At 47.4% G+C, this 60,948-nt stretch overlaps 1 protein-coding gene across 1 annotated transcript; it reads left to right on the top strand.

The window, feature by feature from the left end:
- Positions 1 to 16,146: 16,146 nt before the first annotated feature.
- On the top strand, positions 16,147 to 48,484 carry LOC125450955 (sialic acid-binding Ig-like lectin 15). The gene is made up of 6 exons (XM_048527457.2): positions 16,147 to 16,490; positions 28,036 to 28,437; positions 35,466 to 35,849; positions 38,565 to 38,595; positions 42,248 to 42,309; positions 46,266 to 48,484. Exons 1-6 carry the CDS (start codon positions 16,442 to 16,444, stop codon positions 46,310 to 46,312), a joined length of 975 nt encoding a protein of 324 aa, XP_048383414.1. The 5' UTR covers positions 16,147 to 16,441; the 3' UTR covers positions 46,313 to 48,484.
- The last annotated feature ends 12,464 nt before the right edge of the window (positions 48,485 to 60,948 follow it).

Raw genomic sequence — 60,948 nt, 5'->3', positions numbered from 1 at the left:
CACGAACCATTTCAACTCCCACTCCATTTCCTCAGACGACATGTCCATCATGGGCCTCCAGCAGTGCCACAATGATGCCACCCGAAGGTTGCAGGAACAGCAACTCATATTCCGCTTGGGAACCCTGCAGCCCAATGGTAGCAATGTGGACTTCACAATCTTCAAAATCTCCCCTTCCCCCACCGCATCCCAAAACCAGCCCAGTACTTCCCCTCCCCCCACTGCATCACAAAACCAGCCCAGCCTGTCTCTGCATCCCTAACCTGTTCTTCCTCTCACCCATCCCCTTCTCCCACCTCAAGCTGCACCTCCATTTCCTACCTACCACCTCATCCCACCTCCTTGACCTGTCCGTCTTCCCTGGAGTGACCTATCCCCTCCCTACCTCCTCACCTATACTCTCCTCTCTACCTATCTTCTTTTCTCTCCATCTTTGGTCCACCTCCCCCTCTCTCCCTATTTATTCCAGAACCTTCCCGCCATCCCCCTCTCTGATGAAGGGCCTAGGCCCGAAACGTCAGCTTTTATGGTCCTAAGATGCTGCTTGGCCTGCTATGTTCATCCAGCTCCACACTTTTTTATCTAGGATTCTCCAGCATCTGCAGTTCCCATTATCACTTTCTCTACTTCCTGATGTGTACATTCCAGGCCTCCACTGCAGTGTTGAATCTATCTGTCTCCAACATTTTCCACTGGTTTCCAGGTCCTGTGCATGGTTCGGCAGTTCTGCTTGTCACCTCAGCATCTCCACTGGTGGTTCCTTTTCCAGATCCATTCTGTTATCTCCATGGATACCTTCCTGGCCCCGAACACCTGTTATCTCGTTGTTCCTTAGCCACAAACACTAATCAAAATGGGGGCCAGTTTACACACATAGGCGCTTGGCAGCAGTGCAGCTCTGCATCCTGGCTCAAATGAAGATTGGCTGACTACCAGCCTTGGCATGTGACATCTGCCAGGTAAATATCAGAAACATAGAAACTATAAGAAGAAACATTTTGGCCCTTAGAGCCTGTTATAGAGTCATGGAATCTGTATGACACAGAAAAAGACCCTTCTGCCCAACCAGTCCGTGCCAAAAACATAATCCCCCTAGTGGGTAATCCCTCTAGGGACAGTGTAGGGGGGTGGGCTTGGATTAGGTCACAGGTCGGCTCAACGTCGAGGGCCGAGGGGCCTGTTCTGCGCTGTAGTGTTCTATGTTCTATGTTCTATCCCAAATTAATCTAGCCCCACCTGCCTGTGTTTGGCCCACGTCCCTCCAAACAGCTCTTATTCATCAACTTATCCAAATGTCTTTTAAACATTATAACTGTTTGTACTCTGGAAGTTCATTTTGTACTTGAGCTACTCACTGTGTAAAAAAATTGCCTCTCATGCCTTTTGCAATTTTTCTCCTCTCAGCTTAAAAATACGCCCCCAGTCTTGAAATCCCTGGTACTAGGGAAAAGATGCCTGCTATTAACTCTATCTATAACCTTCATAATTTTATAAACCTCCATAAGGCCCCTCTCAACCTCTGCACCCCAGAGAAAAGCCCAGCCTTTCTTCATAAACCCGAACCCTGCGTTCCCGGCAGCATCCTGATAAATTTCTTCCGAATCCCCCTTCTGAACCTTCTCCAGCTTAATGATGTCCTTCCTGTAGCAGGGCAACCAGAATCATTCTGCCTTTCAATGTGACCATGGCTAATTCTCTATCTTATGTTTCCCACTGGGAGATTAAAGCCATTACCTTATTCCTGTGTTGCAGATGACCACCCCACCCTTTACAGTTGAGCCAGACTGCTTGCAAACTTATAACCAAAATAATGCAGATGCTGGATATCTGGAATAAGAATAGAAATTTTTGGTGAAACTCAGCAGATCTAGTAGCATCTGTGGAAAGGCAGAGTTAGAGTTAATGTTTTGAGTCCAGAACCACTCTTCTTTGGCAAGTTTGCAAACAGTCTTGCTGCTGCTGTGGAAATGAAAAGAGCTACGAGGCAGAATGGGACTTTTTTCTTCCCGGTCTCATTAACAAAACCTCGCTGTGCTCCCTGACCCACAGACTGCAATCAGTGAGGATAGACAACAGCACCTCCTCCACAATAATCATCTGCACTCACACCAACCACCCCCAACCCAAGGATGCGTTCTCAGCCCCCTACTGCACGCCCTGGACAACCATGACTGCGTGGCCAAATTCCGAATGAATACCATCTACAAGTTTGCAGACCACACCACTGCGGTAGGACGGATATCGAACAATGATGACTCAGAATACAGGAAGCAGGTAGAGGGCTTGGTGTTGAGGTGCAATAATAACACCCTCTTTCTCAGTGTCAGCAAAACAAAAGAACTGATTATTGACATCGGGAAGAAAGAAGGAGGATACACCCCTATCTAACAGAGCTGAGGTGGAGAGGGTCGGGACTAACAAGTTCCTAAGGGTGATAGCCAACAATCTGTCCTGGACTTCGATAAAACAGTCAAGGTGGCACAGCAAAGCCTCTTCTTCTTCAAGCAGCTCTGGAAATTTGGCCTGTCCATAAGGTCCCTCAACAACTTCTATCGATGCACCACAGAAAGCATGCTGTCCGAACTGTCTGGTACGGCAAATGCTCTGTGCAGGACAGTAAGAAACCACAGAAGGTGGTGTGCACTGCCCAGACCATCATGGAAGCCAACCTCCCATCTACGGACTCCATTTATACTTCTTATTGTTGCAGAAAGGCTGCCAACATCATCAATGACCACCCCCCCAACTCCGGTAATGCTGTCTTCCAATCTCTTTCATCAGGCAGAAGATATAGAAGCTTGAACACTTGCACCAACAGCTTCTTTTCTGCTGTCATTAGACTTCTGACTGGACTTCTCTAACTTCAAATCTAATCTTGGACTTGCTTTGTGCACATCCTGTACAGCTGTAACCCTGTATTCCTCAATCTGTCGAAGCACTCTGTGATCTGTAGGTCCTTGTTTGCCGTGATCTGCCTATATTGGTCACAAAACAAAGCTTTTCACTGTACTTAGGTACATGTGACCACAGTAAACCAAATCAAATTATTAAATAGCTGCACAATTAGTTAAAAAGACTAAGTAAATAGGAGTGACAATTCTGTTATTTTGATGAGGAGTACAGAACCCAGAAGGAGAGATTTTCAAGGATTTGGAGACACACTAGAGTTAGTTAGGAATGGTATGTGTTCAATGAAAGCTAGTTAGAAACTACTAATCAATACATGAACTAACTGCTACATCTGGCCAAATCCTGTGAATTTGGACAACTGAAAGATGACCTGATCAAAACTAGGGCTGTCTTGGGCATATGAGATCCTGCCATGAGATCATGCTTGCCATGGGAGGATCAACTTATTTTCAAAATGGCTTACAACATGTGCAGATGCTCTGATATAGTCAATCACCAGCCAAGCACATAAATGAGAGAGGAAATGAGCTTGTGCATTATGCTAAGAGACATTCAAAGCTAAAGAAAAATATGATATTGGAAAAAAAGGGAGAAAGATTTGCAGAAAGGCCAGCAGGAAAATCAAGGCCAGAGGAAAATGTGCAAATATTGTGATGGATATCACTTAAAACAAGGAAGTGTGTGCAGTGTTTGGAAAGCTATGCTCTAACTGCACCAGTGATCTGAAACCCCAACCTATTCTTCTCGATTTGTGGGTTCAAATCTCCCCATGGCAGACAGTGAAATTTGGATTTAAAAACCTGGAATTAAAACAACTATATAACCATTGCAGATTGTCGTTAGAAAGAAAAACCCATTGGATTCGCTAATGCTCTTTAGGGAAGGAAATCTGCTGTCTTTACCCACACTTCCATACATGTGACTCCCAGCCCGTAGAAATGTGGTTGACTTTAAGCAGTCCCCTGGATAATTAGGGGTGGGCAATAAATGTTTGTGTGGCTTGGAGGGTGATGTTGTTTCAAGAGATGTCACTACCCAATGCAACCATTGATGAATATTCTGTTTTACGTTGTCAAAGTAAAGGTCTTAATGACCCTTGATACAAAGGATGGCTCTTGGCAAGAGAATCGTTGTGAAAACAGTGTTCTAACCATGTTCTATTTATCATTCAGAAGGTAAAGATGGATATGTGTGTCATTCAGTGTTTTCACTGCTCCAGAGGTGGATTGAAACACAATGCCAACTAGTCAGCAAATTCCCAGACGGAGCTACTGTGGATGATTTTAGTTCTTCCATCGTGGACAAAGCAGGCTGTGCTAAAATTCATTGCCATCTTGAATTATCCAGGGCCAACAATATTGCTGTGGGTCTGGGGCCACATGTACACCAGACAGGGGGTAAAGGATGGCAGATTTCCTTCCTAAAGGACGCTAAGGAACCAGATGAACTACAGTGTTTCAAGAAGGCAGCTCACCACTACCTACCCAAGAGCAACTAGGAATGAGCAATACACATATTGTCAATGATGACTGCATCCTGTAAACAAACATGAATAAAAACATGCACATGCCAGATCTGACCAAATTGGGACTAACTAGAACAACAGAGTTTCATTCAAAGATCATCATTTGCTTGTAACTGCAAATTATGGCAGATAACAAGGTGTGGAGCTGGATGAACACAGCAGGCCAAGCAGCATCAGAGGAGCAGGAAAGCTGACGTTTCAGGACTAGACCCTTCATCAGAAAAAATGATAAAGGGTCTAGGCCTGAAAGGTCAGCTTTCCTGCTCCTCTGATGCTGCTTGGCCTGCTGTGTTTATTCAGCTCTGCACCTTGTTATCTCAGATTCTCCAGCATCTGCAGTTCCTATTATCACTGATGCAAACTGTGACACTTTGCTTTTCTGCTTGCTTTTTCTTATGGAGCAGGGATGGGAAAAGCATTTGGATTTAACTTACTAGCCGTCATTAAAGTGTGGGCCAGGATACAAACCTGGAGCTTCTGGCCTATAGGAGGGGGTCCACTCGCTGTTACACCACAAGACCCAGTCTGTACTAGGATGAAATAGAGTCCTAGCCTAAGCAAACACTATCGATGGGTTTGCAGGGAATGTGCCACGTAATGACTTCTCCTATGGGTTGCACTTCACAGGATCACAGAACTGTGGTGTGCAGAAGGGGGCTATTCGGCCCATTGTGCCTGCACCAGCTCATTAAGCAAACACACCTGGTGCCCTCCTGAATGCCATGATCGAACCTCCATCACATTTCCACAGTACATTCCATGTCTACTGAGTGAAAATGGTTTTTCCTCACATCACCCTCATTTCCCTCTGGTTCTGTCTCCTTTTACAACATGTTACGTGTAAGCAGTTGGAAACTGTGGACAGCAGATCTACCAGATAGCTCCTGCATGTTGGCGGAGGAACCCAGGACAAGGAGAGCGTCCTTAAAATCAGAGCTGCCTGTCCAGGAGAGACATTGGGAGGCACTTTGCACAGAAAAGGGATTGGAGAAAGCTGGAACTGGATATTGGAAGCTAGGGGTGAATTGGAGCTGCCGAGACTGAGATCAAGCGAGGGAGTATCAGGAGACAGAGGGTTAAGAAGCAAACGCAGTGGAATTGAACTGAGATCTAACTGAACAGGCTCCGCTGACTGTCCAAATCCTGTTCCCCGTCTAATGTTGACAGCTATTTTCATGTCCTACGGCACCCAGCACAGCTTGCGTTTATTTGACCCACTGATCCTTGCTGTCTTCCTTTCAACTCCCTCACCAGCCAGCTGAAGGATGTATCCATTTACAACAGCATCGCTGTTCATGCTCGGCCTGAAGTCTTGACATGTTTGTCTCCAGTTACACATTGTACAATGCGGCCTTCTACCCTGTGTATTGTGACTCCTGGATCACCAGGACTGCCAACGCTATGATCGCTGCCAGGGCTACACGGCACGCTCTGGAAGATGCAGTGCCTCCATCAACACAAACCAATCCAGGGGCAACTCATCCTGCCGTTCCGATTTTTGCTGAAAGCCAACACGGGTGCCCTTCACGCAGCCAGCAGGAGCACAGCGTTGTGCTTACACTTGGTGTAATGCCCCGCGAGAGCGGCCTGGCCTGTGGGGGAGAACGGCCTCCTGTTGTTAGCTCAGTTAATGGGCTTCGACACAAATCAGCAGAAAAGCGGCCGAGCACACAGCCTTCAGCTGTGTCCCACGCAGCCCAGAATCACCTGTCACTGAGGCTGCAGGATAGTTACAGCCTCAGACTGCAGTTCTGAGACAGCTTGGCAGTCACTGGGTGTGTGGTGTACTGGTGGGGTCCAGCGGATTGTGTCTGAGGCTCAAGTTAATGTCCTTGGGTATGGGTTTAAATCTCACCTTGACAGCTGATGGCATTTAACATCAATTAATTAAAATTCCATCATATAAAATGGGTCTTCCTAGTAGTGACTGTGAAACTAGCATTGACTGTCACTCAATACCCATGTGGTTCACAAATGCCCCTTAGGGAAGGGAAATCTGCCATCCAGACGTGGCCTGGCCTATGTGTGACTCCAGACCTGAAGGTGGAACTGGCTTTGAGAGGGTGAAGAGCAGCAAGTTCCTCGGAGTAACGATAACCGACAACTTGTCCTGGGCTTCCCATAGAAATGGGAAGGTTCAACAAAGCCTCTTCTTCCTCAGGCAGGCCAGGAAATTTGACATGTCCGAGAGGTCTCTCACCACGTTCTGTAGCTACACCATTGAAAGCATACCGCCCCGGTGCGTTACAGCCTGGTGTGGCAGCTGCTCTGCCCAGCACCACAAGAAACTACAGAGGGTGGCGTGCACAGCCCAGATCATCATGGAAGCCAACCTTCCACCCATGGGCTACCATTTACACAGCTCGCTGACGCAGAAAGGCTGCCAACATCATCAAAGACCCGTCGCACCTCAGTAATGGCCTCCTACAACCTCATCCATCAGGCAGAAGATATGAAGCCTGAATGCACACCAAGCACTTTCAGGAACAACTTCTTTCCAGCCATTGTCAAACTGATGAATGGACTCTTCAGCTCAAATAACGCTGATCTTGCTAATATTGATCAATCAATCAAGACCCACAGTAATGAGGGTGACATTGAACTGTACTATGAAATGACTGAGTAAACACTCAGTTCAGGGGCATTTAGGGATGGGAACAAGTTATCAGGAAAGTTAATAGGATGTTGCACTTTATTGGGAGGGGAATGGAACAGTCGGGAGGTTACAGTTCGGTTACCAGGGCATTGGAGAGACTGTATCTGGGTACAGTACTGGTCCCTACAGATACAGAACACTGTCAATGTCCCGGAAGCAGTTCAGAGAGGGTTTATGAGACATATATCTGGACTGTGTGGATTGCTTTGTGAGGAAAGACTAGGCAGGCCAGGAATATATCCTCTGGAGTTTAGAAGAGTCAGAGATGACCTAATTGAAACATATAGGATCCTGAGACGACTTCATCTGGTGGATGTTGAAAGATCTTGTGGGAGCATTGAGAGCTAGGGGTCATACGTTAAAAATAAGGGGCACCTCTTTAACACGGACATAAAGAAACATTTTTTCTCTCAGAGGGTTGTGAATCTTTAGAATTTCCCTCCTCAAAAAGCAGTGGACACAGAATCTTAAGTCTTTTTAAGGCAGAGATAGATAGATGACTGATGACCGAAGGGGGATGAAAGATTATCCGGGTAACGTAGGAATGTAGGGTTGAGATTAAATCAGATCAGCCATGCTCTTATTGAATGGGGGAGCAGCTCGAAGGGCTGAGTGGCCTACTCTTGTTTCTTATTCACGTGCTGGTTTTAGTCAGTGACACCCACATCCTGTCAAAGATTTATTTTGCAAATTGCTGAAGAATGGGCTGGATTCCTGATGAAGGGTCCCAATCTGAAACGTCAACTTTCCTGCTCCTCCTATTGTGTTCCTCCAGCTGCACACTGTGTTGACAGTGTCACTCAATCTTTATTCATTTAGGACCATAGGAAAGATACAGCACAGACGGGGACCCTTTGACCCATCTTGTCCATGCCAAGTCAAAGATGCCCAGGTGCCCTTTCTAGTCGCATCTTCCTGCACACAGCCCATAGCTCTGCAGGTTACAGCACTTACGCTGTTTTTTAAAAGAGTTCAGGGTCTCTGCCTCCACCAACAGTTCAGGGGGTGAATTCTAGACACCCAGCACGCTCAGAAGTTTCCTCATGTCCCTGCAGCCACTTAGTTTGAATCTATGATTGCTGGTTTTTGAACTCTCTGCCAAAGGAAACAGGTTCCTTCTGTCTACTCTATCTCTACCCCTTACAATTTTGTTTATCTGCATCATATCACCCCTCAGCCTTTCCTGTTCCAAGGAAAACAGCCCCAGACTCTCCAAGCCACCTTATAGATACAATTCTGAGCCCTGGCAACGTACTAGTAAATTTTCTCCGCTCTCTCTCTCCAGAGCAATTACATCCTTCCTGTAATGTGGTGACCTGAACTACATGCAACTCCATTTGTGGCTTCCCAGTGTCTTATACAGTTTCATCATTACATCCCTATTTTTGCATTCTAGACTTCTGCCTGTGTAGGAGAGCGTTGCATATGCCTTCTGTACAACATTGCCTACCTGTACTGCTCCCTTTCAGACCTGTACACTTGCATGCCAAGATCTCTCACTTCACCTCCTCCTCTCAGTATATTCCTGTTGATTGTGTATTCCCTTGTACAGCACCTTACAAACCCCAAACCACTACAACCTAGGAGAACAAGGGCAGCAGATACATGAGAATGCCACCATCTCCAAGCCACTCACCATTCTGACTTAGAAATATAGAATCCCAATGATGCTGGAAGAGGTCATTCAGCTGATCAATTCTGCACCAACTCTCTAAAGAGCATTCCACCCTATCCCCATAACCCCGCATTTCCCATGGCTCACCCACCTACCCTACACATCCTGGGACTCTATAGGCAATATAGAGTGGCCAATCCACCTAACTTGCACATCTTTGCACTGCGGGAGGAAACCCATGCAGACATGGTGAGAAGTTTCTATGTAGAAACTTCACCCAAATCTGAAATTGAGCCTGGATCTCTGTAAGGCAGCGGTGCTAGCCACGGAGCCATCTTAATATATTGCCATTCCTTCAGTATTGCTGGGTCAAAATCCTGGAATTCCCTCCCAAAGAGCATTGTGGGTCAACCCACAGCAGGTGAACTGCAGCGGTTCAAAAAGGCAGCTCACCACCAACTTCTCAAGGGCAACTAGGGATGGGGCAATAAATGCTCGCTAGCCAGTGATGCCCACACACTGTGAATGTACAAAATAGGAAGACAATCAGATGCCATTGATAGAAGGCGAAGAGTGTGTTGGCAAGGAGATCAGTATCAAGATGGAACACCTGAAGAGGAGCAGGCATTTGGTTTTTCAAAGCTGGTTCAGCAGTCAATGTGACCATCACTGATTTGGCTTCTAACTCCCACATGACCTTGGATTTACATCTCCTCATTCCCTATTGAGAAAAATATTATCAAGTTCTGCTGGGAAGCTATTAATAGTGCTAATGAATGTGATGGGAGGAATGTACTACTCATTCACTACTCCATGAGTCACAGTATTTGTAGGAAAGTGTTGATTCAATCATCAATGTAGCCAATTGTACATCCAAAACAAAAGAGACATTCACTCAACTTCTTTAATGAACTCAAAATATTCAATTTATTACAACTCATTCTTAAAAACAAATGGCAAGACATTCTAACATCTAAGATGCAAGTAAGAAAACTAAGACATAAAACTATAAAATGATTTATTCCCTTTCAATCCAAACAAACACAACACAAAGGACACTAAAGATTCTGTACAGATGATACTTTAAAAGGACAAAAGAAAATCAGCCTTATTGGCAGATGCTCTGAAAAACAGAAGATAGAATTTAACCAAATATCATACTCCACTGGATTTCTTGTTGATTGAATCAAATGTAGTATCATTTCCATCCAAATTTCCATCAAGTCTCTGGATATTGGATGGTGATCACAGTTCAGCTTTTCAGGCTTTACAAGGCAGTCTGAGTACTGAGGTGTGGAACCTTTTATCAGGTTCCCAAGTATTTAAGCTAAGAAAGGGAAAGAACCAGCCTTGCAGCTTTACTGGTGCTATTGAAAACTTGCACCTGCTTGTTATTCTATAATAAATACCTTGTTGAAGATCAGAACCTGCCCTCATTGAGGCTCACAGATGCTTTTCCTCTCCCATTGTAAACCAAATTCAACTCATGGACCCAGAAAGGAGAGAAGATGGTGGCAGCGAGCTGGTACAGGTTGGCATTGCAGTACACATGACAAATACTTCATTGATTCGGGATGATGCAGAGTGAGAGCCAACCTCTCTATCAAGTAGTGGCAGCCTTATGCCCTCTATTTAAACGGTTCCTGTGATCTTCTGCTGTCTCTCCTGATCTTGTACCACTCCCCATCTCCAGTCTCTGAGCACCCAGTAAGGAGCTTTATTTCTGTTTGTCACTAATTCGAAGAGCTCTGAGCTGGGAAAGGAGTAGAGTCTGATGACGTTACATGGTTGAAAATATGGCATCTTTGTGATCTCTTAGTGATCACGAAAAAATGTCATTGCACATTGAGATCAGAGTAAAACATGATAGGAATGTAGAAACAATCCTTTTGCTAACATTCCATTCTTTGAGTGTTAGTTATTATTTCTGTCGAAAACAATGCCCGCGATAAAGTTTCCTGAGATTTTACAGGAAGGCTTTGAACTCTTTGAATTAATTTCCCTGGCATTAATGAGATGGGTGAAACCTACAGAATTTCTAAATGGATTAGACGGGCTAAACACAGATGTTTCCTCTGACCAGGGAGCCCAGAGCCAGGGGGTCACAGCCTAAGGATATAGGATAGGCTATTTAAGTCTGAGATGATGAGATGCCAGAGAGTGGTGAGCCGTGGTGAGCCTGTAGAATTCTCTGCCACAGAAAGCTGAAAGTTTACATGTAGGGGATTAGAGGTAGTTCTTGGGGCTAAAAGGATCAAAGGTGTTTAACAAGACCAAAACCCAGAACATCTCACCCACCTGAAACACTGCTCTGAGCTTTTTCCTGCCCGGCTCTGGTTGCAGCATTCCAGGGAATTAGGGGAGAGTCCGGGAAGCTCTGGAATTGGTGGCAAAGCTGGAACGGCTGCCTGTCTCTCGGAAGTGGGCAAGCGATTTCGAAAATCATCAGCCCATTGAACAGGGGCCATTGGCTTTTTCCAAAATGTGACTCCTCCCTCATGGCCCGGGGTTTGATCACAGCTTCCAGGCAGCTGGCCAGGACCCCACGTTAAAGGGTGAGGGAATTGGGTGGGACAGGGAGGGGGAGTGGTGACTGCTGGCTTTAGCCTTCGAAAGGGTTCGCCCCCTGCCACCATTGACCAATGAGCTGTACCATCCTTGGCCTTCCGGAATTTCGCCGGTCTGAGGGTGCTGTTGTCATCCGATGATCCACACCCCCACACTTACCCCACTGCCTCCGTGGATACTGTCAACCCTTCCCTCCTCCCACACCGCTCCACTCCCGCCCGGGCTCTCCCCCCACCTTTTGTGCTCCTGAGATGCTGCTGGGCCTGCTGTGTTCATCCAGCCTCACATTTTATTATCTTGGAATTCTCCAGCATCTGCAGTTCCCATTATCTCCCACCTAGGCCACCAAGGTTTCCAAAGTTTCCCTCTGATTGGTCTGGCAGTATGATGGCATTGTCCCAGCTCACTGCTGATTGGGCGGTGCTCCTGAAGATGGCCAATCAGGAGGGGCCTGCCCTGGGCAAAGGAACCGATCTGTTCAGGTTTGCGAGCGATCGTTGGAACTGCAGATGCTGGAGAATCTGAGATAACAAGGTGTAGATAATAAAATGTGAGGCTGGATGAACACAGCAGGCCCAGCAGCATCTCAGGAGCACAAAAGCTGACGTTTCGGGACTAGACCCTTCATCAGAGAGGGGGATGGGGTGAGGGTTCTGGAATAAATAGGGAGAGAGGGGGAGGCGGATCGAAGATGGTCGGAGGAGAAGATAGGTGGAGAGGAGACAGACAAGTTAAAGGGGCAGGGATGGAGCCAGTAAAGGTGAGTGTAGGTGGGGAGGTAGGGAGGGAATAGGTCAGTCCGGGGAGGACGGACAGGTCAAGGGGGCTCTCACACAGACACACACAGGCACAGGCGCAGACAGAGACACAGACAGATCCTCTCTCATACTGAGATAATGGGAACTGCAGATGCTGGAGAATCTGAGATAACAAGGTGTAGAGCTGGATGAGCACAGCAGGAAGGCTGACATTTCAGGCCTATATCCTTCCTGAAACATCAGCTTTCCAGCTCTACACCTTGATAGTAAAATGTGAGGCTGGATGAACACAGCAGGCCCAGCAGCATCTCAGGAGCACAAAAGCTGCTGTGTTCATCCAGCCTCACATTTTGTTATCTTGGATTCTCCAGCATCTGCAGTTCCCATTATCACGCTACACCTTGATAGTTCAGGTTTGGGAACTGCTTTTCATTTTTACATTCGCTCATGGGTTGTGAGCATTTATCGTCTGTTCCCCTGTTGTCCTGGAGATGGTGGTAGGGAGCTACCCTCTTGAACTTCAGGATTTAGATTTACTGTCCTCTGTACTAATTACAGGTACAGTGAAAACTGTACAAAGTCACCACTCACTGGCACCATCCGAATTTAAAAACATTAATAAGATCCAAAAGGTAAGTCTGAAGTTTAATCCCCATAAATGTGCTGGGACTGGTCAGCCGCACTTGGGCTTAGCTACAGTGCCGAGCCTTGGTCAGCCTGTGAGACCTGCAGCAACTACCAGGAAGATCCACGCTCTCGCCATCGCCACTAGTGGGGCTGCCATCTCTGATCGCCAGAAGGAAGGGGCCGTGCCACTGCTCCTGCCGATGCTGTTGCCTCCAACTGCCAGGACGCCCAGGAGGCTGCCACTTCTGTGCGAAAGGGCGCTCATGCTACCGGTGCCGAACATGGCCCCCTCCCCCGACCATCCCGGGACTCGGCCCCACGCGAGCTCCTGGTCTGGCTCCGGCCGCGCTGCCGCTCTGCTGTCGTTCTCCAGTCCATACTGCTGCCACTGCAGGACACGGCCCCGAGCGCTCAGCTCCCGCCCGGTCTCCAGTCACTACACGCAAGAAACAGGAGAGAGAACAAAAGAAAGGAAAATGGGGAATAAAAGAAAATGATAAGGGTTAGGATTATGCCAACAAACTCCAATTGCAAACCAAAATAATGGGAACTGCAGATGCTGGAGAATCCGAGATAACAAAGTGTGGAGCTGGATGAACACAGCAGGCCCAGCAGCATCTTAGGAGCACTAAAGCTGATGTTTCGGACCTAGGGTCTTTAGTGCTCCTAAGATGCTGCTTGGCCTGCTGTGTTCATCCAGCTCCACACTTTGTTATCACCTATTGCAAACATGTTTTTTTAAATTCTTAGGCACGTGCAGGCTGCTTCCCTCTCAAATGTATAAATTTGATAGTTTCATTGATCTTCCTGCTTGCTAGAGTATACCCATGCTCTCGAAGCATTAACCCTAAGTCACTGCGGCTCCAAAGAAAACAGGGACTCAGCACTGAGTTCAAATGGATTTCCAGGGTGTTGGTTTCATCAGTGCTCAAGTCATATCTCACTTCAGTTCCCCAACAAGGCAAATATAGGCTTATTTGGTCATGGTTTGTCAACATTGGCTCACAAACCCTGTTAACTCTGTTCCTCTCCTCGCTTTTGCTCTTGAAGGTACAGCATTTTCTGTTCTCACCTCAGATGTCACCATCAATCTGTTCTGCACCACCTACATTGATGTGACTTTCAAGAGAGCACAACAACTTTTACTCCTCAGGGTAACAAAGTGTGAGGCTGGATGAACACAGCAGGCCCAGCAGCATCTCAGGAGCACAAAAGCTGAAATTTCGGGCCTAGGCTGTTCATCCAGCTCCACACTTTGTTATCTTGGATTCTCCAGCATCTGCAGTTCCCATTATCACTGATGACCCTTTTACTCCTCAGGTGGTTATGAAAATTCGACACGTCCATAAGGACCCTCAACAATTTTTACAGAAGCACCATAGAAAGAATTCTATGTGGATGCATCATGGCTTGGCACAGCAACTGCTCTGCCCAGGACCATAAGAAACTACAGAGGCTTGTGAATGGAGACCAGTCCATCACACAAGCCAGCCTTCCATCTATTGACTCCATCTATAGTTCTCATTGCCTCAGAAAGGCAGCCAACATTATCAAAGATCCCTCCCACCCCAGTGAAAATCTCTTTGAACCTCTTCCATCAGGCAGGAGATACAAAAGCTTAAACAAACAAACCAACAGGTTCAAGAATAGCTTCTTGCCTGCTGTTATTACGTGGCTAAATGGACACCTCAATCTAATGTTGATCTGACTCTTTGCACACCATCTCTATCGCCTTAACGTTTTCTTCGCTCTGTTCTATTACCCTAATACACTTTGTATGGTTTGATCTGCCTGTACTATACGGAAAACAAAACTTCTCAGTGTACTTTCATTCATGGAGCAATGATAGATAAAGTAAAATCAAATCAAATTGAAAATTTCCAATATCCACCTCGCTTTGTAGCCACCTTCAACCCAATTTCAGTTACAGACGGAACAGATGCTGGGGGAATTTGGCTGAAGAGTGAGGAGAAACAATGGATTGATTAATGATATGGGGAGGCGATGGCCTAGTGGTATTATTGCTGGGCTGTCAAACCAGATATTCAGGTCTGGGGACCTGGGTTGGAATCCTGCCACAGCAGAGGGTGGAATCTGATTTCACCAAATATCTGGAATTAAGAATCTAGCAATGAGCGTGAATCTATTGTCCATTGTGGGAAAAACCCATCTGGTTCACCAATGTCCTTTACGGAAGGAAACTGCCATCCTTACCTGGTCTGGCCTACATGTGACTCCAGACCCACAATCTCTTAACTGCCCTCTGGGCAATTAGGGATGGGTAATGAATGCTGCCCAGTGAATGATGTCCCTCATCTTTGGAATGAATGAAGGAAAATAAAACCTCAAACTAACAGCCTGGGTCTCTAGCTAAAGACTAGGAAATGGTTCAGGAAACAACTTGATGAATGAAATAAGCAGCCTTGAATCAGCTTTTGGGAGGCACCCTCACCTTGTGACATTTAGATCCCTGTCTTGAACCACTTAAACGCAAAGGCGTGAGGGTAAAAATAACATCAGCTTAACCACAAATTGGGCGCTGCTAAAGGCTAACTATGAGTCCTGGGACTGAGCATACCTGGGGTAGATGAAGGGAGGGCCCATGGTGTTGGTTCCCTGAAACAGAGACTCCCTGTTCGGGGAAAACCCCATGGGACTGCCCCATCAAACCCGTGCTATGCCTTCCACGCAGCAAAACATTTGAATTTGACTTTTCCAGTGGTCCCCCAGGAGATTTAGGGGACAAAAGAAAATTAGCCCTGAAACTCACTGACAGTTACATGTTTTCATTGAACTAAAGTGTCCTGACATGTTCTGAGACAGCTCTAGGCCGAATAAGATTTGAACGTTGCCCTTCCAGCCCAGGTTATTTTATATAAACATTGAATCAACGTGCTGGCACCTCAGGGCAGGTTAGAGGGTTTGAAGGTTAAAGGGATTAAAGGGAGAAAGCTAGGATTGAACTGGATGATGAGCCAAGACTATATTGAATGGCACAGCAGCCCTGGAGGGCCAACACAATGGGGAGCTGGAGGCTGAGCTCCTCTGATGCAGCCTGGCCTGCTGTGTTCCTCCAGCTCCACACTGTTATTGACTCTGACCTCCAGGATCGGCGGTTCCGGCTGTCCCCTCGGCTTGAAAGCCTGCACCCACTTTCCACATGGTGAACCTGCGACTAGAGGTTGGGTCACACGGGATTTCCAGCAACGCTCAGAGTTGAGTCACCAGGGGAAAAATAAACTGACACCGGTTTGTTTCAGTCCCCTCCTCAGACGGGATGGAATCCTTTCCAGCTACAATTAATTTCCCATCGCAGAGCAAAGGGAATTTAATAAATTTAAATAAAAATTTAAAACAAATAACACCGGCAGGCCAGTGTGGGAGCACCCCTCAGTCGGTGGGGATGAGTTGGAGATCTGACGCATGTTAATGACACCAGGTCAGTTTCAGGTTGAGGTGAAATGTCACTGAGAGAGCGAGGGGGGTAATTCCAGCAACTGGGGGCGTCCGTGTTCGGTAAATATACCGAGGGTCTCTCTCTAACCGGCTTCACAGAGTCAGATCGAGGAAATTTTCTACGCCCCTAGCGCCGGCCCTTGTGATTACGGGAGGGACTTTTCTCGCTCTGACGATGAGACGCGCTTATTTCTGCTTTCGGTTTTGCCAGACCCAGATCCCTCGCTCTGCATGAGGAAGCAATGTGATTTCCTGATCCCGAGTACTGTACTAAGGGGGAGAATTTATTTTTCTCTCTGGATGTTTATAACGAGGGCTGTCTGACAATGAAAGCACTGCGTTTGCTGCTACCTCTGCTTCTGCTGCCTGTCTCGGGTATGTATCCCGTACTGCCTCTCCTTTACAGTTGTAGGAACTGCAGATGCTGGAGAATCTGAGATAACAAGGTGTGGAGCTGGATAAACACAGCAGGCCAAACAGGATTACAGGAGCAGGAAGGGTCCAGACGCGAAACGTCAAGCTTTCCTGCTCCTCTGATGCTGCTCGGCCTGCTGTGTTCATCCAGCCTCACATTTTATCATCTTGGAATCTCCAGCATCTGCAGTTCCCATTATCTCTTCATCCAGCTCTGCCTCCTTTATCCGTTCAGGGCTGGCATTTATAGGCCATCCCTAATTTCCCCGGGAGAAGGTGGTGGAGAGCTGCCTTCGTGAACCGCAGTGTGTGTGTGTCCGGCCCAGCGGACTGCTGCCCCATTAGAGAGAGAGAGAGATGGACCTGGTGATAAATTAACCTGAGGGTCACCAGCTTCAGCTGGGGGTGGGGGAGAGTGTGGTATCTTCACAGTAACCTCAGCTGGTACGTTCTTGGTGAAACTGCCATGCAAACCCAGCTGTCCAGCCAACTGAGCGAACTGACCCTCCGAGGGAGGGGAGTCGAAATCGTGGAAGCCTCTCCCTCATGGTATTGGGGATGTAACTACAGCACGTGGACGACAGCGGTTCAGGGGAGGGAGGTCCATGATTTTGACCCAGAAACATGGGGTTTAGGATAGCTGGGTGGTTATTTTGACTGATGTGGGAATGATTGGGCAAAAAGCGCCCATCTCTGCACTGTAGATCTCAATGACTGTGACTCTGTTGCATGAAGGGAATGGCAATATATTTCCAAGTCAGGATGGTCAGTGGCATAGAGGGAAACTTGCAGCCCTGGTCCTTCTCAACAGAAGTGGTTATGGGTTTGGAAAGTGCAGTCTGAGGATCTTTGGTGAATTTCTGCAGTACATCTTGTAGATGGTACACACTGCTGTTACTGAGTGTCGGTGGTGGGGGGAGCGGATCCTTGTGGATGTGGTGCCAATCAAACGGGATAGTGTCGAGCTTCTTGAGTGTTGTTGGGCTGCACTCATCCGGGCAAGTGGGGAGTATTCCAAGACACTCCTGACCTGTGCCTTGTAGGTGGTGGACAGGCTTTGAGGGAGCCAGGTGGTGAGTTACGCACTATAGTATTCCTAGCCTCTAATGTAATCTTGGAGCCGCATGCTTATATTTCTAGTCCAGTTGAGTTTCTGCTCAATGGTAACCCCCAGGATGTTGACAGTGGGGAATTCAGTGATGGTAACACCATTGAATGCCAAGGGGAATTGAATGGCTTCTCCCTTGTTGGAGATGGTCATCATCTGACACTCTGTGGTGTGAATGTTACTTGCCCAGGTCAAAGAATGAAATATGTATGAACCTTTTGGAGAAATTGGACCGGAGCAGCAGCTTCTGTGGGGGGGGGGGGGGGGGGGGGGGAGAGGAGAGAGAGAGAGAGAGAGAGAGAGAGAGTTAATGTTTCCAATCCAATATGTTTCTTCTTCAGAAATGGACAGTATGGGAGGAGGTTGGAAAAAAAACCCAGAAATTGCTGGGAAAAACTCAACTGTATTTCTGAAGAAGGGTCACTCCCACAGTTGCTGCCAGACTTATGGGAACTGTTCCCACCAATGCATATACCTTTGCCTGTGCTTTCCAGCAACTGCAGTTTTTTTGTATATATTCCAGAGGGAGATTTGTTCTTGCTTTGCTCAGAGGCCTGTATGGATCATTATTGAACCTACTATGAACATTCACTGCACCCTCACCCCAGCCCTCCCCTTTGTGCCATTTCCAGGAGAGTTCCAGCGATGAGGGATTTCAGTGTTGTGGTTAGATTAGAGAAGCTGGGACCGATGTCCTTGGTGAAGAGAACGCTGAAAGGAGTTCAGATTGAAGTTCAAAATCGTAAGGGGTCATGAGGGAACCACACGGAGGAAACGATCTAAAATGTACTGCCTGAGAGTGTTGGGGGTGGGGCAGGTTCACTCGGGGTTAGGGTCTGAAATGTACTGTCTGAGAGTGTGGGGGGGAGCCAGGTTCGCTCGGGGTTAGGGTCTGGAATGTACTGTCTGAGAGTGTCGGGGGGGAGCCAGGTTCGCTCGGGGTTAGGGTCTGGAATGTACTGTCTGAGAGTGTGGGGGGGAGGCAGGTTCACTCGGGGTTAGGGTCTGGAATGTACTGTCTGAGAGTGTGGGGGGGAGCCAGGTTCACTCGGGGTTAGGGTCTGGAGTGTACTGTCTGAGAGTGTGGGGGGGAGCCAGGTTCACTTGAGTGTTTAGGGTCTGGAATGTACTGTCTGAGAGTGTGGGGGGGAGGCAGGTTCACTCGGGGTTAGGGTCTGGAATGTACTGTCTGAGAGTGTGGGGGGGAGGCAGGTTCACTCGGGGTTAGGGTCTGGAATGTACTGTCTGAGAGTGTGGGGGGGAGCCAGGTTCACTCGGGGTTAGGGTCTGGAATGTACTGCCTGAGAGTGTGGGGGGGAGGCAGGTTCACTAGGGGTTAGGATCTGGAATGTACTGTCTGAGAGTGTCGGGGGGGAGCCAGGTTCACTCGGGGTTAGGGTCTGGAATGTACTGTCTGAGAGTGTGGGGGGGAGCCAGGTTCACTTGAGTGTTTAGGGTCTGGAATGTACTGCCTGAGAGTGTGGGGGGGAGCCAGGTTCACTCGGGGTTAGGGTCTGGAATGTACTGTCTGAGAGTGTGGGGGGGAGGCAGGTTCACTCGGGGTTAGGGTCTGGAATGTACTGTCTGAGAGTGTGGGGGGGAGGCAGGTTCACTCGGGGTTAGGGTCTGGAATGTACTGTCTGAGAGTGTGGGGGGGAGCCAGGTTCACTCGGGGTTAGGGTCTGGAATGTACTGCCTGAGAGTGTGGGGGGGAGCCAGGTTCACTAGGGGTTAGGGTCTGGAATGTACTGTCTGAGAGTGTCGGGGGGGAGCCAGGTTCACTCGGGGTTAGGGTCTGGAATGTACTGTCTGAGAGTGTCGGGGGGGAGCCAGGTTCGCTCGGGATTAGGGTCTGGAATGTACTGTCTGAGAGTGTGGGGGGGAGCCAGGTTCACTTGGGGTTAGGATCTGGAATGTACTGTCTGAGAGTGTGGGGGGGAGGCAGGTTCACTCAAGGGGTTAGGGTCTGGAATGTACTGTCTGAGAGTGTGGGGGGGAGGCAGGTTCGCTCGAGGTTAGGATCTGGAATGTACTGTCTGAGAGTGTCGGTGGGGAGCCAGGTTCGCTCGGGGTTAGGGTCTGGAATGTACTGTCTGAGAGTGTGGGGGGGAGGCAGGTTCACTCGGGGTTAGGGTCTGGAATGTACTGTCTGAGAGTGTGGGGGGGAGCCAGGTTCACTCGGGGTTAGGGTCTGGAATGTACTGCCTGAGAGTGTGGGGGGGAGCCAGGTTCACTCGGGGTTAGGGTCTGGAATGTACTGTCTGAGAGTGTCGGGGGGGGAGCCAGGTTCGCTCGGGGTTAGGATCTGGAATGTACTGTCTGAGAGTGTGGGGGGGAGGCAGGTTCGCCCGAGGTTAGGATCTGGAATGTACTGTCTGAGAGTGTCGGGGGGGAGCCAGGTTCGCTCGGGGTTAGGGTCTGGAATGTACTGTCTGAGAGTGTTGTGGGGAGCCAGGTTCACTCGTGGTTAGGGTCTGGAATGTACTGTCTGAGAGTGTGGGGGGGAGCCAGGTTCACTCGGGGTTAGGGTCTGGAATGTACTGTCTGAGAGTGTCGGGGGGGAGCCAGGTTCGCTCGGGGTTAGGATCTGGAATGTACTGTCTGAGAGTGTGGGGGGGAGCCAGGTTCACTTGAGTGTTTAGGGTCTGGAATGTACTGCCTGAGAGTGTGGGGGGGAGCCAGGTTCACTCGGGGTTAGGGTCTGGAATGTACTGTCTGAGAGTGTGGGGGGGAGGCAGGTTCACTCAAGGGGTTAGGGTCTGGAGTGTACTGTCTGAGAGTGTGGTGAGAGGCTGCTGCCTCACAGCGCCAGGGACCCGGGATCGACCCCAGCTCAGTCTGTGTGGAGTTTGCACATTCTCCCACTGTGTGCGTGGGTTTCCTCCGGGTGCTCTGGTTTCCTCCCACCATCTGAAGATGTCCAGGTTTGGGTGAATTGGCCATGCTAAATTGCCAATACTGTCCAGGGTGTGTAGGCTAGGTGAATTAGCCATGGGAAGTGCAGGGTTATGGGGATAGGGTGGGCCTGGGTGGGATACTTTTCAGAGAGTCAGTGTAGACTTGATGGACCGAAAAGTGTGTTTCCAGATCGTAGGGATTCTATGATTCTATGACTCATTCAACACTCCCCTCTTCATCTCTCACACAGCCACTTACTACAGCTGAGTCCTTGCATCTGCCTACAGGAATGCTATTTTGCCCCGGACCATAACCCACTTGGCTTCCTCCCTAAGGCCCCTGAGACTTTCAGTCGCTTCAGGTGGAATCACATTGGCACCGGGCTTGACTGAATAACCAGCTTTCCCAAGGCAACATCCCCATCAAATGGTGGGAGTCTCTTACTTAATCTGCCCAAATATCCACCAAGATGCCAGGCATCGTGATCATGTCTGACAGAGCCTCTGGTGGGTGTCCAGCACAAAGATCTTGAAGAGTGTGTAAAAACCCAGGCATCCCCCCCCATCTCCTTTTGTCTTTATGCATCCATGAACCGTGGCCGTCTCTGCCTGGGCCTAGCATTTATTGCCTGTCAATAGCTACCCTTTGAGAAGGTGATGGTGAGCAGCCTTCTCGAACTGCTGCAGTTCCATGTGCTGTAGGTTGACCTACAATGCCCTCAGGGAGGGAAATCCAGGATCTTAACCCAGCGACACCGAAGGAACGGCGATGTATTTCCAAGTCAGGATGGTGAGTGACTCGGAGGGGAACTTGCAGGGATGTTCCCACGTAACTGCTGCCCTTGTCCTTCTAGATGGAAGTGGTCATGGCTTTGGAAGGTGCTGCCTGAGGATCTCTGGTAAATTTCTGCAGTGCATCTTGTAGATAGTACACACTGCTGCTACCGAGCGTTGGTGGTGGAGGGAGTGAATTTCAGCTTTAGCAAACGTCGCAAGGCAGATTTATATAATTTAAAGTAGGTCCTTGGGCAGTGCTGTAGAACAGAGTGATGTAGGGGTTCAGATGCATAATTCTTTGAAGTTTGTATCACGCGTAGACAGGGTGGTTGAGAAAGTGTTTAACCTGCTCGCCTTTACTGCTCAGACCTTTGAGTGTAGCAATTGGAATGTCTTGTTGAGGCTGTACAGGACATTGGTGAGGCCTCTTCTGGAGCACTGTGTCGTGTGGTCGCTGTGTTAGAAGAAGGATATTATGAGGCTGGAGAGGCTTCAGAAGAGTTGTTCCCAGGAATGGAGGGTTTGAGTGGTAAGGAGAAGCTGGAAAGGCACCGAGGCATAGGAGATTGAGGAGTGACCTTATAGAGGTTTGTAAAATAATGAGGGGTAGAGATGAGGTCGGGGTGGGGGATTTCAAGACAAGGGGGCATATTTTAAGGTAGCAGGAGAAAGATTTAAGAAAAACATGAGGGCAAATTTCTTTTTTACACAGAATTGTTCGTGTGTGAAATGAACTTCCAGAGGAAGTGGTGGATGCAGGTGCAGTTACAACATTTACAAGTCACTTAGACAAGTTCATAAATAGGAAAGGTTTGGAGGGATATGGGCCAAGTGCAGGCAGGTGGGACTTGTTTAGTTTGGGATTATGGTTGGCACGGAATGGTTGGACTGAAGGGTCTGTTTCCGTGCTGTATGACTCTGTGACTTTAAGATGGGATGGCGAGACTGTGTCTATGAAGACAGATTGAACAAACTGGGCTGGTATTCTCCAGAGATTCAAAGACAAAATGTGATCTCATCTAATACCTAAAGGGTCAGACGGCTTTGATGCTGGCAGGGGACTCTCAGACCAGGAAGCACTGTTTAAAAATAAAGGAAGTGCCATTTAGGCTGGAAATGAGGGCAATTATTTCCCTCAGATAGAATTCCGAGGGCTGCGGGGGATCAGTCTTTGCATATGGTTAAGGTTTCTGATTACCAGTGGAGTACAGGGTTACAGGGACAGGATGGGTAAAAGACATTGAAGTGTTCGATCAGCTGTGAATGTGTGGAATGCTAGAGCAGGTTGGATGGACTGAATGGCCTGCTTCATTTTCTACATACCCCAACCTGTAGCAGGGCACGGGGAGTTAGAGACAGTAGGAATTGCAGATGCCGGAGAATCTGAGATAACAAGGTGTGGAGCTGGATGAACACAGCAGGCCAAGCAGCATCTCAGGAGCAGGAACGCTGACGTTTCGGGCCTAGACCCTTCTCCGAAACACCAGCCTTCCTGCTCCTCTGATGCTGCTGGGCCTGCTGTGTTCATTCAGCTCTGTACCTTGTTATTTCATGGGGAGTTAGTACTGGGCTGTTCACTCACATCAGGACCCAGCCCTCTGGCATAGAAGCAAGTCAGTCACAGACAGACTTAATGGGACACCTTAAACCTTGACTTGGAGGTGGGACAAGGGGGAAATTATCCAGGGTGGCAGCTGGGCTATAGCATCTCAGTTGCAGTGCGAGGTGTTCTCCTTTGACTTGAGGAGTTTATTGTAAGATTTAATAGGATGGTCCACAACAACAAGTGTTTTATATGGGGTGAATAGTGCCATAATCCCACTGGCTCATTAACCAGAGAACACCAATAATTAGCAAAATGTTTAGAAGGGGAGTTGGAGGCGGGTGGAGTGCTGGAGATTAAATAATTGGATATCTTTCTGAAAAGAGATACATGTTACTGAAGACTTTTGTCTCAAACTGAATAGAACAAACACAAGAATGTCACATTTCAAATCATCCCAACCTCCTCAGGCCTGCTGTCAAGGCTCAGTCTTTGGGACACACCCATCAGGCACACTCCATGGGCCTGTTTCTGTGCTGTACAGCTCCATGTGCCCAAGAAGGGGCCTCGCTAATTGGCCACTTCGCACAGTCGCTCGCTCGCTCTCCATCTCTCTCTTGCACTTGCGCGCGCTCTCTCTCACGCACACTCTCTCACGCGCGCGCTGTCTCTCACACACGGTTTGGGTAATGAGGCGAATATGAGCAGAAACCCAACCCTCTGAGCTGGGGATGTTACTCAGAACTGGCTGCAAATCACAGGTGCGATGTAATCATGTGTTCCTCTGAAAGATGCTGGGAAAACCTCGGCATGTTCCAAATTGAACAACGCTTTGTGGTGATGGAAATATTTTAACTTCATGGGATTCCAAAAATATTCTCAAATGTTCTGGGGCTTTTTTTAAAATGCTGTAAGTTCCGCCGAAATCCTGGGCACGTGCCAAGCTTCGATGGTGTGTGAAATGTTTTGAGTCTGACGTAGGCTGTTGAGACATCAGCTGGTTGTAAGTCAGTCACATACTTCCCATTGTTTAGACATTCTCTCGCAGCCCTGCAGGAGGAAGCTGCGGCTTAATTACAATGAAGTTTGTAGATTTTTTTTAATATATCACAGCACGGAAAGTGGCTCTTTGGCCCATTGTGACTGTGCTGGTCACCAGACATCAATCCGTTCAAATCCCAGCTTCCAGAACTTGGCCCTTTGCTTTGTAAGCGTTTTCTAACCAAACTGCTCAGTGGCAATGTTCCACAGTGCCGGAGCAGGTGGGATTTGAACCTGGGCCTCCTGGCTCACAGTGAGGAGCGCTACCATTGTGCCACAAGACCCTTAACATTTGACTTAAATGCTGTGGCATTTCAAGTGCACATCTAAATAATTCTTCAATATTTTACCATCCTTCAGGCAGTGAATCCCAAATATCCATCACACTCTGAGTGAAAAATGTTTCCCTCGAATCCCCTCTTTTTGTTTTAACTTATTCATGGAATGAGGGTGAGCCTGGCTTGGCCAGCATTTGTTTTCCATCCCTTACTGTCCAGTGGGTCTGGAGTCACATGTAGGCCAGACCAGGTAAGGTTGGCAGCTTCCTTCCCTAAAGGACAATAGTGAACCAGATGGGTTTTTCCTGACAATCAACAATGGATTTGTGGTAACCATTAGGCTTTTTATTTTGGATTTTTAAACAAATTCACATTCCACCATCTGCTGTGCAGGAGTTGAACTCGGGTCCCCAGAATATTATCTGGGTCTCTGGATTAACACTCCCCATTCTCATTGCTACTGCTCTCTGCAATAAAACTGTATCCCCGAGGTCACTGACCCCTCTGCTAACAGAAAGGATTTCTTCCTATCCATGTCCCTCAAAACTGTGTGCAGACCAATTGGGTTACCTCTTCAGCCTTCTCTGCTCAATGGAAAACAACCTCAATCTATCCAGGATAACAAGGTGTAGAGCTGGATGAACACAGCAGGCCAAGCAGCACCAGAGGAGCACGAAGGCTGACGTCTCGGGCCTAGACCCCTCTTCAGAAAAGGGTCTAGGCCCGAAACATCAGCCTTCCTGCCCCTCTGATGCTGCTTGGCTAGCTCTGTTCATCCAGCTCTACATCTAGTTATCTCAGATTTGCCAGCATCTGCAGTTCCTACTGTCTCAGTCTATCCAGTCTCTCTTCATATCTGTCTCCAGACCAGGCAATGTCCTGGTGGATCTCCTCTGTACTCTCTCTAGTGCAATCACATCCTTCCCATTACCTGGTGACCAGAACTGTATGCAGTATTCATTTTTTTTCTATTTATTTGTGGGATGTGGGTGTTACTGGCTGGGCCAGCATTTATTGCCTATCCCTAGTTGCCCTTGAGAAGGTGGTGGTGAGCTGCCTTCCTGAACATCCTCAAAATGTGATGTGAAATGTAGTCTTGTCTAATGATTTCTGGGATTCTCAATCATAATTAGCTCAGAAAGTGACTGCCCCACAGCCCACTCTTAGAGACACAGAACAGTTCTAACAGAAGAGCCAGGGTCTGTGCTGACCCAGGAGTAACTGTTTATCTTGTTTCACACCCATCCCCCTCGTAATAATTTATATGAGTGACGTAGATGTGGAAAGTGAATGTGCTGTAGCCAGATTTAGAGATGTCTCAAAAATAAGTAGAAGGCAAGTAGTGAGAATTACACCAAGAGTCTGCAAGAGGGTGAAATGACCGCGTAAAAGTTTGTCAGACGGACTATAATGTGGGAAGATGTGAGGTTGTGTGCTTTGGATGGAAGAATAGAGGAGCTGAATGTTATTTTGGTAGAGAAAGGCTGCAAAAAGATGTAGAACACAGGGATAAAGTTTGTTAGTTTTCTGGAACAAGGAGCTAACCCTGACCGAGTGTTAGCGCTCGGCACATTCCAAAGATCCAGGACTACATGCTGAGGGATGCCGTAAAGCTTGGGGCAGCTGCTGCCAAGGTGCAGTGGGGAAGGACCACTGTCTGAGATCTTCTTGCTGAAGTTAAATGTGGGCCAGTTCAGTTATCGGACCCTCCTGATACCTCAATTATTTGTAACTATAATCTTGTACAAGTAAGTGGTGCCTTTGATTTGTATGGATAGAGTCAAACTCCAAATGTTTGTTTGTTTCCATGATATATGATACTGTACAGAATTGAACTTCATTTGTGACTCTGTACATGTAAAGATATGTTTAAGAATAAAACATATTATTGAAATTAAAAACTTACAGAGGGAAGCATCAATCGCAAAAAGCTAGCATCCATGTTCAGCAGAGAAGAGTCATTGAACTCAAAACATTAACTCTGTTTCTCTGCGTAGATGCTGCCAGACCTACTGAGTTTCTTCAGAAATTTCTATTTTTGTTTCTGATTTCAGCATCAGTGGTTCTTTGTTTTACTTCTGTCAACCTTCTTGGGGTCACAGCTGGTAGAAGTTTGTATACAGACCCCAAGCGGTTGTGGTTTACTGGTAACATTGGGGCAGGAATTAAACTGGAATTTAGAGATGTAAGAAATACAGGTACAGCTCTAATTATGGGCAAATTTAAACTGCACATGGGTTAGGCAAATCACATCCGTAGGGATGCCACAGAGGAGGAATTCCTGGAGTCCGTATCAAATGCTTTTCTGGATCAATATATTGAAGAACCACCTTGAGAACACGTGATCCAAGAAAGTGTCTAATGAGAATGGGATAAATGGCAACCTAGCTGGGTGAGGCCCTTTAAGGACAAATGGTCATTTTGTTTTTCTCAGGCCGTAAGGTATAGGGGCAGAATGACACCATTCTGCCCATCAAATTCTGCTCCACCATTTGATCATGGCTAATCTGTTTCTCAACCCCGTGCTCCTGCCTTCTCCCCTTAACTCTTGATCCCCTTACTAATCAGGAACCTATCTATCTCTGTCTTAATACAACAACTTGGCCATCATAGCCTTCTGAGTCCCAGATTGATCACCTGCTGGCTGAAGAAATTCCTCCTTATGTCAGTTCTAAAGGGTTATCCCTTCATTCTGAGGCTGTGTTCTTAGGTCTAAGTCTCTCCTACTCGTGAAAACATTCACTCTATCTCAGTATTCTATAAGTTTCAATGGGACCCTCCCCTCATCTTTCTACACTCCAATAAGTACAAAGTCCGAGTCCTCAACTGCTCCTCATATGTCAAGCCCATCATCCCTCCTGTAAAGCTCCTCTGGACTGCCTTTAATGCCAGCACATCCTTCCTTAGATACAGGGCCCAAACATTGCTCACAATATTCCAAATGCAGTCTGACCAGAGCCTTATACATACTAAGTAGTACATCTTTACTCTTATATTCTAACTCTGTTGAAATGAATACATTTCATTTGCCTTCCTAACTGCTGACTGAATCTGTATGCTAACCTTAAGAAAATCCTCAACTAGGACTCCCAAATCCCTTTGTGCCTCAGATTTCTGAAGCCTCTCCCTGTTTAGAATACTGTCTGTCCGTCAGCTCTTCCAACCAAAATACATAACCTCTCACTTTCCCACATTGTATGCCATTGGCCACTTCTTTTACCCATTCTCGCAGTCTGTCCAAGTCCCACTTCCTCAACAACATTACCTGACCCTCCATCTGGCTTTGTAGCAGCTGCAAATTTAGAAACAATGTTCTCAGTTCCTTTGTGCCGATCACTAATGTAAAATGTGAATAGTTGTGGTCCCAACGCTGACCCCTGTGGAACTCCACTAGTCACCAGCTGCCACCCTGAGAAAGACTCCTTTATCCCTACTCTCTGCCTTCTGCCAATCAGCCAATCCTCTATCCATGCCAGTACCTTGCCCCTACGGATACAGAGTAGGCCATTTGGGATTAAGATGAGGAGAAATGTGTGAGCGTGGTGAGCCCGTGGAATTCACTGCCGCAGAAAATGACTGTGGCTGAAACAAGAAGGAATTGGATGTAGTTCTTACGGAAAAATGGTTTGGGGAGATAGCAGGAACAGGGGGCTGAGTAGGGTGATCAGCCGCAACTGCATTGAATGGCAGAGCAGGCTCGAAGGGCTGAATGGTCTACTACTATTCCTATTTTGTGTGTTTCCACTCCACTCTAAATTTTGGAATTATTCTGATGTTTTTGACTCCCTCCCAGGACGAATGGGGATAAACAAAAGGATGTCGTTTGTCTGATGTAGTTTATTGACTGTTGTATTTTCTGTAGGAAGTGACAGAGCGCAGTTGACAGTGAATGGTCCGAGGAGTGTAAATGGAACCGCTGGAAGTGCTGTCATCCTGCCCTGCTACTTCACGTTCCCCTATACCAGCTACACTACCTTTGAGATTACAGTCATCTGGAAGGTAGGGGTGTTTTATACAGGGTCTGTTCTCTTCAACGCAACAAACAGAGCCAAAGGCCCAGAGGGATTTGAAAATGTTGTTCACACAAACGTCAACGACCGGTACAGACTGGCCGGGGACCCCAGGACTAACGACGCCTCAATCCAGATAAGAGAGGCCAGGCTTGATGACACCAGTGAGTATTTCTGCCGTGTGGAAGTCAAACGCCCAGCATTACCTGCTTACATGAAGGAAAACAACCCTGGGACCATCCTGAAAATAACAGGTAAATTCAACCAACCTCTAACTCAATCAGCAGGGTCGGGGTGTGATGGGTTGAGTTAGACCCACCTTGGTTCTGATGGATGGGTGTACCCCTTGTCATTGGCTCCTGTCACACGATGTGGCACTCTTGGACATGTTTTACTCCGTGGATGGTGCTCCATGAATGTAATTTGTTGTTATACCATAACTTCGCCTCTGCGAAGAGACCATTGCCTCCCCACCCTCCCCCACCGACTCCAGTTGCCACCCCCTTATTAGGCACCTCATTGTGCGTTGGGTTATCTGTGTTTTGCCTCCCCCACCCCACCTCGGGACATGGATGGCACCCAGCTCCATCTTGCCATCGACAGTATCTCGTCTGTTCCATTGTGTTGCTCAGTGTTTTCCGGATGGATTGGTTGACACCCGTCCAGCAGGAGGCACCATTTCTCCTGGTTAAACAGTGGGAGCTGAGTTGGGAGTCTTAGCTACTGTCTGCAGCTAAATCTCCTCATTGACGTCCTCCTTCAGTTCCCAGTCTAGCTTCCAAACCCCCTCCCCACATTCTCCCCAGAGGCCTGTCCCCACTAACGTCAGCCCATTTGTTGCTGGAACCCAGAAACACTCACTTCCACACCTTGCCTATCCCAGAACTCTCCGGGCTGACTTCGTCCCTGATTTCCCCCTCCCACATCATCAACCTCAACTCATTAGCCTCAATGGGCCGAAGGGCCGCTTTCCATGCTGTGAAAAACTCAACGACTTCCTTCAATGTAATTAAGCCACAACTTCCCCCCGGATGGCTGTAAGAGAATGCCTGATTCATGGGAAGTGGCTGACTGAGGTACAGCCATGTAATATCCCAGCAGACTTCACAGTGCTGGTCAGTGCTACTCTGCCTGAGCTTCGTTCTCATTCCTGACGAAATTTGGGCTTCAGTGGTGAGGCCAGCATTGCTTGTCCGTCCCTAATTACCCTCGCACTGCTCCGGTAAGAGTCAGCCACATTGCTGTGGGTCTGGAGTCACATGGACGTAAGGGTTTTGCTTCTCCAAAGAACAGGAGTGAATACTACAAGAGTGACCATTTTTGAGATTAGTTTTCTGTTTTGTTAATTGACCTGTACCAGCTGCCTTGGTGGGATGTGAACCCATTAGCATTAGCCCGGATCACTAGTTCAGTGACATAGAGGCACAGAGGTTTATAGCATGGAAACAGGCCCTTCAGCCCAACATGCCATGCAGCCCAGTCTAGCCCCTTTGCTGCGTTTGGCCCATACCATGTACTTGTCCAAATGACAAAATGGTATTGATCTCCACCACTGCCTCTGACAGACCATCCCAGACATGTACCACCTGCTTTGTCAAAACATTGCCTCCAAACCCTTTTATATCTCTCCACTCTGACCTTAAATCTATGCCGTCTAGTTTTGGACTCCCTTACCATGGGGGAAAAGATGTTGGCTACCCTATCTTTGCCTTTCATGATTTTATAGACCTCTATGAGGCCACCCCTCAATCTCCAACGCTCCAAGAAAACAAGGCCCAGCCTATCCAGCCTCTCCTTATCAAACCTCAACCTTAAAAAATAGGTCCTCGATGGTAGGAATATCTGGATTATTCCTGGTGCTGCTAGCTAGTGAGGGTAGGAATATCTGGATTATTCCTGGTGCTGCTAGCTAGTGAGGGTAGGAATATCTGGATTATTCCTGGTGCTGCTAGCTAGTGAGGGTAGGAGTATCTGGATTATTCCTGGTGCTGCTAGCTAGTGAGGGTAGGAATATCTGGATTATTCCTGGTGCTGCTAGCTAGTGAGGGTAGGAATATCTGGATTATTTCTGGTGCTGCTAGCTAATGAGGGTAGGAGTATCTGGATTATTCCTGGTGCTGCTAGCTAGTGAGGGTAGGAATATCTGGATTATTCCTGGTGCTGCTAGCTAGTGAGGGTAGGAATATCTGGATTATTCCTGGTGCTGCTAGCTAGTGAGGGTAGGAATGGAAGCACAGAGTAGATGAATGCATAGCTGAGGAGCTGGTGGAGGAGAGAAGGATTCACATTTTCGATCATTGGAATCTCTTCTTGGGCGGAAGTGACCTTGTTTAGCTGCTTGGCCCGCTGTGTTTGCCCAGCTCTACACCGTTTTATCACAGATTACACCTGAATTGGAAGGGGACTAATATACTGGTGGGAAGGTTTGCTAGAACTGCTCGTGAGGATTTAAACTAGTTAGCGGGGGGTAGGGGAGACCCAGGGAGACAGTGAGGAAAGAGGTCAATCTGAGAGTGGTACAGTTGGAAAAATGAGTAAGTCAAACAAACAAGAGCAGGCAAAAACAGAGGTAGGACTGATCAATTAAACTGCATTTATTTTGATGCAGGAGGCCTAACAAGTAAGGCAGATGAACTCAGGGCATGGTTGGGAACATGGGACTGGGATATCATGGCTGTTACAGAGATGAGGCTCAGGGATAGATAGGACTGACGCTTCATGTACTGTTGGAAGAATCGAAAGGGGAGACGATGGCCAAGTGGTTTTAACCACTGGACCATTAATCCAGAGACCCAGATAATGTTCTGGGGACCTGGGTTTGAATCCTGCCATGGCAGACGGTGGAATTTGAATTCAATAAAAATATCGAGAATTAATGATCTAACGATGACTGTGAATTCATTGTTGATTGTCAGGAAAAATCCCCCATCTCGTTCACTAATGCCCTTTTAGGAAAGGAAACTGCCAACCTTACCTGGTCTGGTCTACATGTGACTCCAGACTCTCAGCATTGTAGTTGACTCTGAACTGCTGTTGAGGCAATTATGGGTGGGCAATGAATGCTACCTGTCCAGAGACACCCTCATCCTATTAATGAAGAAAGGAGGGGGAGTGATGTTTTTGATTAGGGATAACATTACGACTGTATTTAAGGAGGATATTTCTGGGAATATGTCCAGGGAGGTTGTTTGGGCGAGAAATAAGAACTGATGATCACATAATTGAGATTGTACTGTAGACCACCACCCCCCCCCCAATCGTCTGTGGGAAATTGAGAAACAAATTTTTAAGGAAATCTCAGTTATCTGTAAGAATAGTAAGGTGGTTAAGGAAGGGGATTTTAACTTTCCGAACATAGACTGGGGCTACCATAGCATTAAGGGTTTGGAGAGGAATTTAAGTGTGCACACGAAAATTTTCTGATTCAGTATGTGGATGTACCAGCAAGAGAAGGGGCAAATCTTTATCTACTCTTGGGAAATAAGGCAGGGCAGGTGGCTAAGGCATCAGTGGGCCAAGTGGCCATAATTCTATTAGCTTTAAAATAGTCATGGAAAAGCATTGACTGATCTAGAAGTTAAAGCTCTAAATTGGATTGAGGCCAATTTTGACGGCATTGGGCAATAACATTCAAAAGTTGATTGGAGGAGGATGTTGAAGGGACGGCTGGAAAATGGAAAGCCTTCAAAAATGATATAACGAGAGTCCAGAGACGGTATGTTCCAGTTCGGGTGAGGGACAAGGCTAGTAGGTGTAGGGAATACTGGATGACTAGAGAAATTGAGGCTTTAGTCAAGAATAAGAAGTGATTATGTGTCAGGTATAGAGAGTGAATCCTTAGAGGAGTATAAGGGCAGTAGGAATATACTTAAGAGGGAACTCACGAGGGCAAAAAGGGGACGTAAGATAGCTTAGGCAAATAGGGTTGGGGAGAATCTGAAGGGATTCTACAAATATACAAAGGGCAAAAGGGTAATTACGGAGAGAATGGGGCCCTTAAAGATCAGCAAGGCTGCCTATGTGTGGAACCACAGGAGATGGGGAAGATTCTAAACAAGTAATTGTCATCAGTGTTTACTGTGGAGAAGGATGTGGAAGATAGACAATGTTGGGAAGTAAATACCCACCAATGAAAAGTGCCCACTAAACAGAGGAGGAGGTGCTGGACTTCATAAAATGTATAACGTTGGATAAATCCCTGGGACCTGATCAGGTGCACCCTAAAACTGAGTGGGAAGCTAGGGAAGTGATTTACTGGGTTTCTTACGGAGATATTTGTACTATCGATAGCCACAAGTGAGCTGCCGGAAGACTAGAATTTGGCTGATGTGGTGCCACTATTGAAGAAAGGTGGTAAGGAAAAGCCAGGGAACTATAAACCGGTGAGCTTGACATCAGTGTTGGGAAAGTTGTTGGAGGGGATCGGAGGGACAGCATTTACATGTATTTGGAAAGTCAAAGACTGATTAGAAATAGTCAGTGTGGCTTTATGAGTGAGAATTATGTCTCACGAAAGTGATTGAGTTTTTTGAAGAAGTAATAAAGAGGGTGATAAGGGAAGAGCATTGGATGTGATCTATATGGACTTCAGTAAGGCGTTTGACAAAGTTCTGCATGGTAGAGTGGTTAGCAAGGTTAGATCACGTGGAGTAGAGGGAGAACTAGTCATTTGGATACAGAACTGGCTTGAAGGTAGAAGACAGAGGGTGGTGGGGAAGGGCTGCTTTTCAGACTGGAGGCCTGTGACCAGCAGTGCTCTACAAGGATCGGTGCTGGGTCCACTGCTTTTTGTCATTTATAGAAATGATTTGGATGTGAACGTAGGAGATATGGTTAGTAAGTTTGCAGATATCACCAATTTGGAGGTAGGGTGGACAGTGAAGAAGGTTGCCTCAGAATACAACAAAATATTGATCAGATGGGCTGATAGGCTGAGGAGTGGCAGATGGAGTTTAATTTAGATAAGGGTGAGGTTGCATTTTAGAAAGGCAAATCAGGGCAGGATTTATACACTTAATGGTAAGGTCCTGGGGAGTATTGCTGAACAAAGAGACATTGGAGTGAGATTCTTAGTTCCTTGAAAGTGGTGTCGTAGGTAATAGGACAGTGAAGAAAGTGTTTGGTACACTTGCCTTTATTGGTCAGTGCATTGAGTGTAGGAATTGGGAGGCCGTGTTGTGGCTGTACAGGACATTGGTTAGGCCACTTTTGGAATATTACATGCGATTCTGGTTTCCCAACTATTGAAAGAATGTTTTAAAACTTGAAAGGGTTCAGACAAGATTTACAAGGCTGAACAATCTGGGGCTATTTTCCCTGGAGCATCGGAGGCTGAGGGGTGACCTTATTGAGTTTTATGAAATCATGAGTGGATAGGATAAATAGACAAGGTCTTTTCCATTGGGGGGTGGAGTCTAAAACTAGAGGCCATAGGTTTAAGGTGAGAGGGGAAAGATTTAAAAGAGATCTAAGGGGCAACTTTTTCAGGCAGAGGGTGTTGCGTGTACGGAGTGAGCTACCAGAGGAAGTGGTGGAGGCTGGTACAATTATAACATTTAAAAGGTATTTGAATGGGTAAATGAATAGGAAGGGTTTAGAGGGATATGGGCCAAATGCCGGCAAATGGGACAAGATTAATTTCGGGTATCTGGTTGGTATGGATGAGTTGTACCAAGGGGCCTGTTTATGTGTTGTATATCTCTCTGAATCATTCTGCTACCATCCCACTGTGAACTTCTGCTGTCACACTTGTGTGCCTTAGCCAGGTTCCTCTGTACCTCTGTAACATCCTCAGCTTTGTGTTTAACATCCTGTTCAATCCACATCTTATTTATTGTACATAATACACCACACAAATGCCAGGCAATGACCATCTCCAAGAAGAGAGACTCTAACCATTGCCCTTTAGGTATTTCCATCATCATCAATCATCCTACGATTATCATTCATCAAAAAACTGAACCAGCCATATAAATACTGTGGCTGCAAGACCAGGTCAGAGGCTGGGGGTTTCCACAGCGGGTAAACCTCCTCCTGACTCCCCACAGCCTGACCACAATCTACAAGGCACAAGTCAGGAGTGTGATGGAATACTGCCCGCTTGGCCGGATAGGTGCTGCTCCTGTGATACTACTTCAGCTTCTGACTAACCCGAGTGCAACGCATTTGCACCGAAATCCAAGTTATAATCCAAGTTGAGTAATGATTGAATTGAGTGTTCTTGTTTTGCTCCTATGTTGTACCCTGGGAGCCGATCTGATTCCATCTGGAATTCCCTCTTTGAAGGCCTCGATGTCCGCCTTTATCCTTCAATACTTTCTTGGACAATCAGATATGTAATTCTTGAAATGTGGTCGGGGTTCGGGCAAAACAGCAGCCAATTTGTACACAGGAGGCTCCCACAGATCAATCACCACTTAATGAACCATGTTGGTGATCTTAATGGAGGAATAAATAGAGATGGTAAGAGCAGGCAGGACCCTCCCACTCTCCTTCAAAAGGTGGCTGTGGGATTCTTTATGTGCACTGGAGAAGATAGACGGGGATTTCATCCGAGAGATGGCACCATTGACAGAGCAGCACCCATTTGGTACTGCCCTGCATGTGTGAGCCATTTTCAGGTCAGAGGCAGGATGAACTGTCGCCTTCATATTATTCCCTTTCAGTCTCCCACGTAACGTCGATCACATGCTTCCTCCGGGAGTCACCCGAGAGTTTCTCTCTGACTTTATAAATGTGACGTTGACACATTAACCACAATTTCTAGTCATGACTCAACAGCAATGACCATGCGCTAGTGCCTTGCTTTTTGTTTTACTCATTCATGGGATGAGGGTGTTGCTGGCTGGGCAGCATGGTCTAGGCCCGGAACGTCGGCTTTTGTGCTCCTTCGATGCTGCTTGGCCTGCTGTGTTCATCCGGCCTCACACTTTGTTGTCTAGCATTTATTACCCATCTCTAATTTCCCAGAGGGCAGTTCAGAGTCAACCACATTGCTGTGGGCCTGGAGTCTCATGTAGGCCAGACCAGGTAAGGATGACAGTTTCCTTCCCTAAAGGACCTTAGTGAACCCGATGGGTTTTTCCAACAATCAACAATGGATTCACGTTCATCATTTGACTCCTAATTCCAGAATGGAGTTCAAATTCCACCATCTCCCTTGGCAGGATTTGAATGTGAGTCCCCAGAACATTATCTGGGTCTCAGGATTAACAGCCCAGCGATAATACCACCAGATCATCGCCTCCCCTAAATTTATCTGATCAATCCTGTCTCTTTTCAGGCCTGCCTGTCATCCTCAACGTATCGATCCAGGTCATCAACAGCACACAGTTTACCCTGGTGTGCCATGTTCAAGGAGAGCCGTCTCCACACATAGTGTGGGTCGACCCCCAGGACCATAGACTCCCTGTGAACGCCAGCGATACGCCAGTTGTACGAGGTCCAGGGCAGTATCAGGTTGTGGGGGAGCTACGCGATCCGACGCTGGGAGGGAACTACACCTGCGTGGCCTCCAACAGCCTTGGCAATGCCACTCAAGTAATCTACTTCACCAGCTCGAATGAAGACTGGCCGATGCTCAAAGTAATAATTGGCGTCTTGGTTGGAAGCCTCTTTCTGATTGCCCTGATTGTTATTGCCCTTGCAATTTGGAGGAGAAAGACAGGTAAGGTATTGTGATTTAACAGCTGGGGATGTTATGGTAGGCAGTTACATTGGGTTCACTCTGAAAATGTACGTGGTTTGAGGTGTCCTGTAATATTACAGGGGATCAGAGATTTCCCACCTCAAGTTACACAAGAATCTTCAAATCAAAAGGGGATGGAACAGCAAAGAAAAAGGAAAAGAGAAGGAGAGGCTGAGTCCAGATGGGAATGTCTTGGAGGGGAACTTGTAGGGGATGGTGTTCCCATGTACCTGCTGCCCTAGAGTCATAGACTCATTCGGCATGGAAACAGACCGTTCAGTCCAACTCATCCATGCCCACCAGGTTTCACAAACTACATTAGTCCCACTTGCCTGTGTTTGGCCCTAATCCCTCTAAATCTTTTCTTTTCATGTACCTGTCCAAATGTCTTTCAAATATTGTAACTGAACCTGCATCCACCTCTTCCTCTGGCAGTTCATTCCACACTCAAACCACCTTCTGCGTGGAAAAAGTTGCTCCTCATCCCTTTTAAATATTTCTCCTCCCATCTTAAAATTATGCCCTACCCTGTGGAAAAGATCTTTGTTGTTTGCCTTATCTATTTGTGATTTTGTAAACCTCTATAAGTTCACTCCTCCCACACTGCAGGTAAAAAAAATCCCAGCCTAGCCAGCATGTCCCGACAACTCCAACCTTGCAGTCTCCGCAACACCCTTGTAAATCTGTTCTGCACCCTCTCAAGTTTAACAATACTATTCCTATAGCAAGGTGACCAGAACTGTATGCAGTATTCCAAAAATGGCCCAACCAAAGTTCTGTACCACGGCAACATGACCTCCCAACTCCTGCACGCAGCGCTATGAACAATGCAGTCAAGCATAGCAAGTGCCTGCTTCACCACCCTGCTTACCTTCAGGGAACTATGTCTCTATTCATTCGTGAGATGTGGGCGTCACTGGCTGGCCCAGCGTTTCTTGCCCATCCCTCGTTGCCCTCGAGAAGGTGGTGGTGAGCTGCCTTCTTGAACCACTGCAGCCCTCCTGCTATGAGTTGACCCACAATGCATTTCTTTGAGGCTTTGTAGTGATTGATACAACTGAGTAGCTAGCCAGGACATTTCAGAGGGCAGTTGAAAGTCAACCACATTGCTGTCGGTCTGGAGTCACGCCTAGGCCAGACCAGGTAAGTGGTGACAGATTTCCTCCTCTGATGGACGTTAGTGAACCGGATGGGTTTTCTGACAATCGGCAATGATTTCACAGCGATCAGTAGGTTCTTATTTCCAGACATTTTTGTTCTAACTATTGAATTCAAGTTCCACCATCTGCCATGGTAGGATTTGAACCTGGGTCCCCAGAGCATTAACTAAGTTTCTGGATTAGCAGTCGAGCAATATTACCACTAGGCTACCGCCTACCCCCAAGTACCTGAATCTCTGGGTCTCTCTGTTTGACAACACTCCCCAGGGCTCTACCATTAACTGTGTCAGTCCTGCCCTGGTTTGCCATAAAAAGGTGCAACATCTAAACTAAACTCCATCTCCCATTCCTCAACCCATTGGCCCAGCTGATCAAAATTCATTTGTATTCTTGGATAACCTTCCTGACTGTTCACTATATCACCAATTTTGGCATCATCTCGCAAACTTATAAACCATGCTTCCTACATGCTCATCCAAATTGTTTCTATAAATGACAAGTAACAGTGGACCCAGCACCCATCCCTGTGGAACACTGCTCGTCATGGGCCACCAGTGTGAAAAACAATTCTCCACCACCACCCTCTGTCTCTTACCATCAAAAAAAATTCTGCATCCAATTGGAAAGCTCTCCCTGAATCAGTCTGCCATGCCGAACCTTGTCAAAGGTCCATGTCGACAGCATCTACTGCTCTACCCTTATCTATCTTACTGGTCATTTCCTCAAAAAACTCGATCAATTTGAGACACAGTTTCCCACGCACAAAGCCATGTTGACGATCAAAATGCAGGTAAATCCTATCTGTCAGAATCCCCTCCAACTACTTACCCATCACTCACGTCAGACTCACCGGTCTAGTTCCCAGATTTTTCCTTACGGCCCCTCTTATAGGACATAGAAAGATACAGCACAGAACAGGCCCTTTGGCCCTCGATGTTGTGCTAAATAAAGACACATCATTAGCCACCCTCCACTCTTTGGCACCTCACTAGTAGCTGTAACAGATACAAATATCTCAGCAAGGGGGCCCATAAGTTCTTCCCTCACTTCCCACAACATCCTGGGACACACTTGATCAGGCCTTGCCCTTCTGTTGGGAGTGGGTTTGGAAGGTGATGTCTGAGAAGTCTTCATGACTTTCTGCAAGACATCTTGTAGCTAGTACTGCTACTTCTAAGCGTTGGCGGTGGAGGGAGTGGATGCTTGTGGATGTGATGCCAATGAAGTCTTTGTCCTGAATGATGTCAAACTTCTCGAGCGTTGTTGGAGCTGCACACATCCAGGCAAGCGGTGAGCATTCCATCACACTCCTGACTTGTGCCTTGTAGATGTTGGACATGTTTTGGGAGAAGCTGAGTTACTTGCTGCAGTGTTCCTCACCTCTGACCTGCTGCCGTAGCCACTGTGTTTATGTGACAAGTCCATCTATAAACATTCAAACGAGACGGTTACCCAAACAAATTATTGACATTATAGTGAGAGCCTACTAACTGAAATGTTCCAAATATTTCATCGTTCTTTACCTTCTTTCCAGGAATTTTGGATTTTACCCCACAGAGAGAAAGGTATGATTCAGTTTTCTGTTATTAAACATGGCGCTGCATTTTTGTAAAATGGTTTTGTTCTAACAGCTTGTGTCAGAGAAATCTTTAATTGTGATATCCACCGCAAAATGAGACCAGCTCACCAGGAACTTGCAAATTACTTACACCATTTCCCATGGAAAAAGTGCCTTTCCATTCTTAGCACTGTAAACCTGAGTGGATTCAATGGTTTGGAGTAGATTTCTAGCTCGGGTTGTGGATGCTGTGGTTGGTTCGTGGTTGTTCCGTAGACGTTTCATTACCCTGCTGGGTAACATCATCAGTGTAGCTTCGATGAAGAGCCATTGTGTTTTCCCTCCTGGTATTTAACCTCTGAGGTCGGCTGAGCTGGATTGCCTCATTTCTGGTTTTTCTTCACAGTGGGGTATGTATAGGGTCTAGCTCTTTGTATTTGTTGTTGGCTTTCTTTGTGGAGTACCAGGCACTACTTTGGTGGATTGCCTTACGAGGAGAGACTGGACAGACCAGGCCTGTATCCTCTGGAGCTTAGAAGAGTCAGCGATGACTTATTTGAAACATACAAGATCCTGATAGGATTTGACTGGTGGAATGTTGAAAGGATGTTTCCTCCTGTGGGAGAATCTAGAACAAGGGGTTTTAGTTCAAAAATAAGGGGTGGCCCATTTAAAACAGATGACGAAACGCTTTCTCTCTCAGAAAGTTGTGAGCCTTTAGAATGCTCCTCCTTATAAGGCAGTGGATGCAGAATCTTTAAATATTTTTAAGGCAGAAGTAGATAGATTTTTGATTTCAAAGAGGATGAAGGATTATCTGGGATATGCAGGAATGTAGAGTCGAGGTTAGATTCACTCACAGAGCCCATGTGAACTATCTGTCACCAAGATCCCTGTTTCCTGCTGGGAATGCCGTGGACAGTGCTCGATCCGTGGAATGTCCTGGATACTGCCTGATCATTTTCTGAAATTGTAACCACACCTACCTCCTGTCCAAGGGATCATTGGGACCTTTTGGGTCCTAGGAGCCCTCTGTGAGCTCTGGAAACATAGAAGAGTTGAGCAGTAGGAAACCATTCAGCCACGTACCATGTGATCCCTTCAGTCCTAAGACCTGTATCCAACTCCTTCACCAGAACATTCAGTGTTTCTGCCTCAACCACTTTCTATGGCAGAGAATTCCACAGGCTCACAACTCTCTGGGTGAAGGGGCTTTTCCTTGTCTCAGTCCTAAATGGCCTACCCCATATCCTTAGACTGTGAATCGGGACTCCCTGTTCATCAGGAACATGCTCCTTGTGTTTACCCTGTCTAATCCTGTCAGAATTTTTATAGGTCTCTGTGCGATCGATCGATTTTTGATTTTATTGTCATGTATACACAAGTACACATGTACAGGAGCCCAGTGAAAAGTGTATAACATCACCACACAGTGCACCATCTTCGGCCAAAGTACCTAGGTACAAAATCTTAAGAGGTGGTAGAAAGAAAGATCAAAGTTAAACATTGCAGTACATTATGCTTCTAAACTCCAGTGAGTATAATTCGAACCGATCCAGTCTCTCTTCATATGCCAGCCCTGCCAGAGGAAGCCGTTTGATCAATCTTCATTGCACTCCTTCCGTTGCGAGCACATCCCTCCTCAGAGATTTACCCACTCATTGGGCTTCCTGGTCACACCCACCGCCAACTCGACGCAAGGATGCTCAGCTCCTTTCCCGCTAGTTGCAAGGAAACCTGCTTTTTGGAGGTTGGACAGGGATACGGAGGTATCTGTTATTGTCACTCTGCCTATTTCCTCACTGCCTGGTGGACAGGAGCATTCAGCCGCAGGAATCCCATCCTGGTTTGGGAATCTGTTGCATGCCTCTCACTTCCCCCATCTCTCTGACCTTCGTTTAGTGTTGCAACCTCCTGAGACCCCTCCCAGAGGGGTGCTGAATGCCCCGACCCACCCCCCCCCCATCTCTTGCCCCCGCCCCCTCTCGCACCCCCGCTCTCTCCCAGCTGCCTGAGCCTTGAGCTGCCGAAATCCCTGCTGAACCACATCTTCCAACCACCCAAACCCCACCCCGACTCCATCACCAACAACCCCCCCCCCGCTCCATGTGACCAGGTTTTCACAATTAACCGAAATAAAATTCTGCAGATGCTGGAAACATGAATCACAAATAGAGAGTACTCGAGGAACTCAGTGGACCTGGCAGCAATAGTGGAGAGAGAAACAGAGTTAATGTTTCATGCCCTGTACTTTGCTTCTACTGTGTGTTTGTGTGTGTGTGTGTGTGTGTCTGACATAAAGATAGGTGGAGGGGCAGGTAGTAATGAGGAGGTGGGGTCTGCAGAAGGACTTGGACAGGTTAGGAGAGTGGGTAAAGAACTGGCAGAGGGAATACAACGTGGGAGAGTGTGAGGCCATGCACTTTGGTAAAAAGAATAGAAGCGTGGACTGTTTTCTAAAGGGGGAGAAAATTCACAAGTCTAAAGTGCAAAGAGACTTAGGAGTTCTGGTCCAGGATTGTCTCGAGGTAAACTTGCCGGCCGACTGAGTAATTAGGAAGCAAATTCAACTTTGGCATTTATTTTGAGAGGTTTTGAATATAAAAGCAGGGATGTACTTCTGAGGCTCTGGTCAGGCCATATTTGGACTGTTATGCACAGTTTTGGGCCCCTTATCTCAGGAAAGGTGTACTGACCCTGGAGCAGTTTCAGTGGACGTTCACAAGAAAGGTCCCAGGAATGAGAAGTTTAACATTTGAGGACTCTGGGTTTATACTCGATGGAGTATAGAAAGATGAGATTACTGAATGGTCTGGACAGAGTGGATGTTGGGAAGATGCTTCCATTGGTGGGAGAGACTAGGACCCGAGGGCACAGCCTTAGAGTAAAGGGAAGACCTTTTAGAACGGAGATAAGGAGAAACTTCTTCAGCCAGAGAGTGGCGAACCTATGGAATTCACGGCCACAGAAGGCTGAGAGACCAGGCCAATGAGTACCTTTAAGACTGAGACAGATAGGTTCTTCATTATCAAGGGAATCGAGGGTTACAGGGTGAATGGGGTTGAGGAACGTATCAACCATGATTGAATGGCGGAGCAGACTCAATGGGCTGAATGGCCTAATTTCTGCTCCATGCCTGATGGTGTGTGCGCGTGTGCGTGAATGCGTGCATGTGTGTGCTTGAGAGAGAGTGAGTGTGTGCCTGTCTGTGTGTGTGTGAGAGTGTGTGTTTTTGACATGGCGAGAGGGAGGTATATTTCATCAGAAGGAGCATGATGCTTGTGATAAGAGCCAGCAAGTTCTGAAGGAGAGTCAGACTGGATCTGAAGCGTGAACTCTGTTTCCATCTCCACAGACACTATAGGGTTTCTCCACCACTTTCTGTTTCCATTTCAAAATTAGCTCAGTTAGTGTTTCAGCCTTCATTGGTTCTGCCCATAACTTTGTAAAATGACTTTCGGTGCTTTTCTGCATGATATAAATACAACGCCTGTGTGTTCAAGCTCTGACTCAGTCAGGAAGTTCTGTGTGTTTCTGGATGACTAAAGATGAATGCTTGATAATGCAATGGATTTTGGTGAGGCTTTACCATGAATATTATGTCTCTCAATCACAGTAGATATTGTCCTAATAAGTACAAATCTCTTTTTATCTCTTAGATGCCCACCTGATTCATCCAAATATTGTAAAGTGAAACAGTATCAGAAAAAATCAACACCAGGTAATGACCGTCACCGTGAATGTAACTGTTCGAGACAGGTTCCACCAGATGGCTCGAGAGCCTGGTATTGTTCTCATCAGGCCTTCAGATTGAAGGTGATGCTGTTTTAGCGTGGGGAAGCTGTTGCATTGCTGCTGTCTCTGAACTTAGCAGGAGCCTCTGCCTCTCTGTAGCTGCCTGCAATATCAGGATTTACACATTGAACAGCTACCTTCCACCTTACTCCTCTCGTGGCCATGTTCAGTGGGTAATAGAGAAGGCTAATGGGATGTTGCCCTTAATTTCAAAGGGAATGGAACAGAAAAACGTGGAGGTTTTGCTCAAACTATACAAGTCATTAATGAGATCACAGTTGGAATTCTGTGAACAGTTTCAGGACCCTTATCTAAGGAACAACGCCCTGGTATTGAAAGCAGCCCAGAGACGGTTCACTGGTTTGACCCTGGGGATGAAGGAAAAGTCTTCTGAGGAAAGGTTGGGTAGGTTAGGCATTAGATTTATTGCTGGTCACTCATAGGACCTGGGCATCGTTGGCTGGGCCCAGCATTTCTTGCCCATCTCTACTTGCCCCTTGAGAAGGTGGTGGTGAGCTGCTTTCTTGGGAAGATGTTGGAGTGTGGAAGAATGAAACATACAAGGTTCTTAAGGGACTTGATAGGGTAAATGCAGAGAGGTTTTTCTCCTTGTGAGAGAGTATAGGACACAGGGTATAATCTCAGAATAAGGACTTACATTTTAAGACAGAGATGAGTGGGAATTTCTCCTCTCAGAGGGGAGTGAATCTGTGGAATTTTTTACCACAAAAGAGGGTTGTCAAAACTGGGTCATTAAGGAAATACACAGAGTAATGTATCACTGAAACAGACCCCTTTAGTCCAACCAGACAATTCAATCTGACCCAGTCCCATTTGCCAGCTTTTGACCCATACCCCTCAAACCCTTCCTATTCATGTACCCATCCAGATGCCTTTCAAATGTTGTAATTGTACAAGCTTCCTCCACTTCCTCTGGCAGCTCCTTCCATACACACACCACCCACTGTGTGAAAATGTTATCCCTCAGGTCCTTTTTAAATATTTCCCCTCTTACCTTAGACCTACGCCCTTTAGTTCTGGACTCCCCCACCCTGGGGAAAAGACCTTGTCTATTCACCCTATCCATGCTCCTCATGATTTTATAGACCTCTATAAGGTCACCCCTCGGCCTCCGACACTCCAGGGAAAATAGCCCCAGCCTATTCAGCCTCTCCCCATAGCTCAAACCGTCTAAGCCCGGCAACATCCTTACTCCTTTTCTGCACCCTCTCAAGTTTAACACGTCCTTCCTATCCTTAGTATGGAAGCACCAGAATTGCATGCAGTATTCTAAAAGTGTCCTTACAAATATCCTGTACAGCCACAGCATGGCCTCCCAACTCCTAGACTCAGTGCACTGACCAATGAAGGGAAGCGTACCAAACACCTTCTCCCCTATCCTACCTACTTGCTACTCCACTTTCAAGGAACTATGAACCTGCATTCCAAGGTCTCCTTGTTCAGCAACACTCCCCAGGACCTTACCACTAAATGTGTAGGTCCTGCCCTGATTTGCCTTTCCAAAATGCAGCACCTCACATTAGACTGGTTTGTAAACAGTAAGAGAATAAAGGGTTATGGGCACAAGGCAGGAAAGTGAGTTGAGGATTAATAGGGAAGCTGAGACCTCATTGAATGACTCGATGGGCTAAATAGCCTCATTCTGCTCCTATGTTTTATGGACGACCTGAGTCCTGGGGTGGGCTATAAACCTAGAGACAGCAGATTTTCCACCCAGCCCCTCCCATACCTACAGGGGAGAGTTTAAGGAGAGATGCAATAAAGAGGTATTCAAAAGATTTAGGCTTTTTGAGCAAACACTCCATCCACCTGTGTCACAGTCAACATTTTCTGACCAGTTGTTCCAGGTCAAAAGTCACAGGGTTAGCCTTGGCATGGGTCATGTTTTCAGAAGCATAGGCATGAGTGTGCGTGTGAATGAGTGTGTGCGCGCGCACGTGTGAATGAGTGTGCATTTGAGAGTGTGTGTGTGTGTGAGAGAGAGAGAGAGTGTGAGAGTGAATGAGTGTATTTGATTTTCAGTGGTAAGGTGCCCCCTGCTGTCTTGGAAGATGAAGTGTTGACAAATTGATTTACATAGTTTTTAACAATTTCCCAAGGGGGTGAATTCCCAGAAACCAGATTGACTGCTTCAGGTTCTGAGCCACGTATTGTACCAGGGATGTGGCTTTGTGGGGACATCCCACCTGCTCCAGAGATGGCACATTAACAGGGTTAATTAATATCTACACCGCTGCCAGTTTCTCAATGAATGTGCAGCTGTGCCAGCCCACTTTATACCCTCTCCCAGGGCATCATTCCAGACTGTTGGCTCTCGCCTTTCCGGCTGGAATAGCCTGCCCTCACTGTGTTGTGTGTTTGTTTGGGGAGGGGGTGTGACCATTTGGAAAATGGAGAACCTGACCCTAGCCTTACCGCCCCCTCCCTGAGCCCCACACAAACAGCCAATAGAAACCTTCAAATGGCTGATTAAGACTCCCTGAAGGTCCTCACCACGCCTCCAATGGTAAACGCATTGGCCTTTCTTGAAGTTCCTCAGCTGGGTCAGGGATTATGGGGGTGAAAGAGGAAGGGGCTCTTGTTTAAAGTCTCCACTCTCCTGCCTTTTCCCCATAACCCTCAACTCTCTTCCCGATTAAAAACAAAATCTGTGCATCTCATTCTTGAATATATTTAATGCCAGGATACTTTTCCTTAGATAAGGGACTCAGAATCCGTTCACAGTGTTCCAGCTGTGTTCTAACTCGTGCCTTGTACAGTTTTAGCAAAATCCCCCAACTTTTGTTCTCCATTCCCATGGGAATAAAAAGCAGCATTCCATCTGCCAGTCCTGGATGGTAACTCGTTGTGATTCATTCAGGAGGACTCCCAAACCCCTGTGTTGCACCTTTCTCCGTTTAAATAACGTGCAATGGCCGTCCTTCCTGCCAAGGTCCCACTGTTTCCTCCCTCAGCTCTTTGCTACACCCCTTAATAGTGTCACCAGCTTGACCCCCCCCCACCTTCTCAGTCTGAAGCCTCAGTACCTGTACTCAGGTGGGCCTGCTAACTATTGGAGAGATGTTCATAGAATACCCACAGTGCAGATAGAGGCCATTTGGCCCACCAGCTCTGTGCAGACCTTTTGAAGAGCATCCGACTCCTGTAACCCTGCATTTCCTGTGGCTAATTGACCTAACCAGCATGCTCCCTGCACACTATGAGACAATTTAGCCCGACCAATCCATCCTAACCTGCACATCTTTGGACTGTGGGAGGAAACCGGAGCACCGGGAGGAAACCCACACAGACACGGAGAGAATGTGCAAACTCCACACAGACCATCGCCCGAGGGTGGAATTGAACCCGGGTCCCTGGCGCTGTGAGGCAACAGTGCTACCACTGAGCCATCATGTTGGCTGCTCATTGGCTGGTGGCTCTCGGTGGGTGGGCCTTGTGCTGTCAAGATCCCTGCTCCCAGGAGATCACCCCTTCTACTGGCCCCTTACCCCCCACCCCTGCCATCCAACAGATGTAAACAGATCATTGTGCTGGTAGTTCACAGGCACCAGGTTTGCAGAGCGAAGCTATGGAGACCCAATGCACAGTTCACTTCCTTAGACAATGGCAGTTCCTTCAGAAAATTCGTAGAATAGGACAGCACAGTACAGGCCCTTCAGCCCTACACGCCCTACATTTTACTATCCCTCCATGTGCCTATCCAAGAGTCGCATAAATGATTCTGACAATAGTTATTGGAGGCAGAATATTCTGGAAGGAATCTTGGAGCAGAATGTAGCGGAAAGCAGACTGCGTGAACTATAATTTTATTCCACTGACAGATTATCTCTGGCTCTGAAGTTATTTCCTTGCCTTTTGCAGAGAAGACTAGCACTGAACTCAAGTCCCCAGAAGTCAGTAACTGCTAACTGGCAATTTTTACTGCGGGTGACGTTTGCCTGCTGCCACACCCTCGAACTTTGACCTCGCAGAACGCAATCAACTCCAGAAGCTGTGCCCTGGGAAAGGAGTCCTGACCCAGTGTGAAGTCGATATTTTACACTCTCCTGTCTGCTGCCTCAGCGTGACGGACACAAGATTTCTGCATTTGGATTGTCGTCAAGGTTACCTGCTGGCTGGTGTGGGATCTCGAACCTCACTGTGCAGACCAGAAGGTGTGAACATCATCTCTCCCCCATCCCCCCTCCGCCCCACCTTGACTACCTGAGAGATATTATTGCTTTGAGTCCGGATTCAGGGTTCCTTCCCTGAAGGACATTTGAGGACCAGTCCTCTTTATTTATGTGACTGCAACAGCTTATGGTCGGGCTATCAACACAAAATACTGTGGATGCCGGAGATCTGAAACAAGCACAGAGAATGCTGGAGAAACTCAGCAGGTCTAGCAGCATCCTTGGAGAGAGAAGCAGTGTTACCGTTTTGAGTCCGGTGTCCCTTGCTCAGAGCTTCTGGACTCAAGATATTAACTCTGCTTCTGACTCCACAGATTCCAGCCTTGCCAAGTTTCTCCAGCTTTGTGGCCTTGTTTACTGTTAACTTCTTTTATTTCCAGGCTGGACCAAATATTTTGGATTGACCTTCTCTGAATTGCCAGGGCAGGGACATAACCCAACACGCCTGGACCTAGCCTTAGGTTTTGAGGATTGTTAAGCTGTCTGATCACTGGAAACAGCAAACTTGTTGGATCTAGTTTTCCCACTAACCCAGAATGAGTGGGATAAATCCACGCTCCCGGTGCCAAGCACTCACCAGCAGACCCTGTCAATCTGCTGGATTTTGGAATTTTCTGCATGTGCAGCCTCAGTTTCAGGCTCTTGAATGCAACAATCTCATGTAATTTCTGGTTCAGATCCAGAAATGGGATGTGCAGTAGAAAGGCAGTGTTATAGAATCATGGAATCCCCACAGCAGGCCATTCAGCCCATCAAATCCACACCAAACCTCCACAGAGCACCTCACCCAGACCCACGCCCCCTTACTCTATCCCTGTAACCCTGCATTTGCCACGGCCAATCCACCCTAACCTGGACGTCTTTGGACTGTGGGTGGAAACCGGAGCATCTGGAGGAAACCCCATGGATTCTACTATTTGTTTTATGTTGGGTGGTGATCTGAGAAAGTGGTTGGGGAAATGGTATTGAAGTCATCTGATTGAGGGCTAAGTGGCTTCCTCTGGGGATCTCGCTGTTGCCAGGTTGGTACCTGCTGAGGTGGCAAGGGGGTGGTGGGGGGAGCTGGGTGTGTCGGTGAATGGCCCAGCGTATGGCAAGTCCATTTGAGGATGCTGAGTAGGCAGTGCAGCCCAGCCCACCCCACCCCACCCCACCTCGTGCCTGGCCCATGATTCCATCAGATCGTGGAGGGTACGTGCCAGGCCCGGTCAGCAGGGCAGAGGGCTGTTCCTCCCACCCCCATCATGGCGTCTAGGTAATGGATGGATTCTGCACCAGGAGAGTCTATTTCCTCTCACAAACATCATGTTGAAGGACACAATATTTCTAAGATTATTGGTTATTTGATGACTCGGCGAAAGAAGGCGTAATCAGAGTGACTGGGATATTTACTTGTCACTCTGTTTGGTCGGGAGTGGGGTTGTCGACTGGCTCCCTTGGCCAGGGTGTGATACACAACGGTGCCAACAGCACGGGTTCAACCCCTGTGCTGGTAGTTCACAAGTACCAGGTTTGCAGTGTGAAGCTAGGTAGACCCAACTGCCTCTCTGTCTCTCCATATCATCAAAGGGAGCTGTCCATGGTTCCCTGTGGACTATAACTAATTATTTATAGACCTGTTACAAGTTATTTATACTTTCTACATTAGGCAAAATAGTTGCAGTGCCAGAACATTGTTGATTATTGACTGTTTTTACATCAAATGAATGCATGAAGGTGAACATTTTTTTCACTAGCGAGCACTTGTAACGTGGCAGTCCATGCCACTGCATTATGTAAAGAGTACCGATGCATTGTCCACTGCTACCTTCACAAGGGTAACTTAGAGAGAGGCAATACATGTTGGCCCAACCAGCAATGCCTGCATTTTGTATGTGAATAAATGAAAACATTATGGTTTGAATTCTTGTTGGCAGTTTCTTGATCTTTTTCAAATGTCTCACTTGACTTTGACTGAGACAGTGCAGCCATCACTTCACAATTAAGTCTGTGTTAATTCACGGCCAGAAACAACATGCACCCAAGCCTTTAGAATGCAATCTGGGGGAGCAGCGTGGTTATGTTAACAAAGTGTGGAGCTGGATGAACACAGCAGGCCCAGCAGCATCTCAGGAGCACAAAAGCTGACGTTTCGGGCCTAGACCCTTCTTCAGAAAAGGGGGATGGGGAGAGGGTTCTGGAATAAATAGGGAGAGAGGGGGAGGCAGACTGAAGATGGATAGAGGAGAAGATAGGTGGAGAGGAGAGTATAGGTGGGGAGGTGGGGAGGGGATAGGTCAGTCCGGGGAGGACAGACAGGTCAAGGAGGTGGGATGAGGTTAGTAGGTAGGAAATGGAGGTGCGGCTTGAGGTGGGAGGAGGGAATAGGTGAGAGGAAGAACAGGTTAGGGAGGCAGGAACAGGCTGGGCTGGCTTCGGGATGCAGTGGGGGGAGAGGAGATTTTGAAGCTTGCAGTTCCCATTATCTCTGGTTATATACCTTATTTGCAGATACGCAGGTGAAAGGGATTACAATCACAAGGCTGTGTACATGTGTCTCAATCATTGTTTCAGGAGCCAGCAATGAGGATATTGACTGGTGTATTTACTTGTCACTCTGTTTGGTCGGGAGTAGGGTTCTTGACTGGCTCCCTTGGCCAGGGTGTGATACAGAACGGTGCCAACAGCACGGGTTCGATCCCTGTGTTGGCATTTCACAGGTACCATGTTTGCAGACTGAAGCTATATAGACCCAAAGCACAGTTCACTTCCTTAGACAATGACAGTTCCTTCAGAAAATTCGTAGAACAGTACTGCACATTACAGGCCCTTCAGCCCACAATGTTGTGCTGACCTATTATCCTACTCTGAGATCAAACTACCCAGCATATCCTACATTTTACTATCATACACGTGCCTATCAAAGAGTCGCTTACATGCCCCTAATGTATCTGACTCCACTACCACTTCCAGCAGTGCATTCTACTCACCTAACACTCTGGAGAGTTTGAGAAGCAAAGCAGGATCTCTACAGGATTATCCCACATTTACTTTGAAATGAGGCCAACTCACGGACAAACTGAGCTAGACTCAATGAACTAAACTCCCTTGTAACAGCAAAATGGCCCAATGGGAGCATGTTGGGCCCGTGGTGGAGATGGAGACCATTCAGCCCGATGTACATTTGCCAGCTCTTCCTAATAAGATGGAAAGACTCGAAAAATATAAAGGAGCGAGCTATTGGTCCTCTCGAGCCTGCTCTTGCCATTCAGAAAGATCTGTGACTCTGAACCCACCCTGGCCATCAGAAATCTGTCCAACTCAGCCTTAAATATAATCAGTGACCCCTGCTCCACTGCCCTTTGGGGACCACCTGAGAGAAGAAATTCCTCTTCCTCTGAGTCTTAAATAGGTGATCCCGTCCTTTAAATTGCACACCCCCCATTCCTGATTTCCTCTCAAGAGAAAACATTCTCTCAGAAATCACCTGGTCAAGCTCCCTCGGAATTGTCTGCAATTCAATAAAGTCGCTTTTCATTCTCCTCAACTTCAAGGGACATCAGCCAGATCTACTCAACACTTCCTCCATCCCAGGACTCAAATGAGTGAACCTTCTCTCTTGATTTGAGTTTTAAAAGAGAGTTTGGGAATTTTTAATCATCCAAGTTCATTTGGTCATGTTATATCACACATCTGGAGTAGGTAAGACTTGAACCCCGACCTTCTGACCAGAGGTTACCACTGCGTTATTTGAAGCTGGTTTAAAAACTTTGTTTCTGGTGTTGGTGGGATAGCAGAGGATGGATTCAATCCATCAATCTCTGGATTATGCACCCAACATACTCCAACTGGTCCATTTTGGATGCTTAGATCATTGAGGCTAGTCTTGTTTGTCTGAGTTGGCCTAATTAAAAGTCTCAAATTAACCCTTCAAATGCTGTACCTCAGAGATGTTCAGCTTCAAAGAGATAGGTCACCGCATGTGACTCAGGCACTGAGTTTAAGTTTTAAAAACGCACTTACCGACCAGCAAAAAAAATTTCAGCAACAACGAATTCCAGAAAGTTATAGTCTCAGGAGTTGAAGGCAGGGCTTCGAGAAGTTATTTCAAAAAAATAGCATCAAGTGAATGTACAGAAAACAAAACGGAATACAGTGAAGTCAGCCGAGCAAGCACCTTTAGCGTCGAGACAATGGTGACTCTTCACAGAGGGCTTGAGTATCTGTGAGGTTATTGCTGTGATAAAAAGGATCAATCTTCCTTCCTTCACAATACAGTCATTCCAATTATTGTTGTACAATGCCTTATGGTTTGTATCTTTAGCTCCTATGTGTAAATATACTTTACTGGGCTGAATTTTCATGAGAGTGGCAATCTCATACAGATTAGCCCTTTTTTTTCTCTGAAAAACGGGAGCTCTGTGTTTCTGAGAGGAGTTTCCATACAGTACCCCCTCTGAAATGTGGACTTGTGCTTTCATTTTGACAACTGCTTTGTCATGTAGAACTGTCAGGGGGATGCAAATCATGACCCCGACGACATTCCCCCCACCCTTCCTCACGGTTAGTCACTTGATTCGGGCATTTAAAAACAGTTACTTTGATAGCAGTGAGTCATACAGCCATGGAAAGAGGCCCTTCAGCCCATTGTGTCCATGCTGGTCATCAAACAACCATCAACTATCATCCTCTACTTCCTGCTCATTTTGGATCCAATTTGAAAAATTGCCCTGGATCCCATGGGCTCTTAGCTTCTAAACCAGTCAGCCATGGAGAGCTTATCAAAGCCTTACTGGAGTCTGTGTAGACCATATCAATTGCACTCCCCTCATCTACACAAGGTAAGTATTTAAGGTAAGTGTGGTGTTAATGTGCTGGGAGGACAGGTGCCAGCTGGGTAGGGGTGTAGGTTCCAGGTAAATAGCGTGCCAGGTGGGTAGGGTGTCAGGTAAGTATGACGCTACTGGGGAAGAGTGCTGGCTGGGGAATTTCAGACCAGTAAGGGGTAGTGTGCCAGGTAATGACTGGTAAGTTTGTTAAAAGTACTTTGGCGTGCTTTTGCAAAAATGATCAATTACTGACTCAATAATAAGCAGAAAAATAAATCCTATCGTTTATTAAGCTGGATTCCTCTCTGCCTTGAAGTAATAGCATCAGATAAAATCAGAACTGTAGGTACTGACTCTCTGCAGTCAAAAAGAAACTAGACCAGCTCCTGTTTAAGGCAGACGATATGTTGTAGAAGTCAAATATGTCTATCCCAACAAAAATGTTAACTTTCATTTATATAGCACCATCAACATTGATGCATCCTGGGGTGTTTCACTCAGGAGAGCAATTAAAGAAGATTGAAGTGAGTCACATAAGGAAATATTCGCAGAGATCTCCAAAATCTTGATCAAGAAGGGTGCTTTCAAATGGACAAAAACAGAAGTTGCTGGAAAAGCTCAGCAGGTCTGGCAGCATCCGTGAAGGAGAAATCAGAGTTAACGTTTCGGTTCCAGTGACCCATCCTCAGAACACAGACTCTTCTCTGAGGAAGGGTCACCGGACCCGAAACATTAACTCTGATATTTTCTTCACAGATGCTGCCAGACCTGCTGAGCTTTTCCAGCAACTTGTATTCTTGGTCCCGATTTACAGCACCCGCGGGTCTTTCAGACTTTGCTTTCAAAGAGAGAAGTGGAGAGGTCTCAGGAGAGGGGGTTTCAGATTTTGGGCCTGAGTTAGCTGCACGCGCGGCTGTAAAGGGGGTTTGGGCACACTGATGAGAATTTCAAAACTAGGCTATTGTCAAATCAGCAGTCAGTGTAGGAGAGGGAGCACAGGACAGACGGGACTTAGTGGGAGATAGAATCCAGTCAGCCAAATTTTTAAAACAATGTGGATTCAAGTCAATGTCATTCACTGAATTTTGTGGCTTCTAAATCACAATTTATGATTATAGAAGTATATTTTACTAAAATGCAGTGAATTAGAGCTAAAGTCCCATTTTGCCAGCACACTGGCTGGTATTTCCAATTTCTATTATCATTTCAATGCATTTTCTCATCTCTCTGTTATCCATATACAATGGCAATTAAATGTGAGGCTGGATGAACACAGCAGGCCCAGCAGCATCTCAGGAGCACAAAAGCTGACATTTCGGGCCGAGACCCTTCATCAGAGAGGGGGGTGGGGTGCGGGTTCTGGAATAAATAGGGAGAGAGGGGGAGGTGGACCGAAGATGGAGAGAAAAGAAGATAGGTGGAGAGGAGAGTATAGGTGGGGAGGTAGGGAGGGGATAGGTCAGTCCAGGGAAGACGGACAGGTCAAGGAGGTGGGATGAGGTTAGTAGGTAGGAGATGGAGGTGTGGCTTGGGGTAGGAGGAAGGGATGGGTGAGAGGAAGAACAAGTTAGGGAAGCAGAGACAGGTTGGACTGGTTTTGGGATGCAGTGGGTGGAGGGGAAGAGCTGGGCTGGTTGTGTGGTGCAGTGGGGGGAGGGGACGAACTGGGCTGGTTTTGGGATGCGGTGGGGGAAGGGGAGATTTTGAAGCTGGTGAAGTCCACATTGATACCATTGGGCTGCAGGGTTCCCAAGCAGAATATGAGTTGCTGTTCCTGCAACCTTCGGGTGGCATCATTGTGGCACTGCAGGAGGCCCATGATGGACATGTCATCTAAAGAATGGGAGGGGGAGTGGAAATGCTTTGCGACTGGGAGGTGCAGTTGTTTATTGCGAACCGAGTGGAGGCGTTCTGCAAAGCGGTCCCCAAGCCTTCGCTTGGTTTCCCCAATGTAGAGGTAGCCACACCGGGTACAATGGATGCAGTATACCACATTGGCAGATGTGCAGGTGAACCTCTGCTTAATATGGAAAGTCATCTTGGGGCCTGGGATGGGGGTGAGGGAGGAGGTGTGGGGGCAAGTGTAGCATTTCCTGCGGTTGCAGGGGAAGGTGCCGGGTGTGGTGGGGTTGGAGGGCAGTGTGGAGTGAACAAGGGAGTCACGGAGAGAGTGGTCTCTCCGGAAAGCAGACAAGGGTGGGGATGGGAAAATGTCTTGGGTGGTGGGGTCGGATTGTAGATGGTGGAAGTGTCGGAGGATGATGCGTTGTATCTGGAGGTTGGTGGGGTGGTGTGTGAGAATGAGGGGGATCCTCTTTGGGCGGTTGAGGCGGGGGCGGGGTGTGAGGGATGTGTTGCGGGAAATGCGGGAGACACAGGCAAGGGCGTTCTCGACCACTGGGGGGAAAGTTGCGGTCCTTGAAGAACTTGGACATCTGGGATGTGCGGGAGTGGAATGCCTCATCCTGGGAGCAGATGCGGCGGAGGCGGAGGAATTGGGAATAGGGGATGGAATTTTTGCAGGAGGGTAGGTGGGAGGAGGTGTATTCTAGGTAGCTGTGGGAGTCGCTGGGCTTGAAATGGACATCAGTTACAAGCTGGTTGCCTGAGATGGAGACTGAGAGGTCCAGGAAGGTGACGGATGTGCTAGAGATGGCCCAGGTTGGGGTGGAAGTTTGGGGTGGAAGGTGTTGGTGAAGTGGATGAACTGTTCGAGCTCCTCTGGGGAGCAAGAGGCGGCGCCGATACAGTCATCAATGTAACGGAGGAAGAGGTGGGGTTTGGGGCCTGTGTAGGTGCAGAAGAGGGACTGTTCCACGTAACCTACAAAGAGGCAGGCATAGCTGGGGCCCATGCGGGTGCCCATGGCCACCCTCTTTGTCTGTAGGAAGTGGGAGGAATCGAAAGAGAAGTTGTTGAGGGTGAGGACGAGTTCGGCTAGGCGGATGAGTGTGTTGGTGGAGGGGGACTGGTCGAGCCTGCGGGACAGGAAGAAGCGGAGGGCCTTGAGGCCATCTGCATGCGGAATACAGGTGTATAGGGACTGGACGTCCATGGTGAAAATGAGGTGTTGGGGTCCAGGGAATTGGAAGTTCTGGAGGAGGTGGAGTGCGTGGGTGGTGTCACAGACGTAGGTAGAGAGTTCCTGGACCAAAGGGGAGAAATTGGAGTCCAGATAGGTGGAGATGAGTTCGGTGGGGCAGGAACAGGCTGAGACGATGGGTCGACCAGGGCAGGCAGGTTTGTGGATTTTGGGAAGAAGATAGAAACGGGCCGTGCGGGGTTGGGGAACAATGAGGTTGGAGGCTGTGGATGGGAGGTCTCCTGAGGTGATGTGGTCATGAATGGTGTTGGAGATGATGGTTTGGTGCTCGGGTGTGGGGTCATGATCGAGGGGGCGGTAGGAGGTGGTTTCGGAGAGTTGGCGTTTGGCCTCGGCGATGTAGAGGTCAGTGCGCCATACTACCACTGCGCCACCCTTGTCTGCGGGTTTGATGGTGAGGTTGGGGTTGGAGCAGAGGGAGCGGAGGGCTGCCCGTTCTGCGGGGGAGAGGTTGGAGTGGGTGAGAGGGGTGGAGAGGTTGAGGCGGTTAATGTCTCGACAGCAGTTGGAGATGAAGAGGTCGAGGGAAGGTAGGAGGCCTGGGGATGGTGTCCAGGAGGTGGACTTGTGTTGGAAGTGGGTGAAGGGGTCAGTGGAGGGAGGGTTAGGTTCCCTGTTGAAGAAGTAAGCGTGGAGGCGAAGGCGGCGGAAAAACTGTTCAATGTCCAACCGTGACTGGTATTCGTTGATGTGTGGTTGTAGGGGGACAAAGGTGAGCCCCTTGCTTAGGACTGACCGTTCGTCCTCAGTCAGTGGGAGGTCTGGGGGGATGGTGAAGATGCGGCAGGGCTCAGTGTGGCTGTCTTCTCTGGGATTGCTGGCTGTGGAGGTTGTGGGCGGGGCGATGAGGTCGTCGGCCGTGGGCGGGGTTCCGTCGGCGTCGGCTGTAGGCGGGGTTCCGTCGGTGTCAACAGCAATTTGCCAGCTTCCCTTGCTTTATTCAACAATCTGAGCTGTTGTAACCAGGAGGAGGTCCTGGAGAGCCATTGAGGTGGCCTTCCCATTCATTTCCCTTAGCTCCATTGAGTGAAGGGCATGGCTGGGGCTCTCACTCAGGTATTTGCACATTCCTGAGACTTGAGGACACCCGTGCCGCACTGAGGAAGTGCATACCATCAGAGGGTATTCTTCACCTGAAACAGTCAACCAAAAGCTCCTTAATGAACGTAGGAAGTTGTAATGGCAGTGTTCAATGAATCGCAAGAGAGTTCTCGATACTATTAGCTGACATCCTGAAACAAATGATCTCAAGAGTGTTCTAATTGTTTGTGGGATCTTGCTGGGTGCATATTGACTGTTGCTTTTCCTGTATAAATAACACTGGAAGAGTAGTTTGTTGACTATGAAGCACTTGGGGAACAGTTCTGAGAGTGTGAAAAGTGCTGTCGAAATGAACGTCTATATATACTTTTTTTTCAAAAAGCCTGTTCTCTCTTCACAGGGCAGAGCTCACAAAGCTCCTCATTCTGGAGGGTGAACAGTGTTTAAGAATTCCAGACCAATTAGACACACTTCAGCTTGATCAAAACGGTAGGGACTGTTAGCACGTGCAGACAATTACCCATCACTGACATCTTGGTGCTGGATGGTAGAATTGATGACACTCGCTTTAAAGAAAAATTCTGTATTTATGCAATGAGTGATTTGCTGGCAGCCAAAAGGGCATGAAGCAGGTATTCCATATTTCACCGGCATCTGGTCTTTGTAAACATGAAGAAAAATTAAGGTAAAGACAGACTGGCTCGCTGATGTCCTTTAGGGAAGGAAACTGCCATCCTTACCTGCCTACATGTGACTCCAGGCCCACAGCAACGTGGTTGACTCTTAACTGCCCTCTGGGCGAATAGTGATGGGCAATAAATGCTGCCTGGCCAATGATACCCTCATCCCAAGAATGAATTTACATCACATTAAGCTTGTTGCTGCTCATTTTAGTTGAGGGAATCCTTTGTTTCTCGTTCTCCCCTAGCCCTCTCCAACCTGACAAACGCACTGCTTCCTCCAGGAGAAGGTCATAGGTCACACCACACCAGGTTATAGTCCAACAGGTTTGTTGGAAATCACAGGCTTTCTGAGCGCTGCCCCTTCGTCAGGTGAAGCTCCGAAAGCTTGTGGTTTGAAATGAACCCATTGGACTATAACCTGGTGCTGTGTGATTTCTGACCTTATCCACCTCAGTCCAACACCAGCTCCTCCACACCATATCCTCCTCCAGCAGAGACGATCTACCTTGCTCAATATCCTCCGGCATCATCGCCGGCCGTTGCTGGAGGACCCACTGGGTTCAGATTTTCTTCTTGGTGATTCAGCTTTCTGGGATTCAGCGGCTTTGTTAGAGAGACAGAGAGGAAATCTTTTCGAATCTTGTGGATTATTAGCTGTGTGACATCTCAGCGTGACCTGGGGTGTAGCTATCAGTGAGGAGTGTTGTGACCCATCCATTACCATTTGTTCTTGCTTTGTTGCTAAAAGAAAGCCAGCATTTCATTGCTTGTTGGCACAGGGCGAAAACATTGCCAACGTAGACCAAGTTGAAAAATTTGTCTTGTACTCATCAGGACTAGGGTGCAAATAAGAAAAAATCATTTTGCTTTCTTTCCAAGGTTGGTTCTTCCTGCTCAGTTATGACAAATGCAAGATGATGCTCTCTTCACAGCATCATTTACAGCCAGCATTCCAGGATTGCTCCCTTTTGAGTCCGGGCTAATTTACGAACAAGGTCATTGACCTAATGTGGAAAGCAAGAAGGTGGATTAACGGAACAAAGAGTTTGAGCATGATAAGATGTAGGAGGACAATAGGCCATTCAGCCCATCTGCTCTGCCATTCAATAAGATCATGGCTGATCTGATAGCCCTTGCACACTCTCCCTGTGTCTGCGTGGGTTTCCTCCAGGTGCTCCAGTTTCCTCCCACAGCCCAAAGAGGTGCAGGTTAGGGTGGATTGGCTGTGCTAAATTACCCATGGTGTTCAGGGATGGATAGGCTAGGTGGCCTCACCATGGGAAATATGGGTTTATGGGGTGGTTCTGGGTGGGATGCTCTTCATTACAGACTAATTAGGCTGAATAGGCTCTTTCTGCACCATCAGGATTCTAAACAAATCCTCAATTCCACTTTCCTGCCTTTTCCCAATCACCTTCAATTCCTCTTCCTGATTAAAAATCTGTCTCTCACAGCCTAGAGTATACTTAATGATCTACCTCATCAGCCCTTTATAGTAAAGAATTCCATGGATTCACCACCCTCTGAGAGAAGAAATTCCTCTTCATCTCTGTCTTGGATGGGTGACCCTTTACTCTATGACTAGACCCTCCTGTCCTAGACTCTCCCACAAGAGGAAACAGCCATTCTGCATCTCCCCTGCTATGCAACCCGAGGTCACCTCTTATTCTTCTAAACACCAATGAGTTCGGAGCTATCTGACGCTCCTCTATAAGACAGTCCCTCAATACCCGCAATCAGTTTGGGGAACCTTCTCTGCACAACCTCCAACACATTAAGGAGGAATAGTTCAGGATCTCCCTCTGTCAATGACGGAACAACCCAGAAAATGTCTGGGATCATTCCCAGTTTCTGGAACTTCATGCATATAGCGCTTGTAGGATTGCAAGTTCAAGTCCTCACTGGCCTTTGGGAATCCTGTGGGACTGAACTTTACCACAGACATAGGGAACATTCAGAATTAGTGGGCCCCCACCCCACTGTAATGACAGAGATTGCACATTGCAAAGCAGGCAGGATCTTTGAGATGGCCTGAGATGTGAAAGGTGCTATACAAATGGTGGGAATCTGGAACTTACTGCAGAAACTCTCATAACATTGGGCCATTCAGACGTGAACTAGGGGTGAAGGGGTCACCCAATTAGGGTGGAGATGAGAGCTGTTGAGGATGGGTTATGGGCTAAGTTCTGGGTAATGGAACTGGCAGAGTTAGGTCACAAAAAAAGAAGTTGCTGGAAAAACTCAGCAGGTCTGGCAGCATCTGTGAAGAGTAATCAGACTTAACGTTTCGGGTTTGGTGACCCTTGCTCAGTTTTGAGTTTGTCCAGTTTTATGAGTGTATCGAACAAAAACAAAATTGCTGGTAAAGTTCAGCAGGTCTGGCAGCATCTGTAAAGGAAGAATCAGAGTTAACATTTCGGGTCCGGTCACCCTTCCTGGGAACCTCGTGTCACCGAACCCCAACCGTTAATTCTGATTGTTTTCTTCACAAAAGCTGCCAGACCTGCTGAATTTCTCCAGCAATTTCTGTTTTTGAAACTCTTGCCCTGAAAAGATGGTGGAGCGGAGTCCATGATTTTTTTTTAAAGGCATGCGGAGATAGGTTCTTAATTAAAACAAAGAGCCAAGATGTGGAGAGGGGTCTAGGCCCGAAACGTCAGCTTTTGTGCTCCTAAGGTGCTGCTTGGCCTGCTGTGTTCATCCTGTTCTACACTTCGTTACCAAGAATGTGGATTTGAGACTACCATCAGATCATTAACCTATGCCATTGATTGGGGCTGAAGGGCATATTCCTGCTCCTGACTAATGTGCTCATAAGAGGAAGGTGAGGTCAACTTGAGACCGAACACTGGGAAACTGAGATCAGAGATAATGGGAACTGCCGATGCTGGAGAATCTGAGATCAGGTGCTATATCAGGTTTCTGAGCAGAAACACCAGCTTTCCTGCTCCTCTGATGCTGCTTGGCCTGCCGTGTGCATCCAGCTCCACACCGTGTTATCCCAGATTGTAACCACTTGCTTCGGAAAATAGGTTGTTCCTCACACTGCTGTTCCTTCTTTTATCAATCACCTTAAATCTCCACCCCCTGGTTCTCAGTCCCCCCACAAGACAAACAGTTCCTTCCCTATTCGCTCTCTGCAGATGAATGTTTGGAACACCTGGATCAAATTGCCTTCAGGCTTCTCTCCTCTCCACACAACAGTCCCATCATTTCTTTTTGGAAGGGAATCCACCGTCCTGGCCCAGTCTGATACCCAGAGCGATGTGGGAGACTCTGAACTGCCGTCTAAAATGATGCAGCAAACCCTTCTGGTGTTATCAAGTGAGAATTGTTACAAAGGCTGCTGCTATTCAAGAAGGTGGCTCACCAGCACCCCCTGTAGGGCAATGCACAAACAGCTATGAATGTTAGACTCAGTAGTGTTACAGGAGCAAAAGCAAAAACATCAGTTCAGTGGTGAGAACAGAGTGTGAGGCTGGATGAACACAGCAGGCCGAGCAGCATCTTAGGAGCACAAAAGCTGACGTTTCAGGCCTAGACCCTCCTGAGATGCTGCTGGGCCTGCTGTGTTCATCCAGCCTCACATTTTATTATCTACACCTTGTTATCTCAGATTCTCCAGCATCTGCAGTTCCAACGATCGCTCGCAAACCTGAACAGATCGGTTCCTTTGCCCAGGGCAGGCCCCTCCTGATTGGCCATCTTCAGGAGCACCGCCCAATCAGCAGTGAGCTGGGACAATGCCATCATACTGCCAGACCAATCAGAGGGAAACTTTGGAAACCTTGGTGGCCTAGGTGGGAGATAATGGGAACTGCAGATGCTGGAGAATCCAAGATAATAAAATGTGAGGCTGGATGAACACAGCAGGCCCAGCAGCATCTCAGGAGCACAAAAGCTGACGTTTCGGGCCTAGACCCTCCTGAGATGCTGCTGGGCCTGCTGTGTTCATCCAGCCTCACATTTTATTAACATGGTAGTGATGCAGGTTTGTTCTGACATTTTCTGATGTTCATATTTTTAACTAGAAGCTATGTAATTCCAAAACTATTCTCAATGAGAGTTTGTTTATTTACCTGTGTCTGTTTGGGGTGATGCTGGATCTTTAGTGATCCTGTTATCGAGAGTGCCTCCCACATCTTTCTGACCAATCAAATGCACGGAATATAAGAAAGTACAAGCTCAGACCTCAATAGCAATAGGAATCAGATAGTCCACTTTTGTTGCTAATGTAACAGATCATAAGAATGTATTCCAGAGGTGGCTAGGAGGGCACTTGGGACAAATGGGATCAGAGGTTATGGGGAGAAAGCAGGGTTAGGCTGTTGAGTTGGATGATCAGCCAGATTGTGATGAATGGCAGAGCAGGCTCGAAGGGCTGAATGGCCTCCTCCTGGTCATGTCTTCTGTGTTTCTATATTTCTGTTTGACTATTGAAGGCTTCCCACCTTCCAATAATATCCAGAATGATCTGACCATGGTCTTTCCTGATTGGCATACAGCATGGGAACAGACCCTTCGGTCCAACTTGTACAGGATGACAATGTTCCCAAACTAAACTGCACTTGGCCCAAATCCCTCCAACCCTTTTCCTATTCATGAGGTTATCAAAATGCCATTTAAACATTGTAACTGTACGCATACCCGACACATCACCTGACAGATTATTCAACATACTAGCCACTCTTTGTGTAAAAACATCTCCCCTCATGTCCTTTGTAAATAGAACATAGA

This window comes from Stegostoma tigrinum, chromosome 3 (genome assembly GCF_030684315.1).
Source record: "Stegostoma tigrinum isolate sSteTig4 chromosome 3, sSteTig4.hap1, whole genome shotgun sequence".
Classification (NCBI taxonomy): domain Eukaryota; kingdom Metazoa; phylum Chordata; class Chondrichthyes; order Orectolobiformes; family Stegostomatidae; genus Stegostoma; species Stegostoma tigrinum.
Note: the sequence above shows the minus strand (reverse complement) of the source record. Positions and strands in the feature narration are given on the sequence as shown.

What these genes read in the sequence shown, in the direction of transcription:
- LOC125450955 (XM_048527457.2), top strand. Translation starts at nt 16,442, where the DNA reads ATGAAAGCACTGCGTTTGCTGCTACCTCTGCTTCTGCTGCCTGTCTCG. An exon ending in TTTACCCCACAGAGAGAAAG is followed by an intron (nt 38,596 to 42,247) that starts GTATGATTCAGT and finishes TTTATCTCTTAG; the next exon opens with ATGCCCACCTGATTCATCCA. An exon ending in TCAGAAAAAATCAACACCAG is followed by an intron (nt 42,310 to 46,265) that starts GTAATGACCGTC and finishes TGCCTTTTGCAG; the next exon opens with AGAAGACTAGCACTGAACTC.